The sequence below is a fragment of the Coccinella septempunctata genome, chromosome 9, assembly GCF_907165205.1.
Source record: "Coccinella septempunctata chromosome 9, icCocSept1.1, whole genome shotgun sequence".
Classification (NCBI taxonomy): Eukaryota; Metazoa; Arthropoda; class Insecta; order Coleoptera; family Coccinellidae; genus Coccinella; species Coccinella septempunctata.
In genome coordinates this window covers 2323196-2395284 of record NC_058197.1, presented here as the reverse complement: position 1 = coordinate 2395284, position 72089 = coordinate 2323196, and the positions used below count along the sequence as shown (strand labels likewise).

General features: G+C 34.7%; 1 protein-coding gene and 2 long non-coding RNA genes across 3 annotated transcripts; 2 read left to right on the top strand and 1 right to left on the bottom strand.

The window, feature by feature from the left end:
* Nucleotides 1-28275: 28275 nt before the first annotated feature.
* LOC123320804 lies at nucleotides 28276-38222 on the bottom strand. The gene is made up of 4 exons (XM_044908237.1): nucleotides 38182-38222; nucleotides 36995-37498; nucleotides 29476-29804; nucleotides 28276-28589 (listed from the first exon to the last, which is right to left on the bottom strand). The coding sequence occupies exons 1-3, from the start codon at nucleotides 38185-38187 to the stop codon at nucleotides 29568-29570; spliced, it is 747 nt and encodes a 248-aa protein (XP_044764172.1). The 5' UTR covers nucleotides 38188-38222; the 3' UTR covers nucleotides 28276-28589; nucleotides 29476-29567.
* A 5069-nt stretch (nucleotides 38223-43291) lies between these two features.
* LOC123320758 lies at nucleotides 43292-43764 on the top strand. The gene is made up of 2 exons (XR_006538793.1): nucleotides 43292-43673; nucleotides 43731-43764. It is a non-coding gene; the product is annotated as an uncharacterized LOC123320758 (long non-coding RNA).
* Nucleotides 43765-50792: 7028 nt separating this feature from the next.
* On the top strand, nucleotides 50793-51004 carry LOC123320797. Its single transcript, XR_006538801.1, has 2 exons — nucleotides 50793-50913; nucleotides 50971-51004. It is a non-coding gene; the product is annotated as an uncharacterized LOC123320797 (long non-coding RNA).
* The last annotated feature ends 21085 nt before the right edge of the window (nucleotides 51005-72089 follow it).

The window sequence follows — 72089 nt, the reverse complement described above, 5'->3', positions numbered from 1 at the left end:
AAATCCAAAGCAATGACTTGCCATGGAAAATTTACATTTTTCTCATTTCCCATCAATCCTAGTCCGGGTTTGTTATAAACTTTTTGAGCTCCACAAATTTTACACTGACGAATGAACTTAAGGATATCGAACCTCATTTTAGGCCAATAATAAAGTTCACTGATTCTGGCGAACGTTTTATAAAAACCTAGGTGTCCGCAGGTTGGAGGATCGTGAAATGTTCTTATTATTTCACTGCGCTTGTTATTTGGTATGACGGTTTTCCACTCGGAAATATTTGACTGAACCGGAACATTAGATGGAACAAGTTTATAAAGAATGTCATCTTCAACCTTCCACTGTGGATATTTCTGAGGTTCATTTTTGATTTTCAGACGCATATTACGATACCAATTATCCAAGTTTTCTTCACTAATTGATATAAGACATACTTCACTGGACTCATGAATACGACTAATGGTGAAAGGACGATCGAAATCAGGGGAGGTTAGTATCGGCGAAGCTACCAAAGCTTCTTTTATCTTAAGAAATGCCTCCTCGGCTTGAGGGGTCCATTCGATAGCTTGACGTTTTCTTTTACCCTTTATCAAATCGTTAATTGGAGATATTAAGGTGGAAAAATCTCTAATGAAACTTCGGTACCAAGAACACATTCCGATGAATCTTTTGATTTGCGTAGTGGTATTCGGGCGAGGAAAATTTACCATACACGAAATTTTATCAGGATCAGTTTTCAGACCATGACCGTCAACAACATATCTTAAGTACTTTATAGAATTTCGAAAGAAATGACATTTATCCAAGTTTACTGTCAAATTCGCTTGCTTGAGACGATTAAGAACTTCACTCAGGAGTTCAACATGTTCTTCAAAAGTGGCCGATATGATGATTATATCGTCTATATAAACAAAAATTTTATTTTCAAACTTAGGACCGAAAAGTTTATCGACAAGTCGCTGTTGTGCTTGTGCGCTGTTTCTCAAACCAAAAGGTACTACAGTGAATTGAAACAAGCCTCTTCCAGGAACACTGAAAGCGGTTTTTTCTCTAGATTCCGGATCTAAAGGAATTTGCCAAAAAGACTTTCTTAAATCTATGCTTGAAATGAACTTTGCTCCAGTAAGGCCGTTGAGAATACGATCTATACGAGGAAGTGGATAAGAATCGTGTTTGGTGAGCTCATTAAGCTTGCGACCGTCGAAACAAAATCTATATTCGTTATTCTTCTTTTTGACTAATAGCACCGGACTACACCATGGTGAATTTGAAGGTTCAACAACGCCTAACTTCAACATTTCGTCCATTTCGTCATTCAATATCTTCATCATTCATTCATTCATTGCTGTATCCCGTTACCGGGAATAAATCTACAAAAAGAAGAAGGAAAAAAAAAATCGAACAGACTTGTAACTTCTTAGTGCTAGTTGCGACTGTGTGCCCTCCTGTGACTAAAGAGACCCAACCGTGACCTGCAGATCCTTCCACACTCAGGGCATGGATAGTCTCCAACCAGATCTGGCCGCCGCTGTATCCTTCTCGATTCTCCATTATAACTGTGGACCAAAGACCTCCACTGTGACCTGTCTAACGCTAGTTGTTCCCAGTTATGATTAGCATTAACTGATTTTTGGGATTGATGTAGTGTATCCTTAAACCGCTTATACTGGCCTCCTGGTTTCCGGGCTCCCTCAGTGAGTTCGCCGTATAGAGCTATTTTGGGGAGTCTTGTGTCTTGCATCCTCAGAATGTGGCCGTTCCATCTGAGTCGGGCCCTCGTTACTTGAGTCTCAATTGTTGTACAACTCGCGCGCTGCAAGACTTCTGCATTCGAAACTTTGTGGAACCATCTGATGTGCATTATCTGTCTTAGATGACGTTGCTGCGTCTGTTCAAGCTGTTTAATATGTCGCCTGTAGGGAGTCCAGCTTTCGCTTCCGTAAAGAAGCGTTGGGAGGACCACTGCTCTGTAAACAGCTGTCTTGGTCTTCAGATTGAGGTCGTGATTTTGGAACACTCTGTCCTTCAGCTTCCAGAATGCCCGTGATGCCGAATTGATACGGCTGTGCACCTCCGTGTCAAGGTTAGCCCTAGCATTTATGAAGCTTCCCAAGTATTTGAACTGCTCGACCTGTTCTAGAGTTTCATTGTCCAGGCTGATATCTGTTTGAAGGCTTTCTGGCGGACTTAACAGGATTTTGGTCTTGTCAATATTGAGTCTAAGGCCTAAAGCTTCGTATATATGTTTATAGGTGTCCATCATTATCTGTAGATCCTCTGAGCTGATAGCGATGAGTGAACAGTCGTCTGCATATTGAAGTTCCGTGATAAACTTGGTACGGGTTTTTGCTCTGAGGCGCTTCAGGTTAAACAGGCCTCCATCAAATCTGAATCTTATCCCAACACCTCTTACGGGCATGCTCATGTCAGCAATTATCGATACAGCTATGGCGAAAATCATCATATGGAGACAAAGGATATTGTTTCAATCGAAAGGGCTTTGCTTCCCCAGTGTTTATAATTAACTGAACTTCATCCGTTCTACCTAAACGATCTTTACCGCTTATATCTTCGAAAGCTAATATCAGGTCATCAGCGATAGCTTGTTGTTCGGAATTCACACTGTCTACAGTGCAAGTTTCTACTTTGAAATCGTACAAACTCGAACTATTCAACGAGATATTGTTTTGTTGAATGTCCCATCTACCTTTAAGATAATCTATCTTGATAGCAAATTTGCGACAGAAATCGCTTCCAAAAATGAAATCATGACTGAGACTGGGAACTACTAAAGCTTCTATAATATGACATTGACTATTAATCACAACAGGCAAATGAACTAAACCTATAACTTCCTGGCTTTTATCATCAGCGGTGAACACACAATTTTTTCGACATGAAAATACTCTCAAATTCAGAAGATTCAACAATTCAGTGCCACCCTTACCGACAATTGTTACGTTAGAACCTGAATCTAACAAGCCAACAACCGAAGAATCCAAAATTTTCACCTGTATGAAAGGTCTATTATCAAATTCTTGTTCACTGAAGAGTGGTGAAATTTGATCGCCAACCGCTGGTGAATTATAAAAGTCTCGTACTTTAATCTTCCAATTTTCCCAATCAACTTCATCGAAACGATTTAAACGCGATCTACTGGCCCCAAGAGAACCATTGCGGGATGAGCTATGGGCCTTGAAAGACATCCCATCATTTAGTTTTTTGAGCAATTTTTATAGGTGCGAACAGTTACATTAGGTGAGCCGCAATGATAGAAAAATTTTGATCTTTTGAATTTACAATCACTATAATAGTGACCTTTTTTATGACAGTTCCAACATTCGATATCATTTCTATTTTTCGCGCTATTGTGAACATCATGAGAAGAATTAGGACATATGGAGGAAACTTGGCGTGAATTCATTTTATAATTTCTTTGTTGACTAGCGTAGTTCTTGCTAAAAACAGTTTTGCGCTTCATACTTTCGTTTCCATGATATTCTTCAACTGATTCAATTTTTAAAAAGTCATCATCCTCCAGACGTTTTATCAATTTATAAAGATCAGAAAGAGTATTTGTCTCTACAGTTGCAATGGCCCTTTTGTATGCCGGAAGTAGGTTTTTACGCATATATTTCAGTTTGGTAGTTTCGACAGCAGGACGTGTCAAACGGTTGAATAACTCATTAATTTTTGCGAAATATATTGTAACGCTTTCATTTTGTAATTGACTTCGGTTTCTTATTGTTTCCCATAAATCATCGTCATGAAATGGTGATTGAAAATCTCTCTTAAGCAAATCGACAAGTGAATCCCAATCTTTAACCTCTGAAACCACTTGACGGAACCAACACAAAGCATCATCCACGAACAAATCTCTAGCTGAATCAAACAATTCAGATTTGGTTACATGGCGGGCTTTTCTTAATTCTTCTACATTCTCTAGAAAAATAGTTAATTTGTCTCTATCACCATTAAATGTTTCTCCCCACTTATATACAGGTATAGACTTGACATTCGAAGAGGACGGAATATTCTGAAGAGTATAATTGTTCATGGGGTAACTAGAAGTATCATTAACCGGTGGTAAATTTTCACTAGTGTTTGATGACACTTTATCGTGAATATCAGCTTCAAGAGCTAGGCATGTCGCATACGATTCGTTTCTAAATTCTCTACGCGAAGCAACATCTTTATCGTCATTATCTGAAGGTAAACGATTAATTCGATCTGTGACGTGTGTAAGACGAGATTTTACTCTTTTGAAAACAGAATCATTACTTGTTCCTTCAAAATCGACAATCAGTGATGTAATCGATTCAAGAGTGGTATTAATTTCTTGAACTTCAACTTCAAATTCAAAATTAGGGTCTATTAATTCCAAAATTTCTCCAGCATTCTGTCTAGCTAACAAACGTTTCAAAATTTTTCTTTTATCATCTTGAGATCTATTTGAAGTGACTCCTATGATTCGAAGCTCATAATTGAGTTCGCTTAGCAAAAGATGAGTTGGATTCATGATAGATATAAAAATACGAAATATTGCAGTGCAAAAAAAAAAATAATCAATTCAGCTAATATATGGCAAATACAGAATACTTATTGAAGTTATATGTCTAGTCAGCAGTAATAAAATATCGAAATCCACAATGAATAATAAAAGTTCAAAATTGTTCAATAATCAGTAGTAAACACATTCAGATGTATCAAAAAAATCTTGTAAATATTCCAAAAAAATATGAAACAACATATGAGTTCAGTAATATTGATAACAATATAAATCAGGCAATCTGGCCCCACTTTGGGCGCCAAATTTGTGTAAAGTACTTTTCACTTTGACGAATTTTCTTTTAAAGAATAAATGAAAATTATAATAGTTACACTGCGAACGGCAGCTGTTCGCCGGAGAACATTGATGGGTGTGAGGTTCTTTTCTTCAACAAATTTTGGGAGGGCGCCAATTAGTTTTAGTTCCGTTTAAAAGATTGAATTCATGGCAAACTAATAAAACCACAAATGACAAATAAGAAGATGTTAAAGGTGAATGATGAAGAAAATATTCATAATTAAAATCCAGGTACTTATTTATTTTCCTGATGTTCAGAACAGTATCGGCACTCACTGAGTTCTTACTTAAGGGTTGGTGGAGATGTCAACTTGGGGATGGTGATGGCTTCGGTTTTCACAGCAATTGTTGATTCCAATATTTGGCGAGACGGCAGTACGGCAGCGAAATCGAGAATTTTTTCTTGGATGAACAAAATTACACCCAGTGAAAGAACCCTGATGAACGATTCAAAAGAATTCAGTAAAAATACAACAAATGATCGTTAAACTCACCTTTTAAAAGGGTTCTTAAAGCACGAAATCTAATTTTTAATCGATATGTGACTATACAGTAAGATCACTAGTTTTTATTCGGAAACAAATCCTCTTTCGAGATTATGATCGTGGACGTTAGTCTTCATATAGCATCTGACTGAATTCTTCAAGAAATCGATAATTAATTGCAATTTTTCCGAAAAATGCATCAACAATCAAATATCTTATTTCAAAATACTTCAAAGTTCATGCTATACAATTCCTTGTTTTCGCAGGTAGTAATTATGACCAAATCGGTCATAATACGCTGATGATATTGCCCTCGCTTTCCGTCATTCTGATTTTAGATGCATAGAAAATAATTTATCTACGGATTTAGAAATTTTGAGGAATTACTTTTTCGAGTGGCGTTTGTGTCCTAACCCAAATAAAACCGAGGTTTCGTGTTTCCATTTGAATAATCATCAAAAATATAGAAAATTGAGTGTAGTTTTCGGTAATTCTTTTTTGGAACATAACTTCAATCCGAAATATCTAGGTGTTAAGCTGGATTCCTCGCTGAATTTCAAAGCCCATTTGGAAAGTCTGCGTCTAAAGTTAAAAACCAGGAATAATATTCTCCATAAACTAGCTGGCACTTCATGGGGTGCTGATGCAGCCACTCTTCGAACGGCAGCTCTAGCTTTGGTTTTTTCGGCTGCTGAATATTGTTGCCCCGTTTGGATTAATAGTGCTCATGTGCAGAAAATTGATGCACAACTGAATCTTTCCATGAGAACCATAACTGGAACTATTAGATCTTCACCTATTCAATGGTTACCAGTTCTTTCAAACATTTTACCGCCCCATATTCGTAGACCGACTGCGGTTATGAATTCCTGGAAAAAATTCCAATCCTATCCAGACTCGTTCCCAATTCTATCCTATATTCCCGAAAATACCATTCCAAGACTGAAGTCGCGTAAACCTTTATGGTCCAACTCTTTTCTTAATTCGAATATAAGGGACAAAGACCTTTGGCAGTCTGAATGGAATAGGTGCACTATTTTCAACAAAGAATTAGTAACTGATCCTTCGAATAGAGTTCCTGGTTTTGATCTTCCCAGGAAAATATGGTGTATTCTGAATCGTTTAAGAACAGGTCACGGACGTTGCAACAGCATGCTTTTCAGGTGGAATTCAGTTGAAAGCCCTAGTTGTGAATGCGGGGAACCAGAAGAAACCATAAATCATCTAGTTAATCATTGTCCAATTTATAAATTTCAGGATGGTTTTAGAGCTATACATGCAGTTTCCGAATCTTTTTTGAATTGGATTGTCAATTTTAGGTCAATCTGACATATTGAATCTAATTTTATTATTATATTTTACGTTTTTCTGCTTTTGTTTTCTCTTTATTTCAGATAAAAGTTTCTGGTATCTTGGAGAAGACTTTCTGGATTTTCCTTTTTGTTGGAGAAAGAATCAATTTTTGCAGTGCGAGATGCCCTTCAATATGGAATATTTCAGCTTATTTCGTGAACAATTACAATCCACTACACTCACGGGGAGAAAGGGTTTTTTTACTGAGGTTTTTCCCTAAGCTCTTGTATCATATACATCACGACCTCAATCTGAAGACCAAGACAGCTGTTTACAGAGCAGTGGTCCTCCCAACGCTTCTTTACGGAAGCGAAAGCTGGACTCCCTACAGGCGACATATTAAACAGCTTGAACAGACGCAGCAACGTCATCTAAGACAGATAATGCACATCAGATGGTTCCACAAAGTTTCGAATGCAGAAGTCTTGCAGCGCGCGAGTTGTACAACAATTGAGACTCAAGTAACGAGGGCCCGACTCAGATGGAGCGGCCACATTCTGAGGATGCAAGACACAAGACTCCCCAAAATAGCTCTATACGGCGAACTCACTGAGGGAGCCCGGAAACCAGGAGGCCAGTATAAGCGGTTTAAGGATACACTACATCAATCCCTAAAATCAGTTAATGCTAATCATAACTGGGAACAACTAGCGTTAGACAGGTCACAGTGGAGGTCTTTGGTCCACAGTTATAATGGAGAATCGAGAAGGATACAGCGGCGGCCAGATCTGGTTGGAGACTATCCATGCCCTGAGTGTGGAAGGATCTGCAGGTCAAGGTTGGGTCTCTTTAGTCACAGGAGGGCACACAATCGCAACTAGCACTAAGAAGTTACAAGTCTGTTCCAATTTTTTTTTTTTTTCTTCTTCTTTTTGTAGATTTATTTCCGGTAACGGGATACAGCAATGAATGAATGAATGTATCATACACCAATTTGTATGGTACCCCGTTACGCTAACCTCTGCTAAAACTGTATCTCATACACATGCTATAATTATTGTTTGCTGTTCAAGATTGTAATGCTCTATATCAAAAGAATATATATATATATGACCAAATCGGTCCGTTGCGGGCGGAAACGTTGAGGGATGGTTTATTGTATTGGTTATACTGTACCTGTGTTATTCTGGGAAAGATCTGAAAGAGGTGTTGGTCACTAAACCCAGAGCAGATCTGGAGTGCTGGACTGATCATAGGCTGGTAATCTCGAAAATGAAAATCTCAATGCGCCCAAAATATCAACGCAAGCCGAAGTATCTAAGAGAGCGCCTTCAAATATCCAAACTACAAAACCCTTCTACAAAGGACAGATTCACAGCTGCCGTCAAAGATAGCCTAACACCACCGGATTATAACGACGACATTGAGACTCATTGGCTCCGTTTCAAGTCATCCCTTACAAATACAGCGAAGGAAATACTGGGCACGGAACGCTCCCGAAAATCCCCAGACTGGTTTGCCGACAGCGAAACTCATATCGCACCCCTTTTGGACGCAAAACACAAAGAGATGAAAACCGCAATTAACAAGCCTGGCGATGTTGCAGCCCAAATAGGTTTCATAAACATAAAACGCGAGGTCCGTCAAGAAATAAGAAAAATCAAGGACAGCTGGTGGAAAGAAAAAGCTAGAGAAATACAAGCTTACGCCGATAACCATGACTACAGGCGTTTTTTCGAAGCTATTAAAACTGTTTACGGTCCAAGCAGAAAAGCTAGCTTTCCTATAAGAGATGCTCATGGAGCTATTCTAACTGATGATAGAAAAATTCTCGAAAGATGGAAGGAGCATTACTCACAGGTCTTGAATCAAAATAACGACTCGGATTTATCCATTTTAGACCTGCTTCCTGCGTATAGTCCGATGACATTCGCTTGATGACGAAATTTCAATGTCGGAAATCATAAGCGCGATTAAAAATATGAAAAATGATAAGTCCCCTGGTCTAGACGGCATTCCGGCGGAGATATTCAAAGCCTTGGATGAGGACATTGTCAATAGTCTCCTAATACTATTCCGCAAGATCTAGGAACAGGGAGATGTGCCACAAGACTTCAGAGACGCTTTAGTTATCAACCTCTATAAGAACAAAGGCGATACGTCGAATTGCAACAATTACAGGGGCATATCGTTGCTTAATGTGGCCGGTAAAATTCTCTCGAAGATTATGGCTAATCGTCTGGTTCCACTCTTAGAGAGGCTTTTACCTGAATTCCAGTGCGGCTTTCGACTAAATCGAGGTACGGTGGACCTAATTTTTACACTGCGACAGCTACAAGAAAAGGCCCGTGAACAACAATCAAGGATTTATACAGCCTTCATCGATTTAAGCAAGGCATTCGACTCGGTGAATCGGAGAGCGCTCTGGAAAATCATGGCACGTCTAGGAGTACCCGAAAAATTCCTAGCAGTGTGTAAAAGCCTTCATACCAACAACACCGCTAGAATACAGCATAATGGCTCTACAACCGACCATTTCTCAACCAACTCTGGAATAAAACAAGGCTGCGTATTAGCGCCTTTACTGTTCAATATTTTCTCCATAGCTGTATCGATAATTGCTGACATGAGCATGCCCGTAAGAGGTGTTGGGATAAGATTCAGATTTGATGGAGGCCTGTTTAACCTGAAGCGCCTCAGAGCAAAAACCCGTACCAAGTTTATCACGGAACTTCAATATGCAGACGACTGTTCACTCATCGCTATCAGCTCAGAGGATCTACAGATAATGATGGACACCTATAAACATATATACGAAGCTTTAGGCCTTAGACTCAATATTGACAAGACCAAAATCCTGGTAAGTCCGCCAGAAAGCCTTCAAACAGATATCAGCCTGGACAATGAAACTCTAGAACAGGTTGAGCAGTTCAAATAATTGGGAAGCTTCATAAATACTAGGGCTAACCTTGACACGGAAATACACAACCGTATCAATTCGGCATCACGGGCATTCTGGAAGCTGAAGGACAGAGTGTTCCAAAATCACGACCTCAATCTGAAGACCAAGACAGCTGTTTACAGAGCAGTGGTCCTCCCAACGCTTCTTTACGGAAGCGAAAGCTGGTGTTCGATCTTGTGATATTTTTCACTCGATCTACTTGTGAATTGAGTTGAATAAAAAACACTGAATAACCTTATATCTATATTCGTTCGATTTGGTTACATGAGTGATGTGAATGAATAGACTTCTTATTCTAGAATGACGCTGTGTGGTACTGATACGGCCCCTATATTCGTGGACAGTACGGAATGTATATGCGCATGGTACATATAAGTTAAGATTTGAATGTAAACAATACATGCCGCCCCCCTTGAAAGGGTTGGCTTTCAACAATATAATGATAGCTGACTTATTGTTCTAAGAGTTTATTGGTAAAACACAAATCTTCGACACTGGTCTTTTAAAGACTCCATTAGCGGTTTTCACATTCACAACACTCACTATTCCGTCTTTGCCGGGAAACACATCGATGATACGGCCCATTTTCCAGCATAAGGGAGCTGTGTTGTCGTCTTTGAGTAGCACCAAAATGCCTGTTTCCAGATTGGGAGTAGATTGTCGCCATTTCATTCTTTCTTGGAGATGGTTCAAGTATTCATGTGACCATCTTTGCCAAAAATGTTGCATTTGTTTTTGAATATTCTTGAAATGAGACAAGCGGTTGCTTGCCACATGTCTGACGTCATCTTGAGGTAAAGTGGTCAATGGTTCGCCAATAAGAAAATGACCAGGAGTTAGAGGTGAAAGATCATTAGGATCATTAGACATTGGGGATAAGGGTCGGGAGTTGAGGACTGCCTCAACCTGAGTTATTACAGTGTATAGACCCTCAAAAGTCAAATGAGAATTACCAACAATTCTTTTTAGATGAAATTTTGTTGATTTTACGCATGCTTCCCACAAACCTCCGAAATTAGGAGCATGTGGTGGAGAGAAATGCCAATTTATTTGATTCAAAGTGAGAAAGTCATTGAACTGGCTATTGTTCTCGAGGTTAGATAAAACAATTTTCAATTCACGTTCAGTACCTACAAAATTAGTTCCATTATCACTATAAATGTCGGTGCAAACACCCCTTCTTGATACAAATCTGGTTAAGCATTTAAGAAATGACTCTGACGAGAGATCTTCAGACAGTTCGATATGAGCTGCTTTCGTAACGAAGCAAACGAAAATGCATAAATAGCATTTGATAATTTTTCTATTTTTCGTTCTGCCATCTTTAATGTGAAAAGGACCTGCAAAATCTATGCCTGTTGTTGCAAATGGGCGTTGTGGTTTTAAACGTGAATTTGGGATATCTCCCATTTGATATCGACTTTCTATTGGTTTTGATCTGAAGCAAGTTACACACCTGCGTAAAACTCCTCGAACTGCGCTACGTCCGTTGATTAGCCAAAATTTTGATCTAACAGCTGCAAGAGTAGCTTGAGCACCTGCATGTAGATGCCTCAAATGCTCATGCCTTATTACCAATTTAGTGTAATTGCAATGATGAGGTAATAGAATTGGATGCTTTTGGTTGTAAGTGAGGTTGGAATGTTTGAGTCTTCCTCCCACTCTGATTAAACCATTTTTGTCCATGAATGGATTCAAAGATACAATTTTACTATTTGGGGATATCTGTTTGGATTTTTCTAGAGATACAAACTCTGAAGGAAATGCGTTCCTTTGAACTAGTTTACAAATCGTATTAAGAGAATTATCGATTTCAGATTTTGATAGTTTACCTGCAAAACGATTTTCAGGAATTGAGATTTTTGAGTTATTCATAAACCGTAGGCAAAAGGCTATAACTCTGTGGAGTTTTGTGAGTGAAGAAAACCGATCAATGATACTGATATCTTGAGAGTCTGTCATTATGATTAGAGTAAGATCAGTTTTTTTGATTTCTGGAATTTCCGATTGGGGCAAAATATCGGTTTTGGGCCAGAAAGATTTTTCTCGGGATAACCAAACAGGACCCTTCCACCATAAATTGCATTCCATTAATTCCTTTGGATTAATGCCTCGTGATATAATATCTGCTGGATTTGATTCTGAAGGAACGTGACCCCACTGATTTTTGTTTGAAAACTGCTGTATTTCAGTTACTCGATTCGCTACAAACGTTTTGAGTTGATGTGGTTCAGTATTTATCCAAGCTAATGCAATACTGGAATCACTCCAATAATAAGTGTTATCAATTTTATCAAACATGGCTTGTAGAACCTTTTGAGAAAGCTGAATACTCAAAAGAGCCGCGCAGAGTTCGAGTTTAGGTAACGTTATCATTTTAAGAGGTGCGACGCGAGATTTTGCGCAAACTAAATGAATATGAATTTGGTTGAATTGATCAACAGATCGAAGATAACAACAAGTTCCGTAAGCTTTTTCCGAAGCATCTCCGAAACAGTGTAATTCAATGGAAATAGGATCTGAACAGATTATGTGTCTGGCAACGTTTATTGAGTGTAAATAAAGTATTTGACTAGAGAACTCGATCCATGCAGAATGTAAATTGACTGGAAGACTTTCGTCCCAATGTAAACCTAGTTGACAAAGCTTCTGAATGATAATTTTGGCTTTGATTGAACAAGGTCCTATAAGAGATAAGGGTCAAAAATTTGAGCCACCACTGACAGTATTGTCCGTTTTGTGACATTAGATGATTGATTATAGGATACAGTGTATTTGAAAATATCATCTGCTGAGTTCCATATCAAACCTAAGTTTTAGTTGTTTCATCATTGGTAATAAAGGTTTGCGTTGATTCAGATTTAACTTGAGTGATGTGTTCTAACATTTCGGAATTGTTTGAGACAAATTTTCTTAGATTGAAACCAGCGGAACTTAAGATATGCACTAGTTCTGACAGAACTTTCTTTCCATCTTCGATGGAATCGAAGCCGGTTAGTAAGTCATCCACATAAAAACTGGACTTGATAACTTTACTAGCTTTAGGAAATTTTGTTTCATTTTCCTTAGTAACTTGGAATAAAGCTCTAATAGCAAGAAATGCAGCGCTGGCAGTTCCATAAGTAACTGTGTTTAGTTTATAATGACAAAGTTCTTGAGATTGGTCTGAACGCCATAATATTCGTTGTAGATCCCGCTGATCAGGTCGTATTTTTACCATTCGATACATTTTCTCTATATCAGTTGTCACCACGTACTTGTAAGTTCGAAACCTAATAACTATTGTAAACAAATCGTTCTGTATCGTGAGACCCACTTTTAAAACATCGTTCAATGAGATGCCACTTGAAGTTTTTGATGAACCGTCAAATACAACACGAAGTTTTGTCGTCGTGCTAGATGTTTTCATTACTCCATGATGAGGTAAATAGAAGATTGTATTTCGAATTGAGTCTTTTGACGTATTTATTCTGGTCATGTGTCCGAGGTTCTCGTATTCATTCATGAATGAGACATATTGTTCCTTCAATTCAGGATTTTTTGAAAGTTTTTTCTCAACGGCATAGAATCGTTTGAGTGCGACGTCGAAAGATTCACCAAGCTGGTTTATGCTTTCCTTTGTAGGCAAACTGACAATAAATCTGCCCGTTTCATCACGAAACGTGGTTTCTAGAAAATGTTTCTCGCATTCTTCTTCCTCTGGGGAATATTGAGTTTGTATTGGATATTCTTCAATTTTCCAAAAGCGCTCTAGCAAATCATGAATATTATCATTTTGTAATGTTATATTGCAAATTGAACTTGAAGTGGTTGCATGTGATATCGGTAGAGGACCGGAAAATATCCAACCAAGTTTTGTTTTTTGTAGAATCGCTTGATGACCCGGTAAATTTATGCGTCCAATAGAAATTAAATCCCAAAAAATAGAAGCTCCAATAAGTAAATCAATTGGACCGGTTTCATTGAATGCTTCATCTGCCAAAACAATATTAGATGGAATTTTGAGATTATTGATGTTGAACGAAATAGCGGGTAAATCCTTTGTTATTTTATCGGATATCAAAAAAGGTACATCCTTTAGAATATAAGAATTTGTTTTCGACTTCAAAGTAGCCCATGTTTTGTGGAGTACGGATGTTATGTTTGAACCGAAACCTTCAACTGAATGAGTGACTTTTGATGTAGGGAGTTGTAACATTTTGAATAATTTTTTAGTAATGAAATTTGACTGAAAGCAGTTATCGAGAATAGCTCGGCATTTATGAGTATTTCCGTATTTATCAAGAATAAGTAAGATTGCTGTAGGAAGCATAACATATGAATCACTATGCGTATATTCCGCAGAGCAAGCAGTGAGAGTTGATTGTGAAATATTAGAAATAGATTGTGAATTACTAGTTTCATTTTTTTGAGGAAGCGCTGAGTTGGTTTCTGTAGAAGATTTTTCCTTATCTAAATGTAATAAAGTATTGTGTCGCAGAGAACATTTTTTGCAAGAATGTTGATTTTTACAATCCCTTGATGAGTGTCCCTTACGTAGACAGTTATTGCATGCATTGAGTTTTCTGACTTCACTTATACGTTGTGGTACACTGAGTTTTAGAAAATTTTCACATGTGAATATGAAGTGATCCTTTTTGCAAAAACTGCATACTGGATCTGTGGTAGCAACATGTGCAAAACTTGAATCGTGAAAATTTCTTTTAGCTGGATGTCTTGGTGTTGAATTAAAGACTTTTTTGTTTGAGTGTAAACCCTCTAGCAATTGACATCTTTGATTTAGAAATGAAGTGAATTCTTTGAATGTAGGTAAATCGGATTTAATATTTAATGCATGTTCTTCCCATTCACGTTTAGTGGTTACATTTAGTTTGGCTGAAACTAAGTGAATAATGATGGTGTCCCAGTTGTCTACAGGTAATCCTAAAGATTCAAGACTTCTGAGATGCTGATTTACAGTATCAATAATATTCCTGAGTAAAATATGAGACTCTTTTTGCACATTCTGAAGATCAGTTATGGCATTTAAATGAGTTTGAATAATGACTCGTTTGTTTTGATAACGTTCGCAGAGGAGATCCCACGCTTTATCGTAATTTGCTTCAGATACTTCCAAAGCTGTCAGAACATTTGCAGCTTCACCTTTTATACAAGATTTCAAATACCAAAACTTTTGAATTTTATTGATAGATTGGCAGTTATGAATCATTGCTTTGTATGTATCAGAGAATTGAAGCCACTTTTCATATGCTCCATAGAATTCAGGTAAATTTAATTTTGGTAGCTTTGAATTTGTATTTTGAATTATCGAACTATTGAAATTATTTTGGAAATTGTGGGTGCTGGAAGAAAAGTTTATATCAATAGGTGTAAATTGTTTTATCAACTTCTTTGCTTGGCCAATAGCTTTGAAATAAGAATTTTCAAGTTCCGTTCTTTCAGAAAGATGATCTTCAGTTGTCGTATTTTTATCAATGAACTCTAATTCAGTTTGAATATCATTTAAATGATTCCAAAGCGTTTCTATTTTTTCTAAACGTGTATTTAGCTCTTCTAAATTACTACCATCTGTTATGGTTACTAAAAATTTTGAAAAACGCGTGATTTGTGCTTTGATACTACCTCGTTTGAAATGTAAGGTTTTGATTTGTTCTTCAGACATTTTGACAAATGAGAATCTATAACATGCAATAATAAGCAATTCAGAATGAATCAAGGAATTCGAAAATGAAAGAAGGAAGGTTTACTTGAGATTTCTTGGTAAACACTTCGAGTTTTGAGAATGCTTTCGTCGGTTGATGAATGTGGTTGATGGAAACGCTGCTGTCTTGTTGATGGGTACCGTGTTGTCTGCAGGTTCACAAAACTGGATCAGCTGATTTGGAAACACTAATTCGCACTGATAATGGTTTCTTGAATGATGTATGATTTGTTTGATTCGAAGGACCTGAGTTGTTGTTTGAGTTTGATATCGCTTGGTTCATATCGGGCTCGAAGCGACCATGTTCGATCTTGTGATATTTTTCACTCGATCTACTTGTGAATTGAGTTGAATAAAAAACACTGAATAACCTTATATCTATATTCGTTCGATTTGGTTACATGAGTGATGTGAATGAATAGACTTCTTATTCTAGAATGACGCTGTGTGGTACTGATACGGCCCCTATATTCGTGGACAGTACGGAATGTATATGCGCATGGTACATATAAGTTAAGATTTGAATGTAAACAATACAGCTGGACTCCCTACAGGCGACATATTAAAAAGCTTGAACAGACGCAGCAACGTCATCTACGACAGATAATGCATATCAGATGGTTCCACAAAGTTTCGAATGCAGAAGTCTTGCAGCGCGCGAGTTGTACAACAATTGAGACTCAAGTAACGGGGGCCCGACTCAGATGGAGCGGCCACATTCTGAGGATGCAAGACACAAGACTCCCCAAAATAGCTCTATACGGCGAACTCACTCAGGGAGCTCGGAAACCAGGAGGCCAGTATAAGCGGTTTAAGGATACACTACATCAATCCCTAAAATCAGTTAATGCAAATCAAAACTGGGAACAACTAGCGTTAGAGAGGTCACAGTGGAGGTCTTTGGTCCACAGTTATAGTGGAGAATCGAGAAGGATACAGCGGCGGCCAGATCTGGTTGGAGACTATCCATGCCCTGAGTGTGGAAGGATCTGCAGGTCACGGTTGGGTCTCTTTAGTCACAGGAGGGCACACAGTCGCGACTAGCACTAAGAAGTTACAAGTCTGTTCGAATTTTTTTTTTTTTCTTCTTCTTTTTGTAGATTTATTCCCGGTAACGGGATACAGCAATGAATGACCTGTCACCTAGTCAAAGTAACAAATATTTTACTGTATACTTCAATACGTCAATGGTTTTCAATAGGGTTTTGTTTGCTTATCAAGAAATAGTAGTCCCGTAGATCAGTTATGGCACTTTTTTGGTTTCCATGATATTGTTCTGGTTTTTTTTTACAGATAAATCCCCTTTGTATTCGTCAAGAGAAATGATATTTCGATAATTAATTATGAAAGTCGACTTCTATTCTATCTGTCTATTATATTCGTCAATGTAAACTGTTCTTTGTTTCAGGCTCGGGCAATTTCTTTTGAAATTAATTCATTTTAATGAAACATCCTCTACACATCCATATAGCTCATGGAAAACTTCGAAAAACCGAATAAAAAAGTTACTTTCTTCCGTCATGAATTTCTTAAAATGGATTGCTGAAATTTATTAAAGAAAATAACGAAAAATTTTGGTTGCAGTAGCCTTTTTCTTGAGGTTGAAACTGGAATAATAATATTCGCGAGAGTACTGAAGCTGGCATATGGAATAATGAGAAAACAATATAAAAAATTACGGTGCATAGCGTAGCGTTAGATCTATGACGCCATTATTACTAGTGAAACTGAAAAGAGCAAATTTTTCCAATTATCTGTAGGATATAAATAGTAGATGTATCCCTAAAACAATGTTCTTGAATGACAAAAAAAAGCAGGATTGGAAATTATCCTGGTTATAGTGAACCAATGTCTCAATAAATGAGAGGATGAAATAACTCAAAACAAACGAAATTAATTCAGGAACATAATACACATTGATATAAAAGTGGACAAACAAATCAACAGTTGTTGGTTTTCATATATCTGAGTTGATTTCGTTTATTTATCGCCCTTATTCGAAGGCTTACTTATTTGATATCCTCCTACTTAATTTTTACTGATAATTAGTATATCTGGTCATATTTTGAAGTTTTAATTTTTTTTATACCGTACTTGGAACGGGACCTAACGTTGTCTTTTGAGTACACTTAACAATTTTTAATTTTTTTTCAAACCTAATGTTTCATTTAGATTACACTCTATATCATAAAAGATTCATTATATCAGACTTGCACTCTGAATTCATACATAACCTATTGCTTCATTGCAGGTCAAGAAGCGTTCAGTGGATTTTTTTTCGCATATTTTGGCATAGTACTTGAAACAGTACTAACTGTTAACTTTTATGATCCCCTATCCATTTTTATTTGTTTTCAAAATTATTGTTTCATTAAGAATATGCTGTAAATTCAAATATCAGACTTGCACTCCAATATTATGAATTTTCTATTTCTTGATCGCAGGTCAAGGAGCGTTCAGTCTTTTACGCATAGTACTTAAAACAGTACTGTTGTCTTTTCTCTACATCTAACAATTTTCAATTTTTTTCGAAGTTAATATTTCATTTTGAATATAGAGCGTGGGCTGGAGTTACAAATCCTACAAAAGTTTTCATTTTATAGGTTTCTCCTTCTTCCTAAAAATCTCAATGTAGTCATTCACATTGAAAAGTTTGATATTAGGATCTTCTTTTCTTCTAATAGATGTCATATTCAGAATCTCCTTCAGAATGAAAGACCTCGTCAAGCGTTTTCTCAGATTTCCGTTCGACACATACTGCTTTTTTTCTCCAACATCGGAATTAATTTTCTTCACGACTTTTTGGCTATGTTCATCTTGATTACCTTCTCTTCTTGCAGCGTGAGTGTCGGATTTTTTCTGCGGAACTTTTCCTCTTTTTCGTTCTCCTACATGTGACTTCAGAAAATTCCTGATTTGAACTGTTCTCCTCAAGTCAATTTGTTTAGACTTCAATTTTTCCAATCCCATTCTCAAGATCTTCTTTCTGTCCATCTCGTTTTCCACAATGAAAAAAATATTTAAGTATAAAACGATAAAATTCGATAGTATCAAAGTTAAAAAGTGTAAACCACAACACAATATTTGCAGCACGAAGCACATTCTTAACTGAATACTTTGTACATCTACTCCGCTGTTATATAGCCCCTCTACCATCCCTCCCTAGCACCCCACCACCCAATTGCCCGTTCCGTCGTCTGATTCGATATTAGATTGCTGTGACTTAAAATTTCTATGGAATCAACGTATTACATTCGTTCAATTTAACTGTCACACGTCGGACTGTTTGTTGATTTATCCTTAACTTCCTATGACCAATTTTAAAGTGTTACTTTTATTAGTTGTATGATGAGCCTTGAGAAAAGGAACAAAATAGTTCCGAAACGTTGGCGAATTCATAAGAGATTGTTTTTCAACCTGTCCGAATTCCTGCGATATTTTACTTATTGTGTTCAATCCATTATTTATGATACCTAAAAAGAACATATAAAATATTTTGTTATTTTGTGATACTTGAGCCTAACACTAAAAATACCTAAAATTAAAGAGTGTTTTATATAATTATGAGTTTATGAAACATATGCGAATTTAAATGATAATTGTTCAGAGTATTTTTCTTACAGAAAGAATATACTATATTACTGTTTATTTTTTCAAACGTTTCTGATATTATGAAATGATAAAATATCAACAATTGAAAAGTATAAGTTATCGATACAGATAATAACTATCTGGATAAGCAAGTATTGAATCGCATTAGTATTTCAATTCTTAAGTTTGTTTCGAATCTCGCTGCTCCAAACAATATTTCAAAATTAATAATTTCTAGAGAATTCTTTTTCATCATTTACATTCACGTTGTAGGTGGTATACACGTTTTTCCTGAGGAAATAAAAACTATAGAAAGAATGTCCCTGAATAGATTTAACGACTCTGATGTACAGTCCCTGGCCAGTTTATTAGACGCACTGAGGATTTTTTTTATATTTACTGGTATTGCCCGAGGAAAAAGCAGTATATTTGAATTTCATTTGAACAGAATGTCAGTTTTATCTACGACTCTCATTAAATTGTTCTATTTGGCATTTATTTTTGATGTTGTAGTATTAGTACTTAAGTATGAATCAGTACTATGTTTTCCAGTGGACGTCTTGCATTCTGCAGGTTCGGACATTATTTCGATAATCCACATATGAAATCATCATCCTCGAATGCAGCAAACCGAACAATTCTGCATTGATAGTATGAAGCTCTCTTAGCTACACAGGGTGGCTCAGCAAAATATTAGAATTTCATGTTTAATCATCAATAAATCAATATTTTTTATTGAATATGATATATTATATGTGAAAACCATTTACAGATGAAGTATATGTAACATATACATTCAATTTAATAATTCAACATTGAGATTTTGCATCGAATCAATGCGTCTAATAATATGGCCAGGGACTGTATATGCAGAAATCCATGTAGGTTCCTATATATAAGTACAGAATCGTTATTTTTTATTTTCACCCTAATTATACGGAGCACTACTATCTACTTCATGAATTTCCTTTTCAATGTCTTAACCGGCAAACCGAAAAATTTTGAGTATATAATAATGAATAAATAAATAAATAAATAAATAAATAAATAATTAAAATGAAACATTTCCATATTATAAGAGCTAAAAACTTGGTTTCTTAAAAAACGGCATGGATTCCCCATCGAGTAACATGTGACTCTGGTGACATGACATTGAATTTTCCAAGATTTCCAGCTTTCAGTATGCTTTAACGATAGAATGGTGCAACATTCAGGAATTGTTGTCGAAGTCATAATGTATTTTTAACAGCATATCCACCAAAAAATTCTTTCGTTTCGTACTTTCATCGAAAAAAATTTGTTTAAATGAAAACCTCTATTTTAGTCGAATTATGATCCATCCTATCCTTACTATGCCCAAAATTGACAAGGTTTTCCTGGATACGGAATATTCTGCTATCGTTTTTCAAAATGGGGAATTATACGGAAATAACTTGATATTAGTCCGAAAGTCACACTAAAACATTTGTAAGGCCTCACTATCTCCAAAATTTGAGGCGTAGAAGGGCCACATAATATTTTAAAAATATTTTTCCTTAAATTCCGACTTTGAAGTCGGAATTTAGATAAATTCCGAGTTCAAAGTCGGAATTTGATAAATTCCGAGTTCAAAGTCGGAATTTAAGAAACGCAGCTTGTATTGAGATCGCCTCATGTCGGCGTCGTCAGAAGTTGTCAAGTGTGTAAAGTGTGTTTGAAACTTGAAGATATGGAGGTAAGTCTGTAATAAATACATAAATGCTTTTAGATAACTCTTCTGTACTAAGCTCTCGAATGAGCTCATTGAAAGGAATATTCATATATCGGTCATCGATGAATGGTGCAAATATAATGGTGTTCTAGGCAGCTCCTCCAAAATCATTCGTATTTACGCATGACGTCAGCTGCGTGATTAGTATACCTTTTTTGTTTTTTCACGTTTTTGAATATTATAATTGTAGATACAGTCACTATAAACATTGTTTCGGTTTCTTAATACAAGGTGTCACAAATTGCCTGTTAAAAGCTGTTTCTAGACCAGATAGACTAAAATTTTGAATCTTACGATCTCCATTTTCGTGAAAACTCAGTCAGTGATATATTCTTTTGTTTTGAGATATGACCTAATATTGATATTCTGCCAAATTCTAAAATGAAGTGAAACTCTTTGATATAGGTATCCGGTATCCGTAAACATTAAAAACATTGTATCGAAGAACTGAAGATTTGGCTTAAGGTTCAGTATATAGGCCCAGGTCTAGGGCGGCCAGATATCACAGGCGGTAAATCGTGAAAAAAAAAAACCGCTGATAATAATGAGAAATAAGTAAAAGGGCCTATAGCAGAGAGAATGTAAAATAAAATTCATATCTTCGCTATTAACTATTGTGTAGAAAAATGCTAAGTAACGCAGCTTCTCAATTTCATGCAATTGAGGAATTTATCGTACATCATCTTCGAAGGGGTAGCTAGTTGAGATTTAAAGGACATTCCAAATTTTTTGTGACAGAAAAGCATAGGCTTTTTTTTAATGGGAATAATACAAAGATAGGATTTTTTATCAACCTATTTTGATGAAGGAATGAAATGGTTAAACTAATTGATTTCGAATTTTCACTTTTTTATGTAGGTATTTTGAGCTCAATGACAATCACTCTTGGAAGTGATTGACGTTTTTAAAGTGTTATCAAAAAAATTTGTTTTCTTGGGTGTAAATTGACGAAAGGTGAAAAAGTTGGTGTTGCCTGATGGAAACATTCAACTATCCTCTATCTTTGAGTAATTTCAGATAAAAACTTAGATGTTTGAGCATTCTGTACAATATAGTAAATACCGGAGATATGAATATTGCGAGTTATTTCTTACTCAGTCTGTTTATTCCAAACGTTCGCACACATTAGGCGTGTCGCACGACACCGCATTTTATAACTATTATCTTCCTAAATTACTATTTATCATAAACCAGCATCTCATTAGATTCAACTAAATTTAAATTTCTAAATCGATTTCGATAAAAATCGGCAAAAACGTAATAACATTATGTACTCTATAATATATTATAAAGGGGCGACCAAGTTTGCAAATCCGCCACTGGTAAACAGTTTTATTTTATGGAGTGTAAGTGTAAATACTCAAGTCGCGTCCACACTATGCCGAACGACATCATTCGACCTATACGGGGCGACACATTCGGTTCGCTACGTTCGATTCGACACGGCGTCCAGACTGGTTTTGCAGTGTAGACGTCTCGAATGATGAAGAACGGTTCGACTCAGGTGTTTTCGAGCACTGAATGTGTAGGAGTTGGATTTTTGAAAACAAAATGAATGATTATCCTTTTTTGGCAGCAGCTATTGCAGCAATAAAAGCAGTTGCAGGTTGTCAGCGACGCCCATGTCCTCGTAGATTTTGGGCGAGACCCATGTAGTATCAAGAAATGTCGAGAGAAATAGTTTTTCTTCGTTTTATTTATTTATTTATACAGAAATACATCCAACAGACCGACACCCAATTACAGGTGTATACAATATCATACAAAAAAATTACAAATAATACATCGACGATGATGAAGCAGACAAAAAATAAGGAAGTCTTAGAAACAAAACAGAACAAAAATTACCAACGCGTGGTTCAAGGATTTCCTGAAATGGAGAAAATGAAAGACAAAATGTCAACATTCCTTTGATTAATGGAGAATAATCACGCCTAAACGGGGAGGCAATGAATAAAATAATAAGGATAAATTCAGATGCATATCACCGGACGATATGAATATCGACAAGTGTTACGATCTGAATTGAACTAGCCAATTCGCCATCGTCCTTAGATTGTTATAACATTGTTGTTAGCGGACAGAAAAAGTGATTTTAGGAATTAGGTACCTCAATATGAAATGTTGTGTGTGATCTACAAGCTAAACGAGGAACACTGAATTGCAGTGACGAGAGCAGAGCCATTGATTATACCTGAATCGTGTACGATTTTATAATCATTTCACGGACCTTTCTAAGCGAAGCGAACTCAAACTCATTCAAAAGGGATTCATAACTGTGGTTTCTATCTGGATAAAAACCACAGTTAATGGTGAATATGGGGATCATGGAGGAACATGGAGGATCTTCTCCTTGATGAAGTCAACGAGCTCAACTTAGAGTATAGGAACGGCTCACAATGGTGTTAGCAAACCCTCCAAATTAAGGTTTTTTTTTTCCAATAGGTGTTCTAGATATTGCAGATAACTCCCAAATATCCACGGATGAGAGTTATCGAACGATTTTGACTATAAAAAATTATTTCAGGGCGATGTTGTACTTGGTAGTTTATTAATTCATTGGGATTTAGACCACTAATTCTTCAAAGATCGTCTTCATCAAGGTGTCGACTGATCTGAATCCCATCCGACACGTCCACACTATGAATTTTGACTTCATTCGATTCGACTTCCTTTGAGCGGGACCGCGCTGATTCGGGTTGGAAGCGACATGATTCGATTCGACTTTTGGATCATTCGATTCGATTCGACACACGTCCAGACTCTTTCGACTTTTCCGCTCGACTCAGGTTGAATGATGTCGTTCATCATAGTGTGGATGCGACTTCATAATTTGATTCCACCTCACAGCTAACGTTACGCTGTATACTTGAATTGGAAAGGAGAACAATGCGCATGAGCTCTCCATTGTATTTCCACTCCGAAAGTACCATTCCGAATGAAACCTTCGCGTTGGCGCATGTCTGAACAGACCAGAAGAGCCGCCGCTATAATATTCCATTGCATTCTATAAGAACGCAGTTATATGAGTAGAAAATAAAAACGTTCAGTTTTTCACAGATCGTTGTTTTTTTTAAGGGTGACGCTTTCGAAAACATGAGCCTACAGGAGTTCCTGATGACCAGGGATATTTCTGAGGAAACAATAAATTATTTCAATAATGAAAAAGTAAGTGAACTCAAGCCCTTATCATTTTTACCCCTTCTCATAAATCAAAGCTCTATGATTATGGAAAACGCATTATAGTGCGTTCACAATATACTGCTTGAGAATCGAAATAACAAAATTAAGTTGAGATTCAAATGTTTGTTACCTGCCGGACTAATTATTTGCAAAGTTTTTTGGCTTTCTTGCTACTTTGATTATATGTTATATTATATATTATTATAAGTGATAACTTACAGATTTTTTCTTTCCTATAGATTGACTCAGTTACTTTACTTTTGATGCCTACAGAGGAATTGGAGAAATGGATTCCTAAATACGGCGATAGAGTGGCTGTTTCGAATTTTTGCAAAAGAAAGAATTCTAGCAAAAAAGAGAGTCTGATAGAAAAATTGAAAAGGAAGATGGATCACAAAAATATATCTGGAAGAAAAAATGAACAAGATTCTCCATATAAGGCGAGAAGAAAGAAGAAAACGAGAATTATAGAAATAGGATGGTTATGTTTACATCCCAAAATTAACGAACTTCGACAAGTGCGAGCTAAGTATGGAGGTGGCACTAGAAGGATATCTGTTGGCAGGGACATAAAATGTGCAGAGATACTACTAAAAGCCAAAGATTTGTATTTTCCTGAAGGTATGTCTACTAAAGGCCACTGGAATGAATTTGATGTAGAACAACTTGATTACAAGAGTCATAAATGTGATCTTGATTTGACGGTTGAAGAGATGTATGATCTCTCTTCATTATCTACTCTAAGATTTTATTTATCAACGACGCCAAAGATGGGTACCACTGTAGAAGATAATGGAGATGAATTTATACCTGAAACTGAGACAAGAAGTGGACCTGAGAATTGTACCGAGGATTTTACTGGTCTTCACGATTGCCCAACCTCATACCAACAGAATGAACGCCGTCGTTCTACAAGATTGATGGAACGTGAGCAACTTCCTACGTACTTCCATAATTTTCATGATGATGAGGATAATGTGAGTTATTCGTGAATCATATCTAGCTTGTTTGCAACAGCCGAAAATTTACTTGTGAATTCATGTACTGTGAATTCTCTGCAGTACTTTCGGTATGACTCACTGTTCAGATGCATACAAAATAATTTCTACCAAAATTCTTTTGAAAATTCTCCAGATAATTTTCGGCTGTTGCAAACGGGCTTAAGAAACAATTTTACGATATACAGGGTGTTACTGAATAAGTGCGACAAACTTAAGGAGGTGATTCTGCATGAAACAATCATGACATTATGCCATATCAACTTTGTCCTCAAATGCTTCGTTTTTGTATGGGGCGCCGTTTTTATGCAAAAAAAATTAAACAACTTAACGCTTATTATTCATTTCTTGAATACATTATCGAAAACTATCTAATTTAATAACATTAAACCAGAGCAATAACAGAAAAGAACACTTATAAATAAATAGGCGCACCAAACTTCATTCGCATATCTCGACGGGTTTCAGAGCAACAAATAAATAGTCAGTTTTAAGTGAAATTTAAACACCCCGTATCTCGGAAAACGAAGCATTTGCGGACAAAAGTTATATGGTGTCATTATTTTTCCATGCCGAATCTCCTCCTGGAGTTTGTCGCACTTATTCACTAACACCGTTCATCAGAAATATTTTTGATAGCTAATTGATTGATCCATTCAAAATTAATTTGTGTGAAGATTTCATGATTATGGCGGCTCTAAGTGGTCGGACGGTTTTCTTCCAAAAGTCTTGGATGCAAAATGACGGATGAGTTTTGTGATTTCCGTTCAATTCAATTCAAAATAACGTTATAAACACGGTTATCAATCTGTATTTCGCCAGGAGAAATTATTTTATACTTTTCAATAGGAATATTCAAATAATCATTTGAATTTGAAAACTCTTCTTTGTTCATTACCATTCATTATTAAAGGAATATATTATTTGAGCAGTCAAAATATGAGTCGATATTTTCACAATATGTTAACTCATTGTATTTTTTTTTCACAGATCAATTCGGCTTCGGATTTGTTCTTCACTGATGGTTCAAGTTTGGTTGGGCAGTTACCTGAAGATATTTTAGATGAAGTAATAAATGACTCCTATTTACAATCCGATATTGTCCAAACATTGATTCTCCACCGCTCTGACATTTTTGGTGATATGCTCAAAGCCTTCGAACAAGATTTTTTTAACGACTGTAATCTGAAAATCGAAATGATTCTACCAAATGCTGAGATTCTACCAAAGACTGAGATGGCAGAAGATATTGGAGGAGTCTTCAGAGATTCTTTGTCACAATTTTGGAACACCTTCTACGAGAAGTGCACTGTATGAACAAACCTTAAAATACCCTATTTGCGTCACGACTTTGGAGAGATTCAATGGAAGTCCATCGCAAAAATATTTGTGAAGGGATACAAGGCAGAAAATTATGTCTATCAAATTGGCTCCGGTTTTCATAAAAAGTTGCTTCAATGAAAAAATCGAGGAAAATGATTTATTGCATAATTTTTTGCAATTTCTTAGCGAACCTGAAAGAGATCTAATGAACTCGGCATTATTGGATTTCCAAAGCGTCGAAAATGAAGACTTATTGGAATTTTTCTCCAACATGGATACGAAGTGGCTTCCTACGGAGAATAATTTCAGACGATTAGTCATCGATATCGCACATAGGGAGTTGATTCAGAAGCCAGCTTTCGTAGTCAAATGCTTCTCTAATGAAATCGGTAGAAATTCTGAGATTAACTTAAATCAAATATTAGAGCACTGCCACCAAATAACTCCCACTGTGAAAAATTGCTTAAATAAACTGCAAATAGATGAGAATCTAGCAACGAGTAATCAGAAGAGAATATTTCAGTTTATTAAGAAATTCATAAAGGAAGTGGATGAAAGGACTAGAATGAATTTCTTCAGATTCTGTACGGGCTCCGATCTACCAATAAAAGATATCAATATATCATTCACTGACGCAACTGGTATACTGCGTATGCCAGTGGCACATACGTGTTCAGGCCTTCTACAAATCCCTGAATCGTATGAAGATTTTGTCACATTTAGGAGTGAGATTAACACCCTTCTGAATTCAAACATTTGGATCATGGACATGGTTTAGAGGGTGTTACAATTATTTTTATATTTTTTACACTGTTGCAATACCTTTTCTGTAATATCGATTTTTATGGCATTAAAACTCGTTTTTCTTCTGAATTTGATTTTTCTGTTCAACGATACAGGAATAATTCTCAAAATAGTTATTTATGTACCAAGGACGAAAAACTCTCTATTGCAGTCGAGCCTGCAAATCCTATCAAGCAGGAGAGACAACATAGAGACTTTTTTGCCGAGGTGCAATTTAATTTTTCCGTCGACCTCACAAAACTTCATAAGAGTGACTACTCACTTTTGTGCTGAACACTAACCTAACCTGGCCGTAGTTGCCATATCGCTAGCACTATCCATTCTTGATTATAATGAATACCAATATTCAAACTACGTTCTTAATTCACTCGTAAAATGTAGCAGGTTTAGTAAAGAGTTAATTTGACAAGAGCAAATGACAGTTCTTGTCACAGGGACTTATGTATTCATCAAATCCTGCCTCTCGAAAGTCATAAATCACCACTCTCGCAATTATTCAAGGACGAAAAGTGTTTGGAGTCGAAAAGTACTTGCCTTCAAAAATAGTCGACTTTTCGTTTGGAAATTAATACGTAGAATGTCATTTTTTGTTTAGGTCGACGAAAAAGTTATATGTACTATATTTTTCTCGGGAAATAATTCTTGTTTCATTGAAATATAACTCATCATTTCAAATGACTCGTCCGTTACATGATAGATAGTTTTAAAAACTCAGTTTGGATCATTTTGATATTGAATTCAGAATTGATACTGAAATTAGAAACTATAATGTATTAACGTGGGAAAATGATTCCGAAATCGGTCTACAGTTGCACTTGAATGTTTCGACTTCTCTGGGACCTCCTACATTTGTTCATGTCAAGCTCGCATCATTTGAACGACAATTCTTTCGGAAATGTTTTTTCCAATTATTAAAAAGAAGTTTATTACATAAGTGGTTTCCACACTGTATATAACAAGCACTTAAAACTACTCCTCCTTTATATTTCAATATTTTTTTTGTTGACTTTTTGTTTCTCTGATTTCAATAGCAGTTACGATACACGATATAGCACTGACAAGGGCGGATCCAGGATTTTTTCTGGGGGCACAAGGGGCAAATGAGCAAAAAATTTAACAGTAACACTTAGAAATAAACTACATACAAGTTTATTTTTACGAGTTCTCCACAGTACAAAAAAATACGCCCTTGAGCACTGAAATAAGAATGACAACGAGCATATTTTAAATAGGTTGATGCAAACGGGTATTAAGACTAGAGAAAAAAAAGTATAATATAATAATTTTCCACTTTATTATTCATTTCATAATACATTATTAAACATGTCAATTTTGTATCAAGTTTTTCAATATTCTTCTTAGAGTAATATATAGTTCCAAGGCTTGATAAGGATCACTTTCGTGTTTGTATCCATTTTCAGCCATCAAAATACAACATAGATCATAAAAATCTTTATCACAGGGATATCTGAGAATTTTACATTTAGATCTGACAGCTTCAATTGCATAATCTGATACTTTAGTCAAATAACTTTGTGTCTGATATAAAGAAGGCATCTCGAACATAATCGTTGGTCTGCCAGTAGGGGAGATGCTATTTCTTGATCTTCGTATCTTGTGAACGTTCCATTCCATAACTACTTGATTCATATCCCTCTGAAAATTATTTAGGAATTAATGTTTCGTTTCAACATGACAAACTGAGTGCTCCAAGCTCCAAACTATAGGTACGCAAACTGTCGAAATGATTTGAAATATACCTAAAATGCAGTGTGTTAAAATCAAAAAGAAGACTTTATCTACGCGATTTCTTCAAAATCTGGTAGATATACAGGGTGGGGTCATTCATAACTTTTCACCCCGAATTATGAGCTTTGGGATGGAATAACGAAAAAACGCCTGAGCGATTTTTTCGACACTACAATTTTTCAACTGTAGCGTTGTTGTCGTGTCTTCATATATAGGGTTGGCCATCCATAACCTTCCACCCCAAATTTCGAGCTTTAGGATGGAATAACGAAAAAACAAAATAATTGTTCTAAGTGGTAGCGGCTAGAGGGGTAGTGATATCGAATTCATTTTTTGACCAGTCCGAGCGTTTTTCATATCTCAAAGATTCAAATTCGGCGTGTGAAAGTTATTGATGGAATACTGAGTCACTCTGTATAATAATAATGCGATGGAAAAAAAAACACTCATGCAGGAAATTGAATTGCCCCTCCAACAAGGTGCTGCTCGATCCCTTTTCCCTATTCAAAAATGAGAGCTGTTAGGTGTTGCCGCTAGAGGAGTGGTGATATCAAACTCATTTGAACACCCTTATTTGTCCCCCTTTCAACAAAATTTGACCTGTCTGAGCGTTTTTTTGTTATTCCATGCCAAAGCTCAAAATTCGGGGTGGAAAGTTATGTATGGCCAACCCTGTATATGAAGACACGACAACAACGCTAAAGTTGAAAAATTTAAAATTTGCAAGTTAATTAGGCAAACCACTTACTCGTTACAATAAAAGTATGAAGTATATTTACATCCGAACGCATACCTGAATTATATCCATAAAGCAAAATTGAATCAAGGATTTATCAAGAAGAGAGCCATCAAATTGATTTTCTTCTCTCAGGTATTGGAACAAGTTTATCCAGTACTGACTACAATGCTTTCGTAAAATCGACCACCATGATTCAATTCTTTGATTAGCCGTACTTCTTCCGTAAAGAACAGGAGGTCTCGAACCGGAACTTCCATTGAACACTTCATGCAGACACCTTTGAATTCCTCCACAACTTTATTTTCGGTACCCAAATCGAATCTTATTGTTTTGGGGATTCCTCCAACTAATTCTACTCCATCCAGATAATAACCTGCTACAACCTGTGGGATGCAACAACGAATCAAAGAGCGATACTCATAAGGTTTTTCACGGAATCATTTGCGGAATACTTTATAAGTTTATGACAATTATCTTATAAATTCACCAGAAATCTAGGATAAAGTCACTAAATTGAAGATTTGGTAACCAAACATGTTCACGAAGAGTGGATTTACAAAATCATTCACGCTAATCAATACACGTGTTCAGCTGATTTAATATATGATAATATTCATCAGGTGACAATAAATTGAACTTGAGTTTATTTTATCTCACCTGAGGTGAAATTAATCTTTAGTGGTTAGTCTTGAGGTTTCGCAAACCGTCATTTCGTGAAAATCTCTAATACCTTGCGTTTCTGTTTATTTATTATATACTTTCATCGAGTATCGGTTAAGTTCATTAAAAAAATTCATTTTGTGATGAATATTCTTCTCGATGTAGGAAGTTAATTCGAAAATCGAATATGGACTCGGAAATAAATATCACACCTTAGACAGATGAAATATTCAAATTGTGAGGGTGGATACTCTTAAAACTGATGAAACGGTTTATAACAAAGTTTATTTAAAGATATATTTAACACACTGGTGAATAATACAAAATGGCCGATGGTCGCTTGAAAACTATTAATAGTGAGAGTAGCCTTTATCTATTCGCATTCCCGACAGAACTCGCTTCTGCACCATTAATAGCACGTGTACCTAACTTAGTTGCGCTTGCGCATTAGGCCGAACATAATATTAGTTGTCAGCAGGTTGCTTTATAGAAGTGGACTGGTCCCAAATCAACTTTGGCCAGCAGTTCTTACTTCAACACCCCCTCCCAAACTGAGGACCTGACAACTACTCAACAGAAAACTGAAAGTTCCATTTAACTGACTTCGATAAACTAAGAAATATAGAATATATATAAAATATACAATAGTGGATAGTATTTTATTAGAATTTATATAAATCAAGCCTTAAACCTACAACAGGATTGTCAGTGGAACCATACAGAGCTGTTGCTGTGAGGCAATGGAATAGGGTTCCTTATAGCGAACCAACTGTCCTTAATATTTGATATGGTATCAATACATTGTGTCCAGGGACCGGAGACCCTTCCCACAAGTGATATTATACCATCATATCAACTGAAACTGATCAACAGATACATATGCCATAATGCATGCATATCACATAGTAGATCAACATATAAATGACATGACTGATCACATACATAGTATGTTCCATCATATCGGACTAACATGATTAATTCATTACACACATATGTGGTCAGAATTTTGGATTTCGCATCTATCATTTCCAGGGACCGGAGACCCTTCCAAATCAAGACACTAGTATTCGTAAGAGTATGTATCCAGGGACCGGAGACCCTTCCTACATGTCTCAAATGAACACTTCAACATGTATATTCATCAAAGTATATCTCCAGGGACCAAAGACCCTTCCAATATAACTCGAACAAATATACAACAAATTTTGAGTATTATCAGATTATGTTTCCAGGAACGAAGAACCTTTCCACAATATACAGATAAAACACTCAACAGACATATTACCAAAGTACCTAAGGGATCGAAGATCCTTTCAAGATACTAAGATAAACAACAGAATTCATTATCAGAGTATGTTTTAGATCAAAGATCATTTATAACACTACTCAGATAAGGTATACATAATGACTGAAAAGGAAAAATTAATATTACTTATGAAATGTTTGATCAAACAGAGCATGTTTTGAGTTTGTCGTTGACTTTTCTCATTTTCTTCCTATAATATTGAATCATTATGACTTATTACTTGGTTATCTTATGCTTGGATTGGATATTTTCATGCAAATCAAACCTCATAGAATACAAGGTGATCACGAAACTTAGTTAGCTTTACTGCATTCAATGGTTTTGTCAGAATGTCAGCAATCTGATCATTGGTATTGATCTTCACAATATTAATTTTCTTATCTCTTACGTGTTGACGAATCAATAAATATTTACGTTCCACATACTTCAAGCGGCTTTTACTTGTGCTAGCCAGACAGTTACGTCTTGCTGCTTCATTGTCTTCATATATATTAACTGGAAATGCTCTGAGACCCACAGTCTCTTCTAATAAATGTGCTAAAAATAGAATTTCATTAGTAGCATGAGTAAGTGCAATAAATTCCGCTTCTGCTGAACTTTGTGCTATTGTTGATTGCAGTTTTGAGCACCATACAACAGGATTACCAAATGCAAAAATCACAAAGCCTGTGGTCGACTTTTGACCACACCTATCACCTGAAAAATCTGCATCACAATAACAAGACAAAATTGGAGATCCTACTGTGAATTTTAGACCTAACTGACTTGTACCTTTCAAATACCTGAAAACTCTTTTAACTAATGTCCAATGATACTGCTGTGGATTAGCTTGGAATCTAGCCAAATAACCTACGGCAAAGGATATATCAGGTCTTGTGAACATACTTAAATACAGCAGGGAACCTATAGCTTTCTTATACGGAAAATCTGCTTCATTCGTTACTTCCGGAACATTATGATTTCCTTGAGGAACTAAAGGAGTGTCAACTGAATTTGAGTTTTCCATTCGAAATTCTTTCAACATTTCATTAACAAACTGTGTTTGATGAAGAAACAACTGATTTTCTGATCTAGTGATTTCCAAACCAAGAAATTTTGTAGGAAAGCCAAATTGTTTTACCTTAAAACGTGACTTCAACATATTCACATTTTCCTGAATAAGGTTTCTACAACTACCTGTAATTAATAGATCATCAACATATACTAAAATCAAAACGATATTACTATCTTCCTTTTTCTTATATAAACATGGTTCTCGTAAATTTGATTCAAAACCAGAATCCTTCAGAAAATTATCAAGTGTCATAAACCAACATTTCGGTGCTATAGATAATCCATAAAGAGCTTTTCTTAACTTCAATATTACCTTTGATTTATCAAGATTGATTCCTTCAGGAACACTTAAATATTTTGGTCGATCAATTTCACCATGAAGAAATGCTGTTTTGACATCCAACTGTTCAACATGCCAATTCCTAGAAACTGATAATGCAAATAATAATTTAACAACTGATAGAGCTGGTGTAGGAGATGCAGTTTCCTCAGGAGTATACTTTTCAGTATCTTTGCATCCTACAACAACTAAACGAGCCTTACACACACCATTGTCCTTAACTGTAAATACCCATTTCAACGGAATACTTTTCATACCTTGTTTTCTTTCCACAATTTCCCAAACTTCATGTTGGTTTATAGCTTCAAGTTCAGACTGAATGGCAGTAATCCATTTACTACTTTCTGAACATGTCATTGCTTCCAGATATGTTTGAGGTGTTTTACTTGTCTGATAGATTTTTGTATCATATACAAAACCAAATGGATTCAAAATTGTGGCATTAACTGAAATTTGCGGCATATCAAGTCCACTGGTTTCATTGCCATCAAAATCGTCTAGCTGCGATATTTCTTCATATTCTATCTCATTATTTATCTGAGAGCTAACTGAAACATTTTCTAACATATTTGTAGCACTTGTTTTATCAACAGAATTGTTGGAGCTACTCTGTACTGGACTTGTAGTTCTTACAGAATCAGAGTTTTGTTCAACTGATTTCATTTCAACAGGATTGTTTGCAACTGATACAACAGAATTGCCAGTAGGTGGCACAACAGATATGTCCGTAATGGACGCAACAGAATTGCCTACAGAGGGCGTAACAGAAACGTTCTCACTGGACTCAACAGATTCAGATGAAACTGTTAATTCATCACTTGGAACTGATAACTTTGATTCATATGACTTGTAGGTCAACTCTTCATTTATTAGAACATTACAAGATGTAATAGTCTTACATGTTTTAGGATCATACAACAAATAGCCAGTATCGGTATATCCTATTAAATACATTGTGCTAGATCTTGCATTCAACTTTTTACCTTTAGGAACATTTTCATTTCTAACTTCTGCCTGTGAACCGAAAATTCTTATATTTTGCAGATCGGCTTGTTTTCCATAGAGTTTTTCATATGGAGTCAAAAAGTCTAATGATGAATGAGGCGTACGATTGTATAGATAGCAAGCAGTCGAAAATGCAAAACCCCAGAAAGTATTTGGAAAGCCTGATTCAAATAACAAGGCTCTAGCCCTTTCTTGGAGTGTTCTATTGAACCTTTCAGCAGTTCCATTATGCTCATGTTGATAAGGTTCTGCTAACTGAATTTGAATACCAAACTGATCGAGTACTTGTTGACAAGATTCGCTGATGAACTCTGTTCCATTATCACAACGTAATTTTCTGAATTGACCAGGACTAGGAAATAATGACTGAAGATAGTTCAAAGCAGACTTCAAAAACTTGAAAGTTTCAGACTTTTGTTTCATCAGGAAAATTTGTGCATATCTTGAATAATCATCTAGAACAATTAAAATATACTTTTTCTTAGTGTAATGTGTTGGCGGATTGACAGTTAATAGATCTGAATGAAGAATTTCACAAGCTCTAGTGGCTCGATCTCTTTCTTTTGAACATGTTTTTCTGGTCATTTTTGCTTTAGAACAAATTGTACAATTACCAGTACTGAGATTATACGTGAGTTCTTTAACTCCTTGAACAACATTAGGTAATTTTCCTAAGTAAGAAGATGATATATGACCCATTCTACGATGCCACATACTACCTTCCTGAGCCAACATTTTTAACTGATTACGAGTAAATCTTTTACGTAATTTTCGTGTTTCTCTTCTACTAATATTGACTTCCTTATTGGATTTGATAACTGAGAGTTTCATTTTAAAACTAGAATTATCTTTCGAACTTAACTGTTTATTTATACTTTCTACTTTATTTACATTAATTTTGTTGATACTACTTGTATCACCAGGATTGACTCTTGCTGAAATTCGATAAACGCCATCCGATACAAAGAGCAGGGAGATCTTTCTTCTTAATTTTCTAGATAAAATAAATCCATTATTAGCATTTAGCACAAGACTTGTCCCAAACTGAATATTAAATGCACGGACACTGAGAATATTATCCCTTACTTCGGGGACATACTGAACATTAGCTAGATGTACAATGTGCGAACTTTTTCCAAACTGTACTAATAATGGAAGAGTTCCCTGACCCATTGACATAGTGCTTTCAGTTTCCGATGCCAAAACAACAGATATCGGCTCTTTATAAGCCTGATAGTTCAACAAAATATTCTGTACATTCACTACATGGTGAGATGCACCAGAATCAACTAGAAATGTTGCAAACATACTGAAATTATTCAAATCGAACAATGACTTACTAGATTTTTGATCTTTCAGTTTCCTACAGTCCTTCTTTTCGTGTCCCTTCTTATGGCAGAAAAAGCAGAATCTCTCTGTGTTCACACATGTGTTTGACTTGTGGAACATCAAACCACATTTTCTGCAACTTGCCTCACGCTTTTCAGCTGGTGTCATTTTCTTGATTTTCTCCAACTGATCCAGTGTGTAAGGACTCTTTTCTGCCCTTTTCTCTTTAAAATAAGGAGACCTCTTAGCTTGATATTTCTCTTTCTTTGAACCATCCCTGTTTGTTCGATCAGACCTATTCTCTAAACAAAAATCACAACAATTTTTATCATCTCTCTTACCACATTTGATGCAGAGCACTGAAACTGAATTAGGATTAGCAAAAGTACATTCCCCAATGGGATCGTCAATACAAAAAGAGCATACAGTATACACTTCATTGATCTCAGTATTGAGATTCTCACCCGTAATACCAAAACACTCGGAACAAATATCCAAACTATCATTTGATTCATTCTTATACATACTGTTTTCTGCTTCCTTAAAATATTGGCTATTCGCCACCTCCAGAAAGGCATTCTTTACGAACTCGTACGTCCTCGTTTCCTCTGGTAGTGTAGCCATTGTGGTGAAAAACGCCAAGAAACCATTAGCATCCTTGATTTTGTGTAGAAAATATCCCACTATGATCTTCGGGTCCAACGGAAAGCCCAGTTCCTTGAATTCTTGAACTCCTTTTTCGAATTGTGATACGAAGTTCACCGGGTTCATCTTCGGGTAAAATGTAATTTTTCCAAAATTGTCCAAAACTTCCACCATTTTTTGAACATCATTTTTGCCGAACATTTGGATGAGTTTCTTGAAGGCTTCAGCTGCCGATTCTTCGCTTTCTATTATAGCTCTGGGAGCGTGCTGCAAAGATGCTTCCAAGTATTGTAGTACTTGAGCGTTGTACATGTTTTTCTCTTCTACGCTCATGTTACACTCTGGTCCACCCATGTTGTGCAGTAAAAATTGGGATCTTCCTAGGGCCCTGATGTCACGCTCGACTCTTTGTTTCCATGAGCGGAAATTGGAATGACCCCTCAGCTTGTCGCTGTTCTCAAATTGAGGTATTATGAAGGTGGGTATATTGACCTTCTCCACAGATGGTTCCGTTATTGTGCTTCCTGATGAGGTTGCCGGAGGATTCAAGTTGTTTATTTGCTCTGCCAACATCTTCACGAAATTGGTGTTGGTGAGCATTGCAAAAATATTTTCTGGTACTCCCATCGTTGACCTTTCGCTCGCATCGGATTGGTCCATCTCGATCATCTCTTCTTGATTGAACATGCTTGTTGTTGAACACGTGGTCGTCTAGTCTTCTGTTTAACACGTGGTCTTCTAGTCTTCTGTTTGTTAATTAATACGCACGCACATACACACAAGCGCTGCTACCATGTGAGGGTGGATACTCTTAAAACTGATGAAACGGTTTATAACAAAGTTTATTTAAAGATATATTTAACACACTGGTGAATAATACAAAATGGCCGATGGTCGCTTGAAAACTATTAATAGTGAGAGTAGCCTTTATCTATTCGCATTCCCGACAGAACTCGCTTCTGCACCATTAATAGCACGTGTCCTTACTTAGTTGTGCTTGCGCATTAGGCCGAACATAATATTAGTTGTCAGCAGGTTGCTTTATAGAAGTGGACTGGTCCCAAATCAACTTTGGCCAGCAGTTCTTACTTCAACACAAATCAAGGTGAATGAATAGTAAAGTCTATTTCGCACAAGATATTATACGGTTTGAAGCCTCTTGGACAATTGTGCAACATATAAACACAGTTTATTAAACAACTTTCGAAAATATATCAAATATTGCATACACATACCTTCGGATCACTAGAAGTGGAGCCAGTACGGAGCCAGATTATGTGCCTAGAAAATCCATCAATACAGCCATTGATGCAAATACCATATGGTTTCAGTTTATCATAAGAGTCAACATGCCAGAGATAATTAGGACCTTTATTGTGATATTGCCTTCGTCTCAGTCTTTTTCGTTTACGTGTTTCTACGCCCTGCGGGTCTAAATAAGTTAGTAATTCTATGACAACTGACTGAGTCACAATTAAGTTATTTTGTAAACATCTCAGATGCATCCACCTATAGCCATGAAGTTGACCAGACTTCATCAATTCGTTTTCTAGGAACTTGGCAACATCCTCAATTTTTGAGTAATTTTTCCTTCTATAGAGATGTAGTTTAGACAGGATTCTTTTGAGTGTGCGACTAGACATGGGTCTATTATGTAGGTTTTTCATAAAAGCCAGAATTTCCCGTTGCTGGAATCCATAGGCGAAATATTTCTGTAGTAATTCTTCAGTACTGTCTTGCTAAAACGAATACGTAGGTTATTACAGTAGATTCAAAATCCTATCCAAGATGATGTCCTGTAATCTGGCCTATGAAAAATTTGTTGCATTTCGATAAATCAGCGTTGTATAGAAACAGGGTAAACAGTTTAACATCCTTAATGGAATTGAATGTAGCTCAAAAATCGAATAAAAATACAGAAAACCCAATTTCGCGCATATCTCGAATAAATCATTTTTTTGACGATCTTGATGAATTACCATACGTACAATGTGCGAATTCCATTGGATATGGGAGTTATTTTGAAAATCGCAAAACACACGGTTAGGTACTATTCAATTGCCAATGTGCTAAATTGCGAACTTATTTCAGTATTCAGTACAGAAAGTTTAGTATTCCACAAATCACATGCTCACGCAGATGAAATACAATATAAAAACACAGGTAGATTTCTTCTACAATACCTCTAGACAACTATTCAATTTTCAATGACCAACATCCCTAATTTGTTTGGTTCTTACACGTACACGTAGGTATATGGGCAAATAATTACTGGCATCTTTTCGAAGTGAATATGTTCGTTACAACAAATTATTCGCCGACTATCCACAAGCAGCTGACCTACAAGACTATGACTGTATGACTCTATTGACAGTGAATTATATACAGTTATAACAGGTAGTTGAATTATAATCAGACTTACCTCCATCACTTCAAGTTGAAAACACAATTACGAGGTTCTCCTTACACTCAGTAATCTCAACTAGTGTTACTGAATCTTCGACCTGGCATTAATACGATTCAAATACAATTTCGTTAAATTCCGACTTTGAAGTCGGAATTTAACAAAATTCCGACTTTAAACTCGGAATTTAACAAAATTCCGACTTTGAACTCGGAATTTAACAAAATTCCGACTTTGAACTCGGAATTTAACAAAATTCCGACTTTGAACTCGGAATTTAACAAAATTCCGACTTCGAACTCGGAATTTAACAAAATTCCGACTTTGAAGTCGGAATTTAAGGAAAAATATTTTTAAAATATTATGTGGCCCTTCTACGCCTTCGTACTATGTCTAATTTCGACATTATTTTGGCGATATTTTATTTTCACTTTACTGAATGTCACTTGCATTGGTTATTTTTTTTTAATTTCTTCTTTTCGTACTGGGCGTGAATATAATTTCCGATTTTCGTCTTAAATTTTGGAGATAGTGAGGCCTTACAAATGTTTTAGTGTGACTTTCGGACTAATATTACGAAGGTTATTCTTCTTTTCAAAAAGGGGGACAGTGGCAATATTGAGAATTACCGGCCCATCAGCCTTCTATCACACATGTACAAGTTACTCACCAAGATTATTACCAATAGGCTTAGTAACAAATTCGATGAGTATCAGCCGGTGGAGCAGGCGGGGTTTCGCAGAGGGTTCAGCACCATTGACCACCTACAAACTATGAGAACACTAATAGAAAAATCAACCGAGTACAATGTACCACTGTATATGGCATTCATAGATTTCCATAAGGCGTTTGATTCCATTGAAACGTGGGCATTTACACAGGCAATGGACGATGCCAGAAAAGATTCTCGTTACACCAACTTACTGAAAAATATATATGAAAATGCCTCACTCCATGTAAGAATCAACGAGGATACAAAGACAGAAAAAATTAAAATAAATAGGGGAGTTCGACAAGGAGATACCATATCTCCAAAACTGTTCACACTAGCGCTAGAGAATGTATTTAGATCATTGGAGTGGAAAACTAAAGGCATAAATATAGATGGATCGTGCTTGAGTCACCTACGTTTCGCCGATGACATCGTCATTATAAGTAGCAGCATACAGGAGCTGGGGGAGATGGTGAATCAACTAAATGATGCCTCTTAAAAGATCGGGCTGAAACATTTCGAAGACCAAAACCTTAAATAACAACACAACAGAACAAATATATATAGACGGTGAAAAACTCGAGAATGTGGAGGAATATATATACTTGGGACACGCAATGAGAATAGGAAAAGAAAACCAAACAGCAGAGATTAAGAGAAGGATAAGACTAACTTGGATAGCCTTCGGAAAACTGAAATATATATTTAGAAACAGCGAAATTCCTATAAACCTAAAAAGAAGAGTTTTCGAGACATGCATATTGTCAGTAGCGACTTATGGCCTGGAAACAATGGCGATGACAAAAACCACAACTAATCAACTGAGGGTAATGCAACGAGCCATGGAAAGAACAATGCTCAACATTAGTCTAAGGGACAGAATAAGAAATGAAGAAATCCGACGAAGAACTAAGGTCGTAGATATTATAGCCCGTATTGCAGACTTGAAGTGGCAATGGGTGGGTCATGTCGCACGACAAGATCAGTCGAGATGGACATACAAGCTCGTACACTGGAGACCAAGATTGACAAAGCGTAGCTTAGGAAGACCACAGAGAAGATGGCTAGATGACATCAAGCAATATGCGGGTAGGAGGTGGTTTCAGATAGCGCAGGACAGATCAGTATGTAGAAGCATGAGGGAGGCCTATGTCCAGCAGTGGATAACGGAAGGCTGACTAAGAAGAAGAAGAAGATAAACAAGAACTATATGCCAAGGCCAGGAATTTCAAGAAGGAACATCAATATGCTTATGTATGGGTGAAAGACGGGAAAATATTCATCAGGAAAACCGAAGCAGCAAGACCACTTCATATTAGATCGGAAAAGGATCTAGAACACCTAGATCAATAACATTTTAAATGTAGTTAATGGTTTGATTTACAGCTTTTTTTTTTAGTTATGGAAAGTTACATAAACAATTTCAAGGTGCCTAGAATAAAAGATAAGATTGTATTTTCCAAGGAATTTTGTGAGTCTGTGAGTAATGATAGTTTAAATTGTTTCACATTGTTACATAATAATATTAGAAGTGTGAGTAAGAATATTGATGAATTCAGGGTTTTCATTGATGGGTGTTTGGGGAAGTTGGATTGTTTGATATTAACAGAAACTTTTAAAATTTATGATAAGAATCTATTTAATTTACAAGGTTGCACATCAGTTTATAATATGGGGGATCTTAACAAAAATGATGGCATACTATAATAGTATATGTGAAAGATGGTATAGATTTAGAATATGAGTAAGTCAAAATTGGTCCGATAAATGCCATTCTTTTGCGCCTGGGGCTTCACTCTGTGGGTATAAACATACTCGCTGTATACCGCTCTCCATCTCTATGTCCTTCCGAGGATCTAGAAAAGTTTTTGAATATAAATAAGCCAAATAATAGAGTATCATTAATAATTGGTGACTTAAATATAGATTTACTGACTGATTCAAATATTAGAGAGGAATATTTAAACACACTAAGTGAATATGGATATTTATCAATTATAAACTCACCAACTAGAGAGAAGGCTTGTTATGATCACATAATGTTGAGGGGTTCTCTACAGTTAGACACTGTCTGTCCCATGGTGGTTGATCATTTGATCACGGATCATAAACCAGTAGCAGTTAAATTTGCACTCCCTAAAAATTGTAAAAATTATGTTAATAATGATCAGAGTGCATTTTTTGGAAATATTGCAATTAATTATCGATTTATGTTCGAACCCCAGCATCTCAAAATAGAACTTTTTTCTATAAAACGGCCTTTTCAAAATCATTTTGAATATTTTCGATAGCCGGATCAGCATAGAAATCATAAAATATCTAATCTAAACAGCAAATGAAGTTGGACGGCCAAAAACTTGCATAAGTTTGTCTATGTCTAATTTCGACATTATTTTGGCGATATTTTATTTTCACTTTACTGAATATCACTTGCATTGGTAATTTTTTTCAATATCTTCTTTTCGTACTGGGCGTGAATATAATTTCCGATTTTCGTCTTAAATTTTGGAGATAGTGAGGCAATGACGGCTCGTCAGGGTATGCAGGGTCGGCCGGGCCGACCCAAAAATAATCGAGAAATAGAATATAATCAAAATTATTTTATTCTTCGCAACTTATTCCAAATGATCAATTTCGATATTCAAATCTCGATTAGTTCCCTAGTATAACGTACTACAACTTGATTCGATCAACATGACGCCCCAGTCGCCCTGAATTACTTTATTTCGAAGTTCTCTGTCCTTAAGCTAAACACGCTAGGTCGGCCAGCCGCAGGAGCCTAGCGAAACGCTTCAAGTTATGGTACCGTACAGCACCTACGTCGCACGCAGTTATCACCAAGTTGAACATCGTATTACGTCGCTGCTAGATACATACACGGTCGGCCAGCACGAGTTGGGCCTACATTGCTATGGTTTGGGCGTTTAGTTTTCATATTTCTAGATTTCCTCATTTTCTATTGACTCTATTGCAAGATATTATATCATCAAATGAATAGTTAATCATTAAATATTATGTCTATTTTAGAAAAGAGCGTATTCGTACCGTTTAAGAGTAGTTTAGTCAATGAAAATATATCCCTAATTATAGTGAGAGTTAGATTTTTTGTTTATTAAATGAATAGTTGATTTTTGAAAAAGGGTATTCGAACGGAATTAAAATACTTTAGTGATTTTTTGACCATAAAAATTTGTAATTCCTAGTGAATTTATAAGGGCACGGTGATTTCGAAGCTTCTTGAATTGAATACGCGTAGATCGGCCGGCCGAGCCTCGGAGTGGGGATATAAGAATGGCATCCGCATCGCTGTTCCCATATTGAATTGAATTAGGTCAGTGTCGTAGAATAAGAGAAAGGGGTACACGTACGTGTTTATCAGTTTTCTTCGATTCATTTCGTAAATTTTGATAATCTGAGTGGAATCTAAATTTCTTGGATTGTTGAATAATTGGAGTGGTAGCAAATCGAAACAAACTTTGCACCCTGTCACAAGATCATGTGATAGTAGAAGGAGGAATGGTGAAATAGAGAAAGAAAAATTTATTACATTATCACTCAAAATCATAATTGAAGATGTGTTAAAATTTTGATTCGTATTGACGTTGAAGTTTTGTGTTGTAACGAATTTGTTATCGGTATTCACAGAAAGACCCCGAAGAAGAATAAAACTATTATTGAAAAGCTTGGCAAAAACAAAGAAGTGTAGTACATTCTTTCTCCAAAAACAAGTCTAAACTTTTATACACTGCGGTTGTATAAAGGAAATCAGATTATATCTGCAGGGTGGGACATAAGTCTGGAATAAAATTAATGTTTCTTCAATATTGATCAACCACTCAAAGTGAAGACGCTGAAACCCACCAATTGCTTTTCAATTAACTTCTTCTTCTATCTATTAATAGTTTCTCAACCAATAACTTAACATTAAGATGCTGAAAAACATGTCAATTGAGTTCTGATTGCACTTATTTTTGGGACATAAAATTGAATATTCCGCGTTTTCATTTCCAGTTATTGGTTGAAAAAATTTCCAGGATATTCCCTGTATATCCTGGGTCGGGCCGACCCACACCTTATGGGCAAAAGCCGTCACTGTAGTGAGGCCTTACAAATGTTTTAGTGTGACTTTCGGACTAATATCAAGTTATTTCCGTATAATTCCCCATTTTGAAAAACGATAGCAGAATATTCCGTATCCAGGAATACCTTGTCAATTTTGGGCAAAGTAAGAATAGGATGGATCATAATTCGACTAAAATAGAGGTTTTCATTTAAACAAATTTTTTTCGATGAAAGTACGAAACGAAAGAATTTTTTGGTGGATATGCTGTTAAAAATACATTATGACTTCGACAACAATTCCTGAATATTGCACCATTCTATCGTTAAAGCATACTGAAAGCTGGAAATTGTAGCATTACAAAATTATAATCAGGTATTGAAAGAATGAATTTGATGAATTAATTCCTCCAGCATTGTGTTTAGTATATTCTACCATCTGTACAAGGAAACGCAAATCATTTGTAATCCATAAACTGGTATTATAGTTTCCTATGTGTGATTTAATATTGGGGAGATGTTTGTTTGGAGATGGCATGTGTATTCGAGATTGCATAAAAAACTTATCGCGAAGCGTACGGATTTCTTGAAGAATTCAGTCAGATGCTATATGAAGACTAACGTCCACGATCATAATCTCGAAAGAGGATTTGTTTCCGAATAAAAACTAGTGATCTTACTGATTAGTCACATATCGATTAAAAATTAGATTTCGTGCTTTAAGAACCCTTTTTAAAAGGTGAGTTTAACGATCATTTGTTGTATTTTTACTGAATTCTTTTGAATCGTTCATCAGGGTTCTTTCACTGGGTGTAATTTTGTTCATCCAAGAAAAAATTCTCGATTTCGCTGCCGTACTGCCGTCTCGCCAAATATTGGAATCAACAATTGCTGTGAAAACCGAAGCCATCACCATCCCCAAGTTGACATCTCCACCAACCCTTAAGTAAGAACTCAGTGAGTGCCGATACTGTTCTGAACATCAGGAAAATAAATAAGTACCTGGATTTTAATTATGAATATTTTCTTCATCATTCACCTTTAACATCTTCTTATTTGTCATTTGTGGTTTTATTAGTTTGCCATGAATTCAATCTTTTAAACGGAACTAAAACTAATTGGCGCCCTCCCAAAATTTGTTGAAGATAAGAACCTCACACCCATCAATGTTCTCCGGCGAACAGCTGCCGTTCGCAGTGTAACTATTATAATTTTCATTTATTCTTTAAAAGAAAATTCGTCAAAGTGAAAAGTACTTTACACAAATTTGGCGCCCAACGTGGGGCCAGATTGCCTGATTTATATTGTTATCAATATTACTGAACTCATATGTTGTTTCATATTTTTTTGGAATATTTACAAGATTTTTTTGATACATCTGAATGTGTTTACTACTGATTATTGAACAATTTTGAACTTTTATTATTCATTGTGGATTTCGATATTTTATTACTGCTGACTAGACATATAACTTCAATAAGTATTCTGTATTTGCCATAAATTAGCTGAATTGATTATTTTTTTTTTGCACTGCAATATTTCGTATTTTTATATCTATCATGAATCCAACTCATCTTTTGCTAAGCGAACTCAATTATGAGCTTCGAATCAGAGGAGTCACTTCAAATAGATCTCAAGATGATAAAAGAAAAATTTTGAAACGTTTGTTAGCTAGACAGAATGCTGGAGAAATTTTGGAATTAATAGACCCTAATTTTGAATTTGAAGTTGAAGTTCAAGAAATTAATACCACTCTTGAATCGATTACATCACTGATTGTCGATTTTGAAGGAACAAGTAATGATTCTGTTTTCAAAAGAGTAAAATCTCGTCTTACACACGTCACAGATCGAATTAATCGTTTACCTTTAGATAATGACGATAAAGATGTTGCTTCGCGTAGAGAATTTAAAAACGAATCGTATGCGACATGCCTAGCTCTTGAAGCTGATATTCACGATAAAGTGTCATCAAACACTAGTGAAAATTTACCACCGGTTAATGATACTTCTAGTTACCCCATGAACAATTATACTCTTCAGAATATTCCGTCCTCTTCGAATGTCAAGTCTATACCTGTATATAAGTGGGGAGAAACATTTAATGGTGATAGAGACAAATTAACTATTTTTCTAGAGAATGTAGAAGAATTAAGAAAAGCCCGCCATGTAACCAAATCTGAATTGTTTGATTCAGCTAGAGATTTGTTCGTGGATGATGTTTTGTGTTGGTTCCGTCAAGTGGTTTCAGAGGTTAAAGATTGGGATTCACTTGTCGATTTGCTTAAGAGAGATTTTCAATCACCATTTCATGACGATGATTTATGGGAAACAATAAGAAACCGAAGTCAATTACAAAATGAAAGCGTTACAATATATTTCGCAAAAATTAATGAGTTATTCAACCGTTTGACACGTCCTGCTGTCGAAACTACCAAACTGAAATATATGCGTAAAAACCTACATACAAAAGGGCCATTGCAACTGTAGAGACAAATACTCTTTCTGATCTTTATAAATTGATAAAACGTCTGGAGGATGATGACTTTTTAAAAATTGAATCAGTTGAAGAATATCATGGAAACGAAAGTATGAAGCGCAAAACTGTTTTTAGCAAGAACGACGCTAGTCAACAAAGAAATTATAAAATGAATTCATGCCAAGTTTCCTCCATATGTCCTTATTCTTCTCATGGTGTTCACTATTGTGAACGAAAAATTTATTTTTTATTTTTTTTATTGTGCGCGAAAAATAGAAATGATATCGAATGTTGGAACTGTCATAAAAGAGGTCACTATTATAGTGATTGTAAATTCAAAAGATCAAAATTTTGCTATCAATGCGGCTCACCTAATGTAACTGTTCGCACCTGTAAAAATTGCTCAAAAAACTAAATGATGGGATGTCTTTCAAGGCCCATAGCTCATCCCGCAATGGTTCTCTTGGGGCCAGTAGATCGCGTTCAAATCGTTTCGATGAAGTTGATTGGGAAAATTGGAAGATTAAAGTACGAGACTTTTATAATTCACCAGCGGTTGGCGATCAAATTTCACCACTCTTCAGTGAACAAGAATTTGATAATAGACCTTTAATTCAGGTGAAAATTTTGGATTCTTCGGTTGTTGGCTTGTTAGATTCAGGTTCTAACGTAACAATTATCGGTAAGGGTGGCACTGAATTGTTGAATCTTCTGAATTTGAGAGTATTTTCATGTCGAAAAAATTGTGTGTTCACCGCTGATGATAAAAGCCAGGAAGTTATAGGTTTAGTTCATTTGCCTGTTGTGATTAATAGTCAATGTCATATTATAGAAGCTTTAGTAGTTCCCAGTCTCAGTCATGATTTCATTTTTGGAAGCGATTTCTGTCGCAAATTTGCTATCAAGATAGATTATCTTAAAGGTAGATGGGACATTCAACAAAACAATATCTCGTTGAATAGTTCGAGTTTGTACGATTTCAAAGTAGAAACTTGCACTGTAGACAGTGTGAATTCCGAACAACAAGCTATCGCTGATGACCTGATATTAGCTTTCGAAGATATAAGCGGTAAAGATCGTTTAGGTAGAACGAACGAAGTTCAGTTAATTATAGACACTGGGGAAGCAAAGCCCTTTCGATTGAAACAATATCCTTTGTCTCCATATATGATGATTTTCGCCATAGCTGTATCGATAATTGCTGACATGAGCATGCCCGTAAGAGGTGTTGGGATAAGATTAAGATTTGATGGAGGCCTGTTTAACCTGAAGCGCCTCAGAGCAAAAACCCGTACCAAGTTTATCACGGAACTTCAATATGCAGACGACTGTTCACTCATCGCTAGCAGCTCAGAGGATCTACAGATAATGATGGACACCTATAAACATATATACGAAGCTTTAGGCCTTAGACTCAATATTGACAAGACCAAAATCCTGGTAAGTCCGCCAGAAAGCCTTCAAACAGATATCAGCCTGGACAATGAAACTCTAGAACAGGTCGAGCAGTTCAAATACTTGGGAAGCTTCATAAATGCTAGGGCTAACCTTGACACGGAGGTGCACAGCCGTATCAATTCGGCATCACTGGCATTCTGGAAGCTGAAGGACAGAGTGTTCCAAAATCACGACCTCAATCTGAAGACCAAGACAGCTGTTTACAGAGCAGTGGTCCTCCCAACGCTTCTTTACGGAAGCGAAAGCTGGACTCCCTACAGGCGACATATTAAACAGCTTGAACAGACGCAGCAACGTCATCTAAGACAGATAATGCACATCAGATGGTTCCACAAAGTTTCGAATGCAGAAGTCTTGCAGCGCGCGAGTTGTACAACAATTGAGACTCAAGTAACGAGGGCCCGACTCAGATGGAGCGGCCACATTCTGAGGATGCAAGACACAAGACTCCCCAAAATAGCTATATACGGCGAACTCACTGAGGGAGCCCGGAAACCAGGAGGCCAGTATAAGCGGTTTAAGGATACACTACATCAATCCCTAAAATCAGTTAATGCTAATCATAACTGGGAACAACTAGCGTTAGACAGGTCACAGTTATAATGGAAAATCGAGAAGGATACAGCGGCGGCCAGATCTGGTTGGAGACTATCCATGCCCTGAGTGTGGAAGGATCTGCAGGTCACGGTTGGGTCTCTTTAGTCACAGGAGGGCACACAGTCGCAACTAGCACTAAGAAGTTACAAGTCTGTTCGATTTTTTTTTTCCTTCTTCTTTTTGTAGATTTATTCCCGGTAACGGGATACAGCAATGAATGAATGAATGATGAAGATATTGAATGACGAAATGGACGAAATGTTGAAGTTAGGCGTTGTTGAACCTTCAAATTCACCATGGTGTAGTCCGGTGCTATTAGTCAAAAAGAAGAATAACGAATATAGATTTTGTTTCGACGGTCGCAAGCTTAATGAGCTCACCAAACACGATTCTTATCCACTTCCTCGTATAGATCGTATTCTCAACGGCCTTACTGGAGCAAAGTTCATTTCAAGCATAGATTTAAGAAAGTCTTTTTGGCAAATTCCTTTAGATCCGGAATCTAGAGAAAAAACCGCTTTCAGTGTTCCTGGAAGAGGCTTGTTTCAATTCACTGTAGTACCTTTTGGTTTGAGAAACAGCGCACAAGCACAACAGCGACTTGTCGATAAACTTTTCGGTCCTAAGGTTGAAAATAAAATTTTTGTTTATATAGACGATATAATCATCATATCGGCCACTTTTGAAGAACATGTTGAACTCCTGAGTGAAGTTCTTAATCGTCTCAAGCAAGCGAATTTGACAGTAAACTTGGATAAATGTCATTTCTTTCGAAATTCTATAAAGTACTTAAGATATGTTGTTGACGGTCATGGTCTGAAAACTGATCCTGATAAAATTTCGTGTATGGTAAATTTTCCTCGCCCGAATACCACTACGCAAATCAAAAGATTCATCGGAATGTGTTCTTGGTACCGAAGTTTCATTAGAGATTTTTCCACCTTAATATCTCCAATTAACGATTTGATAAAGGGTAAAAGAAAACGTCAAGCTATCGAATGGACCCCTCAAGCCGAGGAGGCATTTCTTAAGATAAAAGAAGCTTTGGTAGCTTCGCCCATACTAACCTCCCCTGATTTCGATCGTCCTTTCACCATTAGTCGTATTCATGAGTCCAGTGAAGTATGTCTTATATCAATTAGTGAAGAAAACTTGGATAATTGGTATCGTAATATGCGTCTGAAAATCAAAAATGAACCTCAGAAATATCCACAGTGGAAGGTTGAAGATGACATTCTTTATAAACTTGTTCCATCTAATGTTCCGGTTCAGTCAAATATTTCCGAGTGGAAAACCGTCATACCAAATAACAAGCGCAGTGAAATAATAAGAACATTTCACGATCCTCCAACCTGCGGACACCTAGGTTTTTATAAAACGTTCGCCAGAATCAGTGAACTTTATTATTGGCCTAAAATGAGGTTCGATATCCTTAAGTTCACTCGTCAGTGTAAAATTTGTGGAGCTCAAAAAGTTTATAACAAACCCGGACTAGGATTGATGGAAAAGGAGAAAAATGTAAATTTTCCATGGCAAGTCATTGCTTTGGATTTAATGGGTCCATTTCCCAGATCTAAACGGGGCAATACATTCTTGCTGGTTATAGCGGATTGGTTCACTAAATATGTTGTACTGCATCCTATGCGAAAAGCGACAGCTGAGAATATAGTTAAATTTTTAGAATCCGACGTGTTTCTGAAGTTTGGAATTCCACAATTCATTATTTCGGATAACGGTGCTCAATTTGCCGGCCGCACTATGAAGAAATTGGCTGAATCTTATAAAGTCCAGAAGATTTGGTATACCGCCGTTTATTCACCTCAATGCGATTTCGTGGAAAGAACGAATCAAACAGTAGGGACAACTATTCGCTGTTACATCGAAGGCTTAAATCATTGCGACTGGGACAAAGATATTCAAAAAATTGCATTTGCTTTAAACACCGCCAAACATGAAGTGACAGGGTATACCCCGGCTTATTTGAATTTCGGACGAAACGTTCCTACCAGTGGCGATTATTATGGACAAATAAAGTCTACTGACGGTATTCAATTGCTACCTGAAAATAGGGATATTTATGCTGAAAATATTGAACCGTTAGCTAGCATTTTCCATGATATCAAAAAAAGACTTCATAAAGCTTATGATAGAAACGCCCGGATTTATAATTTGCGTCGAAAACAATATTCTTTCAATGTAGGAGAGAAGGTTTGGCGTCGAAACAAAGTTTTATCGGACGCTACAAAGAAATTTTCGTCGAAGTTAGCATCCAAATATGTGTTGCGTAGAGTACATAAGAAAGCTTCGAGTTTGTGTTATTATTTGGAAGATTTAAATGGGTTGCATGATGGTAAATGGCATATTAAAGACATGAAACCTTATTTCGGTTCTAATTCCGATGTTTCCGTTTCGTGATTTTTTTTGAATTTATTGAATTTGAACTATCGTTTGCATTTTGTTTTTCGTTTATTATGCAAAATACCCTCCCTCATCGTAAAAGGATGACAACTGATCGCGATCAGGATTTGTCTATTAACTCCCCCAACATCTTAGGTAGGTTTAGCTGTAGGTTAAGCGAATAGGTTATGATAGGATAAGATATAGGCTAGCTTGAATAGAAATAGGTTAGAATAGGACAAAAATAGGTTAGACTAGGACAGAAATAGGTTAGAATAGGACAAAAACAGGTTAGAATAGGGCAGAAATAGGTTAAAATACGACAAAAATAGGTAAGAATAGGACAAAAATAGCTTAGAATAGGTTGAGTTAGGATAGTCAAAATAGATTTAGGTAGAATAGGTTACCGTAGGTTAGTTAGAGTAGGAATAGAGTCAAACAAACTAGTTAGACTGATAGTGATAATAAGGCGTTAGGATTATTTAGGTTAGTTGTCAATATTATCGTTTAGATTATAAGTAGTCTAGTTGGTTGAGTACATATTTTAAAGTACGTTTCTCTAAAATATTCATCATAGACGAATCATTCTTGTCGATAATTAGTCAAACAAAAAAATTTCATTTCAAAGACAATTTTTTTTTTTTGGTTCGGAGAGGGGTGGTGAAGCATTACAAAATTATAATCAGGTATTGAAAGAATGAATTTGATGAATTAATTCCTCCAGCATTGTGTTTAGTATATTCTACCATCTGTACAAGGAAACGCAAATCATTTGTAATCCATAAACTGGTAATATAGTTTCCTATGTGTGATATAATATTAGGGAGATGTTTGTTTGGAGATGGCATGTGTATTCGAGATTGCATAAAAAACTTATCGCGAATCGTACGGATTTCTTGAAGAATTCAGTCAGATGTTATATGAAGACTAACGTCCACGATCATAATCTCGAAAGAGGATTTGTTTCCGAATAAAAACTAGTGATCTTACTGATTAGTCACATATCGATTAAAAATTAGATTTCGTGCTTTAAGAACCCTTTTTAAAAGGTGAGTTTAACGATCATTTGTTGTATTTTTACTGAATTCTTTTGAATCGTTCATCAGGGTTCTTTCACTGGGTGTAATTTTGTTCATCCAAGAAAAAATTCTCGATTTCGCTGCCGTACTGCCGTCTCGCCAAATATTGGAATCAACAATTGCTGTGAAAACCGAAGCCATCACCATCCCCAAGTTGACATCTCCACCAACCCTTAAGTAAGAACTCAGTGAGTGCCGATACTGTTCTGAACATCAGGAAAATAAATAAGTACCTGGATTTTAATTATGAATATTTTCTTCATCATTCACCTTTAACATCTTCTTATTTGTGATTTGTGGTTTTATTAGTTTGCCATGAATTCAATCTTTTAAACGGAACTAAAACTAATTGGCGCCCTCCCAAAATTTGTTGAAGAAAAGAACCTCACACCCATCAATGTTCTCCGGCGAACAGCTGCCGTTCGCAGTGTAACTATTATAATTTTCATTTATTCTTTAAAAGAAAATTCATCAAAGTGAAAAGTACGTTACAAAATCTTGGAAAATTCAATGTCATGTCACCAGAGTCACATGTTACTCGATGGGGAATCCATGCCGTTTTTTAAGAAACCAAGTTTTTAGCTCTTATAATATGAGAATATTTCATTTTAATTATTTATTTATTTATTTATTTATTTATTTATTCATTATTATATACTCAAAATTTTTCGGTTTCCCGGTTAAGACATTGAAAATGAAATTCATGAAGTAGATAGTAGTGCTCCGTATAATTAGGGTGAAAATAAAAAATAACGATTCTGTACTTATATATAGGAACCTACATGGATTTCTGCATATACATCAGAGTCGTTAAATCTATTCAGGGACATTCTTTCTATAGTTTTTATTTAATCAGGAAAAACGTGTATACCATCTACAACGTGAATGTAAATGATGAAAAAGAATTCTCTAGAAATTATTAATTTTGAAATATTGTTTGGAGCAGCGAGATTTGAAACAAACTTAAGAATTGAAATACTAATGCGCTTCAATACTTGCTTATCCAGATAGTTATTATCTGTATCGATAACTTATACTTTTCAATTGTTGATATTTTATCATTTCATAATATCAGAAACGTTTGAAAAAATAAACAGTAATATAGTATATTCTTTCTGTAAGAAAAATACTCTGGACAATTATCATTTAAATTCGCATATGTTTCATAAACTCATAATTATATAAAACACTCTATAATTTTAGGTATTTTTAGTGTTAGGCTCAAGTATCACAAAATAACAAAACATTTTATATGTTCTTTTTAGGTATCATAAATAATGGATTGAACACAATAAGTAATATATCGCAGGAATTTGGACAGGTTGAAAAACAATCTTTTATGAATTCGCCAACGTTTCGGAACTATTTTGTTCCTTACTCAAGGCTCATCATACAACTAATAAAAGTAACACTTTAAAATTGGTCATAGGAAGTTAAGGATAAATCAACAAACAGTCCGACGTGTGACAGTTAAATTGAACGAATGTAATACGTTGATTCCATAGAAATTTTAAGTCACAGCAATCTAATATCGAATCAGACGACGGAACGGGCAATTGGGTGTTGGGGTGCTAGGGAGGGATGGTAGATGGGCTATATAACAGCGGAGTAGATGTACAAAGTATTCAGTTGTGAATGTGCTTCGTGCTGCAAATATTGTGTTGTGGTTTACATTTTTTAACTTTGATACTATCGAATTTTATCGTTTCATACTTAAATATTTTTTTCATTGTGGAAGACGAGATGGACAGAAAGAAGATCTTGAGAATGGGATTGGAAAAATTGAAGTCTAAACAAATCGACTCGAGGAGATCAGTTCAAATCAGGAATTTTCTGAAGTCACATGTAGGAGAACGAAAAAGAGGAAAAGTTCCGCAGAAAAAATCCGACACTCACGCTGCAAGAAGAGAAGGTAATCAAGATGAACATAGCCAAAAAGTCGTGAAGAAAATAAATTCCGATGTTGGAGAAAAAAAAGCAGTATGTGTCGAAGGGAAATCTGAGAAAACGCTTGACGAGGTCTTTCATTCTGAAGGAGATTCTGAATATGACATCTATTAGAAGAAAAGAAGATCCTAATATCAAACTTTTCAATGTGAATGACTACATTGAGATTTTTAGGAAGAAGAAGAAACCTATAAAATGAAAACTTTTGTAGGATTTGTAACTCCAGCCCGCGCTCTATATTCAAAATGAAATATTAACTTCGAAAAAAATTGAAAATTGTTAGATGTAGAGAAAAGACAACAGTACTGTTTTAAGTACTATGCGTAAAAGACTGAACGCTCCTTGTCCTGCGATCAAGAAATAGAAAATTCATAATATTGGAGTGCAAGTCTGATATTTGAATTTACAGCATATTCTTAATGAAACATTAATTTTGAAAACAAATAAAAATTGAGAGGGGATCATAAAAGTTAACAGTTAGTACTGTTTCAAGTACTATGCAAAAACAATCCACTGAACGCTTCTTGACCTGCAATCAAGCAATAGGTTATGTATGAATTCAGAGTGCAAGTCTGATATAATGAATCATTTATGATATAGAGTGTATTCTAAATGAAACATTAGGTTTGAAAAAAAAATTAAAAATTGTAAGGTGTACTCAAAAGACAACGTTAGGTCCCGTTCCAAGTACGGTATAAAAAAATTTAAACTTCAAAATATGACCATATATACTAATTATCAGCAAAAATTAAGTAGGAGGATATCAAATAAGTGAGCCTTCGAATAAGGGCGATAAATAAACGAAATCAACTCAGATATATGAAAACCAACAACTGTTGATTTGTTTGTCCACTTTTATATCAATGTGTATTATGTTCCTGAATTAATTTCGTTTGTTTTGAGTTATTTCATCCTCTCATTTATTGAGACATTGGTTCACTATAACCAGGATAATTTCCAATCCTGCTTTTTTTTGTCATTCAAGAACATTGTTCTAGGGATTCATCTACTATTTATATCCTACAGATAATTGGAAAAATTTGCTCTTTTCAGTTTCACTAGTTATAATGGCGTCATAGATCTAACGCTACGCTACGCACCGTAATTTTTTATATTGTTTTCTCATTATTCCATATGCCAGCTTCAGTTCTCTCGCGAATATTATTATTCCAGTTTCAACCTCAAGAAAAAGGCTACTGCAACCAAAATTTTTCATTATTTTCTCTAATGAATTTCAGCAATCCATTTTAAGAAATTCATGACGGAAGAAAGTAACTTTTTTATTCGGTTTTTCGAAGTTTTCTATGAGCTATATGGATGTGTAGAGGATGTTTCATTGAAATGAATTAATTTCAAAAGAAATTACCTGAGCCTGAAACAAAGAACAGTTTACATTGACGAATATAATAGACAGATAGAAAAGAAGTCAACGTTCATACTTAATTATCGAAATCTCATTTCTCTTGACAAATACAAAGGGGATTTATCTGTAGAAAAAAACAGAACAATATCATGGAAACCAAAAAAGTGCCATAACTGATCTACGGGACTACTATTTCTTGATAAGCAAAAAAAAACCTTATTCAAAACCATTGACGTATTGAAGTATACAGTAAAATATTTGTTACTTTGACTAGGTGACAGGTACAGAATAACACAGGTACAGTATAACCAATACAATAAACCATCCCTCAACGTTTCCGCCCGCAACGGACCGATTTGGTCATAATTACTACCTGCGAAAACAAGGAATTGTATAGCAGGAACTTTGAAGTATTTTGAAATAAGATATTTGATTGTTGATGCATTTTTCGGAAATATTGCAATTAATTATCGATTTATGTTCGAACCCCAGCATCTCAAAATAGAACTTTTTTCTATAAAACGGCCTTTTCAAAATCATTTTGAATATTTTCGATAGCCGGATCAGCATAGAAATCATAAAATATCTAATCTAAACAGCAAATGAAGTTGGACGGCCAAAAACTTGCATAAGTATGACTATGTCTAATTTCGACATTATTTTGGCGATATTTTATTTTCACTTCACTGAATGTCACTTGCATTGGTTATTTTTTTTAATATCTTTTTTTCGTACTGGGCGTGAATATAATTTCCGATTTCCGTCTTAAATTTTGGAGATAGTGAGGCCTTACAAATGTTTTAGTGTGACTTTCGGACTAATATCAAGTTATTTCCGTATAATTCCCCATTTTGAAAAACTATAGCAGAATATTCCGTATCCAGGAATACCTTGTCAATTTTGGGCATAATAAGGATAGGATGGATCATAATTCGACTAAAATAGAGGTTTTCATTTAAACAAATTTTTTTCGATGAAAGTACGAAACGAAAGAATTTTTTGGTGGATATGCTGTTTAAAATACATTATGACTTCGACAACAATTCCTGAATGTTGCACCATTCTATCGTTAAAGCATACTGAAAGCTGGAAATCTTGGAAAATTCAATGTCATGTCACCAGAGTCACATGTTACTCGATGGGGAATCCATGCCGTTTTTTAAGAAACCAAGTTTTAAGCTCTTATAATATGAGAATATTTCATTTTAATTATTGATTTATTTATTTATTTATTTATTTATTTATTCATTATTATATACTCAAAATTTTTCGGTTTCCCGGTTAAGACATTGAAAATGAAATTCATGAAGTAGGTAGTAGTGCTCCGTATAATTAGGGTGAAAATAAAAAATAACGATTCTGTACTTATATATAGGAACCTACATGGATTTCTGCATATACATCAGAGTCGTTAAATCTATTCAGGGACATTCTTTCTATAGTTTTTATTTCCTCAGGAAAAACGTGTATACCATCTACAACGTGAATGTAAATGATGAAAAGGAATTCTCTAGAAATTATTAATTTTGAAATATTGTTTGGAGCAGCGAGATTTGAAACAAACTTAAGAATTGAAATACTAATGCGCTTCAATACTTGCTTATCCAGATAGTTATTATCTGTATCGATAACTTATACTTTTCAATTGTTGATATTTTATCATTTCATAATATCAGAAACGTTTGAAAAAATAAACAGTAATATAGTATATTCTTTCTGTGAGAAAAATACTCTGGACAATTGTCATTTAAATTCGCATATGTTTCATAAACTCATAATTATATAAAACAGTCTATAATTTTAGGTATTTTTAGTGTTAGGCTCAAGTATCACAAAATAACAAAACATTTTATATGTTCTTTTTAGGTATCATAAATAATGGATTGAACACAATAAGTAATATATCGCAGGAATTTGGACAGGTTGAAAAACAATCTCTTATGAATTCGCCAACGTTTCGGAACTATTTTGTTCCTTACTCAAGGCTCATCATACAACTAATAAAAGTAACACTTCAAAATTGGTCATAGGAAGTTAAGGATAAATCAACAAACAGTCCGACGTGTGACAGTTAAATTGAACGAATGTAATACGTTGATTCCATAGAAATTTTAAGTCACAGCAATCTAATATCGAATCAGACTACGGAACGGGCAATTGGGTGGTGGGGTGCTAGGGAGGGATGGTAGAGGGGTTATATAACAGCGGAGTAGATGTACAAAGTATTCAGTTGTGAATGTGCTTTGTGCTGCAAATATTGTGTTGTGGTTTACATTTTTTAACTTTGATACTATCGAATTTTATCGTTTTATACTTAAATATTTTTTTCATTGTGGAAGACGAGATGGACAGAAAGAAGATCTTGAGAATGGGATTGGAAAAATTGAAGTCTAAACAAATTGACTTGAGGAGAACAGTTCAAATCAGGAATTTTCTGAAGTCACATGTAGGAGAACCAAAAAGAGGAAAAGTTCCGCAGAAAAAATCCGACACTCACGCTGCAAGAAGAGAAGGTAATCAAGATGAACATAGCCAAAAAGTCGTGAAGAAAATAAATTCCGATGTTGGAGAAAAAAAGCAGTATGTGTCGAACGGAAATCTGAGAAAACGCTTGACGAGGTCTTTCATTCTGAAGGAGATTCTGAATATGACATCTATTAGAAGAAAAGAAGATCCTAATATCAAACTTTTCAATGTGAATGACTACATTGAGATTTTTAGGAAGAAGGAGAAACCTATAAAATGAAAACTTTTGTAGGATTTGTAACTCCAGCCCGCGCTCTATATTCAAAATGAAATATTAACTTCGAAAAAAATTGAAAATTGTTAGATGTAGAGAAAAGACAACAGTACTGTTTTAAGTTCTATGCGTAAAAGACTGAACGCTCCTTGACCTGCGATCAAGAAATAGAAAATTCATAATATTGGAGTGCAAGTCTGATATTTGAATTTACAGCATATTCTTAATGAAACATTAATTTTTAAAACAAATAAAAATTGATAGGGAATCATAAAAGTTAACAGTTAGTACTGTTTCAAGTACTATGCAAAAAAAAAATCCACTGAACGCTTCTTGACCTGCGATCAAGCGATAGGTTATGTATGAATTCAGAGTGCAAGTCTGATATAATGAATCATTTATGATATAGAGTGTATTCTAAATGAAACATTAGGTTTGAAAAAAAATTAAAAATTGTTAGGTGTACTCAAAAGACAACGTTAGGTCCTGTTCCAAGTACGGTATAAAAAAAATTAGAACTTCAAAATATGACCAGATATACTAATTATCAGTAAAAATTAAGTAGGAGGATATCGAATAAGTGAGCCTTCGAATAAGGGCGATAAATAAACGAAATCAACTCAGATATATGAAAACCAACAACTGTTGATTTGTTTGTCCACTCTTATATCAATGTGTATTATGTTCCTGAATTAATTTCGTTTGTTTTGAGTTATTTCATCCTCTCATTTATTGAGACATTGGTTCACTATAACCAGGATAATTTCCAATCCTGCTCTTTTTTGTCATTCAAGAACATTGTTTTAGGTATTCATCTACTATTTATATCCTACAGATAATTGGAAAAATTTGCTCTTTTCAGTTTCACTAGTTATAATAGCGTCATAGATCTAACGCTACGCTACGCACCGAAATTTTTTATATTGTTTTCTCATTATTCCATATGCCAGCTTCAGTACTCTCGCGAATATTATTATTCCAGTTTTAACCTCAAGAAAAAGGCTACTGCAACCAAAATTTTTCGTTATTTTCTCTAATAAATTTCAGCAATCGATTTTAAGAAATTCATGACGGAAGAAAGTAACTTTTTTATTCGTTTTTTCGAAGTTTTCCATGAGCTATATGGATGTGTAGAGGATGTTTCATTAAAATGAATTAATTTCAAAAGAAATTACCTGAGCCTGAAACAAAGAACAGTTTACATTGACGAATATAATAGACAGATAGAATAGAAGTCAACGTTCATACTTAATTATCGAAATCTCATTTCTCTTGACAAATACAAAGTGGATTTATCTGTAAAAAAAACCAGAACAATATCATGGAAACCAAAAAAGTGCCATAACTGATCTACGGGACTACTATTTCTTGATAAGCAAAAGAAACCCTATTCAAAACCATTGACGTTTTGAAGTATACAGTAAAATATTTGTTACTTTGACTAGGTGACAGGTACAGACTAACACAGGTACAGTATAACCAATACAATGAACCATCCCTCAACGTTTCCGCCCGCAACGGACCGATTTGGTCATAATTACTACCTGCGAAAACAAGGAATTGTATAGCATGAACTTTGAAGTATTTTGAAATAAGATATTTGATTGTTGATGCATTTTTCGGAAATATTGCAATTAATTATCGATTTATGTTCGAACCCCAGCATCTCAAAATAGAACTTTCTTCTATAAAACGGCCTTTTCAGAATCATTTTGAATATTTTCGATAGCCGGATCAGCATAGAAATCATAAAATATCTAATCTAAACAGCAAATGAAGTTGGACGGCCAAAAACTTGCATAAGTTTGACTATGTCTAATTTCGACATTATTTTGGCAATATTTTATTTTCACTTTACTGAATGTCACTTGCATTGGTTTTTTTTTTAATATCTTTTTTTCGTACTGGGCGTGAATATAATTTCCGAATTTCGTCTTAAATTTTGGAGATAGTGAGGCCTTACAAATGTTTTAGTGTGACTTTCGGACTAATATCAAGTTATTTCCGTATAATTCCCCATTTTGAAAAACTATAGCAGAATATTCCGTATCCAGGAATATCTTGTCAATTTTGGGCATAATAAGGATAGGATGGATCATAATTCGACTAAAATAGAGGTTTTCATTTAAACAAATTTTTTTCGATGAAAGTACGAAACGAAAGAATTTTTTGGTGGATATGCTGTTTAAAATACATTATGACTTCGACAACAATTCCTGAATGTTGGACCATTCTATCGTTAAAGCATACTGAAAGCTGGAAATCTTGGAAAATTCAATGTCATGTCACCAGAGTCACATGTTACTCGATGGGGAATTCATGCCGTTTTTTAAGAAACCAAGTTTTTAGCTCTTATAATATGAGAATATTTCATTTTTATTATTTATTTATTTATTTATTTATCTATTCATTATTATATACTCCAAATTTTTCGGTTTCCCGGTTAAGACATTGAAAATGAAATTCATGAAGTAGATAGCAGTGCTCCGTATAATTAGGGTGAAAATAAAAAATAACGATTCTGTACTTATATATAGGAACCTACATGGATTTCTGCATATACATCAGAGTCGTTAAATTTATTCAGGGACATTCTTTCTATAGTTTTTATTTCCTCAGAAAAAACGTGTATACCATCTACAACGTGAATGTAAATGATGAAAAAGAATTCTCTAGAAATTATTAATTTTGAAATATTGTTTGGAGCAGCGAGATTCGAAACAAACTTAAGAATTGAAATACTAATGCGTCTCAATACTTGCTTATCCAGATAGTTATTATCTGTATCGATAACTTATAGTTTTCAATTGTTGATATTTTATCATTTCATAATATCAGAAACGTTTGAAAAAATGAACAGTAATATATAATAGTATATTCTTTCTGTAAGAAAAATACTCTGGACAATTATCATTTAAATTCGCATATGTTTCATAAACTCATAATTATATAAAACACTCTATAATTTCAGGTATTTTAAGTGTTAGGCTCAAGTATCACAAAATAACAAAATATTTTATATGTTCTTTTTAGGTATCATAAATAATGGATTGAACACAATAGGTGAAATATCGCAGGAATTTGGACAGGTTGAAAAACAATCTCTTATGAATTCGCCAACGTTTTGGAACTATTTTGTTCCTTTCTCAAGGCTTATCATACAACTAATAAAAGTAACACTTTAAAATTGGTCATAGGAAGTTAAGGATAAATCAACAAACAGTCCGACGTGTGACAGTTAAATTGAACGAATGTAATACGTTGATTCCATAGAAATTTTAAGTCACAGCAATCTAATATCGAATCAGACGACGGAACGGGCAATTGGGTGGTGGGGTGCTAGGGAGGGATGGTAGAGGGGCTATATAACAGCGGAGTAGATGTACAAAGTATTCAGTTGTGAATGTGCTTCGTGCTGCAAATATTGTGTTGTGGTTTACATTTTTTAACTTTGATACTATCGAATTTTATCGTTTTATACTTAAATATTTTTTTCATTGTGGAAGACGAGATGGACAGAAAGAAGATATTGAGAATGGGATTGGAAAAATTGAAGTCTAAACAAATTGACTTGAGGAGAACAGTTCAAATCAGGAATTTTCTGAAGTCACATGTAGGAGAACGAAAAAGAGGAAAAGTTCCGCAGAAAAAATCCGACACTCACGCTGCAAGAAGAGAAGGTAATCAAGATGAACATAGCCAAAAAGTCGTGAAGAAAATAAATTACGATGTTGGAGAAAAAAAGCAGTATGTATCGAACGGAAATCTGAGAAAACGCTTGACGAGGTCTTTCATTCTGAAGGAGATTCTGAATATGACATCTATTAGAAGAAAAGAAGATCCTAATATCAAACTTTTCAATGTGAATGACTACATTGAGATTTTTAGGAAGAAGGAGAAACCTATAACATGAAAACTTTTGTAGGATTTGTAACTCCAGCCCGCGCTCTATATTCAAAATGAAATATTAATTTCGAAAAAAATTGAAGATTGTTAGATGTAGAGAAAAGACAACAGTACTGTTTTAAGTTCTATGCGTAAAAGACTGAACGCTCCTTGACCTGCGATCAAGAAATAGAAAATTCATAATATTGGAGTACAAGTCTGATATTTGAATTTACAGCATATTCTTAATGAAACATTAATTTTTAAAACAAATAAAAATTGATAGGGAATCATAAAAGTTAACAGTTAGTTCTGTTTCAAGTACTATGCAAAAAAAAATCCACTGAACGCTTCTTGACCTGCGATCAAGCAATAGGTTATGTATGAATTCAGAGTGCAAGTCTGATATAATGAATCATTTATGATATAGAGTGTATTCTAAATGAAACATTAGGTTTGAAAAAAAATTAAAAATTGTTAGGTGTACTCAAAAGACAACGTTAGGTCCCGTTCCAAGTACGATATAAAAAAAATTAGAACTTCAAAATATGACCAGATATACTAATTATCAGTAAAAATTAAGTAGGAGGATATCGAATAAGTGAGCCTTCGAATAAGGGCGATAAATAAACGAAATCAACTCAGATATATGAAAACCAACAACTGTTGATTTGTTTGTCCACTCTTATATCAATGTGTATTATGTTCCTGCATTAATTTCGTTTGTTTTGAGTTATTTCATCCTCTCATTTATTGAGACATTGGTTCACTATAACCAGGATAATTTCCAATCCTGCTCTTTTTTGTCATTCAAGAACATTGTGTTAGGTATTCATCTACTATTTATATCCTACAGATAATTGGAAAAATTTGCTCTTTTCAGTTTCACTAGTTATAATGGCGTCATAGATCTAACGCTACGCTACGCACCGAAATTTTTTATATTGTTTTCTCATTATTCCATATGCCAGCTTCAGTACTCTCGCGAATATTATTATTCCAGTTTCAACCTCAAGAAAAAGGCTACTGCAACCAAAATTTTTCGTTATTTTCTCTAATAAATTTCAGCAATCCTTTTCAAGAAATTCATGACGGAAGAAAGTAACTTTTTTATTCGTTTTTTCGAAGTTTTCCATGAGCTATATGGATGTGTAGAGGATGTTTCATTAAAATGAATTAATTTCAAAAGAAATTACCTGAGCCTGAAACAAAGAACAGTTTACATTGACGAATATAATAGACAGATAGAATAGAAGTCAACGTTTATACTTAATTATCGCAATCTCATTTCTCTTGACAAATACAAAGTGGATTTATCTGTAAAAAAAACCAGAACAATATCATGGAAACCAAAAAAGTGCCATAACTGATCTACGGGACTACTATTTCTTGATAAGCAAAAAAAACCCTATTCAAAACCATTGACGTTTTGAAGTATACAGTAAAATATTTGTTACTTTGACTAGGTGACAGGTACAGAATAACACAGGTACAGTATAACCAATACAATAAACCATCCCTCAACGTTTCCGCCCGCAACGGACCGATTTGGTCATAATTACTACCTGCGAAAACAAGGAATTGTATAGCATGAACTTTGAAGTATTTTGAAATAAGATATTTGATTGTTGATGCATTTTTCGGAAATATTGCAATTAATTATCGATTTATGTTCGAACCCCAGCATCTCAAAATAGAACTTTCTTCTATAAAACGGCCTTTTCAAAATCATTTTGAATATTTTCGATAGCCGGATCAGCATAGAAATCATAAAATATCTAATCTAAACAGCAAATGAAGTTGGACGGCCAAAAACTTGCATAAGTTTGACTATGTCTAATTTCGACATTATTTTGGCAATATTTTATTTTCACTTTACTGAATGTCACTTGCATTGGTTTTTTTTTTTAATATCTTCTTTTCGAACTGGGCGTGAATATAATTTCCGAATTTCGTCTTAAATTTTGGAGATAGTGAGGCCTTACAAATGTTTTAGTGTGACTTTCGGACTAATATCAAGTTATTTCCGTATAATTCCCCATTTTGAAAAACTATAGCAGAATATTCCGTATCCAGGAATACCTTGTCAATTTTGGGCATAATAAGGATAGGATGGATCATAATTCGACTAAAATAGAGGTTTTCATTTAAACAAATTTTTTTCGATGAAAGTACGAAACGAAAGAATTTTTTGGTGGATATGCTGTTTAAAATACATTATGACTTCGACAACAATTCCTGAATGTTGGACCATTCTATCGTTAAAGCATACTGAAAGCTGGAAATCTTGGAAAATTCAATGTCATGTCACCAGAGTCACATGTTACTCGATGGGGAATCCATGCCATTTTTTAAGAAACCAAGTTTTTAGCTCTTATAATATGAGAATATTTCATTTTAATTATTGATTTATTTATTTATTTATTTATTTATTTATTCATTATTATATACTCACAATTTTTCGGTTCCTCGGTTAAGACATTGAAAATGAAATTCATGAAGTAGATAGTAGTGCTCCGTATAATTAGGGTGAAAATAAAAAATAAAGATTCTGTACTTATATATAGGAACCTACATGGATTTCTGCATATACATCAGAGTCGTTAAATCTATTCAGGGACATTCTTTCTATAGTTTTTATTTCCTCAGAAAAAACGTGTATACCATCTACAACGTGAATGTAAATGATGAAAAAGAATTCTCTAGAAATTATTAATTTTGAAATATAGTTTGGAGCAGCGAGATTTGAAACAAACTTGAGAATTGAAATACTAATGCGCTTCAATACTTGCTTATCCAGATAGTTATTATCTGTATCGATAACTTATACTTTTCAATTGTTGATATTTTATCATTTCATAATATCAGAAACGTTTGAAAAAATGAACAGTAATATATAATAGTATATTCTTTCTGTAAGAAAAATACTCTGGACAATTATCATTTAAATTCGCATATGTTTCATAAACTCATAATTATATTAAACACTCTATAATTTTAGGTATTTTTAGTGTTAGGCTCAAGTATCACGAAATAACAAAATATTTTATATGTTCTTTTTAGGTATCATAAATAATGGATTGAACACAATAGGTGAAATATCGCAGGAATTTGGACAGGTTGAAAAACAATCTCTTATGAATTCGCCAACGTTTTGAAACTATTTTGTTCCTTTCTCAAGGCTCGTCATACAACTAATAAAAGTAACACTTTAAAATTGGTCATAGGAAGTTAAGGATAAATCAACAAACAGTCCGACGTGGGACAGTTAAATTGAACGAATGTAATACGTTGATTCCATAGAAATTTTAAGTCACAGCAATCTAATATCGAATCAGACGACGGAACGGGCAATTGGGTGGTGGGGTGCTAGGGAGGGATGGTAGAGGGGCTATATAACAGCAGAGTAGATGTACAAAGTATTCAGTTGTGAATGTGCTTCGTGCTGCAAATATTGTGTTGTGGTTTACATTTTTTAACTTTGATACTATCGAATTTTATCGTTTCATACTCAAATATTTTTTTCATTGTGGAAGACGAGATGAACAGAAAGAAGATCTTGAGAATGGGATTGGAAAAATTGAAGTCTAAACAAATTGACTTGAGGAGAACAGTTCAAATCAGGAATTTTCTGAAGTCACATGTAGGAGAACGAAAAAGAGGAAAAGTTCCGCAGAAAAAATCCGACACTCACGCTGCAAGAAGAGAAAGTAATCAAGATGAACATAGCCAAAAAGTCGTGAAGAAAATAAATTCCGATATTGGAGAAAAAATGCAGTATGTGTCGAACGGAAATCTGAGAAAACGCTTGACGAGGTCTTTCATTCTGAAGGAGATTTTGAATATGACATCTATAAGAAGAAAAGAAGATCCTAATATCAAACTTTTCAATGTGAATGACTACATTGAGATTTTTAGGAAGAAGGAGAAACCTATAAAATGAAAACTTTTGTAGGATTTGTAACTTCAGCCCGCGCTCTATATTCAAAATGAAATATTAACTTCGAAAAAAATTGAAAATTGTTAGATGTAGAGAAAAGACAACAGTACTGTTTTAAGTACTATGCGTAAAAGACTGAACGCTCCTTGACCTGCGATCAAGAAATAGAAAACTCATAATATTGGAGTGCAAGTCTGATATTTGAATTTACAGCATATTCTTAATGAAACATTAATTTTGAAAACAAATAAAAATTGATAGGGGATCATAAAAGTTAACAGTTAGTACTGTTTCAAGTACTATGCAAAAACAATCCACTGAACGCTTCTTGACCTGCAATCAAGCAATAGGTTATGTATGAATTCAGAGTGCAAGTCTGATATAATGAATCATTTATGATATAGAGTGTATTCTAAATGAAACATTAGGTTTGAAAAAAAAATTAAAAATTGTAAGGTGTACTCAAAAGACAACGTTAGGTCCCGTTCCAAGTACGGTATAAAAAAAATTTAAACTTCAAAATATGACCAGATATACTAATTATCAGCAAAAATTAAGTAGGAGGATATCAAATAAGTGAGCCTTCGAATAAGGGCGATAAATAAACGAAATCAACTCAGATATATGAAAACCAACAACTGTTGATTTGTTTGTCCACTTTTATATCAATGTGTATTATGTTCCTGAATTAATTTCGTTTGTTTTGAGTTATTTCATCCTCTCATTTATTGAGACATTGGTTCACTATAACCAGGATAATTTCCAATCCTGCTTTTTTTTGTCATTCAAGAACATTGTTCTAGGGATTCATCTACTATTTATATCCTACAGATAATTGGAAAAATTTGCTCTTTTCAGTTTCACTAGTTATAATGGCGTCATAGATCTAACGCTACGCTACGCACCGTAATTTTTTATATTGTTTTCTCATTATTCCATATGCCAGCTTCAGTTCTCTCGCGAATATTATTATTCCAGTTTCAACCTCAAGAAAAAGGCTACTGCAACCAAAATTTTTCATTATTTTCTCTAATGAATTTCAGCAATCCATTTTAAGAAATTCATGACGGAAGAAAGTAACTTTTTTATTCGGTTTTTCGAAGTTTTCCATGAGCTATATGGATGTGTAGAGGATGTTTCATTGAAATGAATTAATTTCAAAAGAAATTACCTGAGCCTGAAACAAAGAACAGTTCACATTGACGAATATAATAGACAGATAGAAAAGAAGTCAACGTTCATACTTAATTATCGAAATCTCATTTCTCTTGACAAATACAAAGGGGATTTATCTGTAAAAAAAACCAGAACAATATCATGGAAACCAAAAAAGTGCCATAACTGATCTACGGGACTACTATTTCTTGATAAGCAAAAAAAAACCTTATTCAAAACCATTGACGTATTGAAGTATACAGTAAAATATTTGTTACTTTGACTAGGTGACAGGTACAGAATAACACAGGTACAGTATAACCAATACAATAAACCATCCCTCAACGTTTCCGCCCGCAGCGGACCGATTTGGTCATAATTACTACCTGCGAAAACAAGGAATTGTATAGCAGGAACTTTGAAGTATTTTGAAATAAGATATGTGATTGTTGATGCATTTTTCGGAAATATTGCAATTAATTATCGATTTATGTTCGAACCCCAGCATCTCAAAATAGAACTTTTTTCTATAAAACGGCCTTTTCAAAATCATTTTGAATATTTTCGATACCCGGAGCAGCATAGAAATCATAAAATATCTAATCTAAACAGCAAATGAATTTGGACGGCCAAAAACTTGCATAAGTTTGACTATGTCTAATTTCGACATTATTTCGGCGATATTTTATTTTCACTTTACTGAATGTCACTTGCATTGTTTATTTTTTTTTAATAACTTCTTTTCGTACTGGGCGTGAACATAATATCCGATTTTCGTCTTAAATTTTGGAGATAGTGAGGCCTTACAAATGTTTTAGTGTGACTTTCGGACTAATATCAAGTTATTTCCGTATAATTTCCCATTTTGAAAAACGATAGCAGAATATTCCGTATCCAGGAATACCTTGTCAATTTTGGGCATAGTAAGGATAGGATGGATCATAATTCGACTAAAATAGAGGCTTTCATTTAAACAATTTTTTTTCGATGAAAGTACGAAACGAAAGAATTTTTTGGTGGATATGCTGTTAAAAATACATTATGACTTCGACAACAATTCCTGAATGTTGCACCATTCCATCGTTAAAGCATACTGAAAGCTGGAAATCTTGGAAAATTCAATGTCATGTCACCAGAGTCACATGTTACTCGATGGGAAATCCATGCCGTTTTTCAAGAAACCAAGTTTTTAACTTTTATAATATGAGAATATTTCATTTTTATTATTTATTTATTTATTTATTTATTTATTCATTATTATATACTCAAAATTTTTCGGTTTCCCGGTTAAGACATTGAAAATGAAATTCATGAAGTAGATAGCAGTGCTCCGTATAATTAGGGTGAAAATAAAAAATAACGATTCTGTACTTATATATAGGAACCTACATGGATTTCTGCATATACATCAGAGTCGTTAAATTTATTCAGGGACATTCTTTCTATAGTTTTTATTTCCTCAGGAAAAACGTGTATACCATCTACAACGTGAATGTAAATGATGAGAAAGAATTCTCTAGAAATTATTAATTTTGAAATATTGTTTGGAGCAGCGAGATTTGAAACAAACTTAAGAATTGAAATACTAATGCGCTTCAATACTTGCTTATCCAGATAGTTATTATCTGTATCGATAACTTATACTTTTCAATTGTTGATATTTTATCATTTCATAATATCAGAAACGTTTGAAAAAATAAACAGTAATATAGTATATTCTTTCTGTAAGAAAAATACTCTGGACAATTATCATTTAAATTCGCATATGTTTCATAAACTCATAATTATATAAAACACCCTATAATTTTAGGTATTTTTAGTGTTAGGCTCCAGTATCACAAAATACCAAAATATTTTATATGTTCTTTTTAGGTATCATAAATAATGAATTGAACACAATAAGTAAAATATCGCAGGAATTTGGACAGGTTGAAAAACAATCTCTTATGAATTCGCCAACGTTTCGGAACTATTTTGTTCCTTTCTCAAGGCTCATCATACAACTAATAAAAGTAACACTTTAAAATTGTTCATAGGAAGTTAAGGATAAATCAACAAACAGTCCGACGTGTGACAGTTAAATCGAACGAATGTAATACGTTGATTCCATAGAAATTTTAAGTCACAGCAATCTAATATCGAATCAGACGACGGAACGGGCAATTGGGTGGTGGGGTGCTAAGGAGGGATGGTAGAGGGGCTATATAACAGCGGAGTAGATGTACAAAGTATTCAGTTGTGAATGTGCTTCGTGCTGCAAATATTGTGTTGTGGTATACATTTTTTAACTTTGATACTATCGAATTTTATCGTTTCATACTTAAATATTTTTTTCATTGTGGAAGACGAGATGGACAGAAAGAAGATCTTGAGAATGGGATTGGAAAAAATGAAGTCTAAACAAATTGACTTGAGGAGAACAGTTCAAATCAGGAATTTTCTGAAGTCACATGTAGGAGAACGAAAAAGAGGAAAAGTTCCGCAGAAAAAATCCGACACTCACGCTGCAAGAAGAGAAAGTAATCAAGATGAACATAGCCAAAAAGTCGTGAAGAAAATAAATTCCGATGTTGGAGAAAAAAAGCAGTATGTGTCGAACGGAAATCTGAGAAAACGCTTGACGAGGTCTTTCATTCTGAAGGAGATTCTGAATATGACATCTATTAGAAGAAAAGAAGATCCTAATATCAAACTTTTCAATGTGAATGAATACATTGAGATTTTTAGGAAGAAGGAGAAACCTATAAAATGAAAACTTTTGTAGGATTTGTAACTCCAGCCCGAGCTCTATATTCAAAATGAAATATTAACTTCGAAAAAAATTTAAAATTGTTAGATGTAGAGAAAAGACAACAGTACTGTTTTAAGTACTATGCGTAAAAGACTGAACGCTCCTTGACCTGCGATCAAGAAATAGAAAATTCATAATATTGGAGTGCAAGTCTGATATTTGAATTTACAGCATATTCTTAATGAAACATAAATTTCGAAAACAAATAAAAATTGATAGGGGATCATAAAAGTTAACAGTTAGTACTGTTTCAAGTACTATGCAAAAAAATCCACTGAACGCTTCTTGACCTGCAATCAAGCAATAGGTTATGTATGAATTCAGAGTGCAAGTCTGATATAATGAATCATTTATGATATAGAGTGTATTCTAAATGAAACATTAGGTTTGAAAAAAAATTAAAAATTGTTAGGTGTACTCAAAAGACAACGTTAGGTCCCGTTCCAACTTCGAAAAAAATTGAAAATTGTTAGATGTAGAGAAGACAACAGTACTGTTTTAAGTACTATGCGTAAAAGACTGAACGCTCTTTGACCTGCGATCAAGAAATAGAAAATTCATAATATTGGAGTGCAAGTCTGATATTTGAATTTACAGCATATTCTTAATGAAACATTAATTTTGAAAACAAATAAAAAATGATAGGGGATCATGAAAGTTAACAGTTAGAACTGTTTCAAGTACTATGCAAAAAAAAATCCACTGAACGCTTCTTGACCTGCAATCAAGCAATAGGTTATGTATGAATTCAGAGTGCAAGTCTGATATAATGAATCATTTATGATATAGAGTGTATTTTAAATGAAACATTAGGTTTGAAAAAAAATTAAAAATAGTTAGGTGTACTCAAAAGACAACGTTAGGTCCCGTTCCAAGTACGGTATAAAAAAAATTAAAACTTCAAAATATGACCAGATATACTAATTATCTGTAAAAATTAAGTAGGAGGATATCAAATAAGTGAGCCTTCGAATAAGGGCGATAAATAAACGAATTCAACTCAGATATATGAAAACCAACAACTGTTGATTTGTTTGTCCACTTTTATATCAATGTGTATTATGTTCCTGAATTAATTTCGTTTGTTTTGAGTTATTTCATCCTCTCATTTATTGAGACATTGGTTCACTATAACCAGGATAATTTCCAATCCTGCTTTTCTTTGTCATTCAAGAACATTGTTTTAGGGATTCATCTACTATTTATATCCTACAGATAATTGAAAAAATTTGCTCTTTTCAGTTTCACTAGTTATAATGGCGCCATAGATCTAACGCTACGCTACGCACCGTAATTTTTTATATTGTTTTCTCATTATTCCATATGCCAGCTTCAGTACTCTCGCGAATATTATTATTCCAGTTTCAACCTGAAGAAAAAGGCTACTGCAACCAAAATTTTTCGTTATTTTCTCTAATAAATTTCACCCACATAGCATGGGATATTTGTCAAATATTTATGAAATATTTGTTTGCAAGGTTTTGAATATTTAATGAATCTTTCGTTGAAATATTCATGAAATAAAGTTATGTCCGACTTTTTCTCACATTGAAATATTTCATGAAATGTTTCATATAGATCTTTGCAATATTTTCTACAACATTGTGTGAAATCTCTTCTAAAGATCATAGTTATATTACATGGAATATTTAGGCAAGATTTCTTCTAGTTGAAGAAAATATTTCCTGAAATCTTCAGAAGAGGTTTTCGCAGTCTTCCAGCGAGGGGGTCTGAAATGTTACTAAATATATTTCTGCGATGTTTGTGTGAAGTTTCTGGAAACTTTCTAAAAATATTTTTGGAAGATTCATATGCAATAATAGGAAATATTCCCATAAAAATTTAGGAAATGTTTTGAATTATATTATGCGTTATCTGATGTGAAATATTTCTGCAATATGCGAAAAAATATCTTGCGAAGTCTCTGAACAATATTTTGCCAGGGTAGCTGAATAACTTCATAAAATACATGTTCCTGTAGAATTAAGCAATACTTTGAACATATATCTTCAAAGTAATACCAAATTTTTCAGGATTTGTATTTTATGAAGTCCCTTGCTAAACATTGTTCAAAGATCTCGCAAGATATTTTTTTAAGCAACATTATATTTATATGTATAAGGTTTTCCTGAAATAGTATAACAAGGTTTTTTTGCATTGAGTAGATCAAAATCAGTTGAAAAAATTTATTCATTTTCCATTAACAACATTAAAATATGTATCAATATACACGAAACCTTCATATAATCTTCGTCATCAGGATCTGCAGATAATTGCGGAACCGGAATTGTGGTCGACTACTAGCATTCCTGTAATGAATATATTTTTATGATTTTTCAGAAACAGAAAGTTTCATATTTTGTCAATTTAGGGTCATGAAAGTTCTTCTACGAAGAATTGGGGTAATTATCGCAAAATTGGAGGAAAAGTAATCAATATTGCTGTATTAAATAATTGATCGTTTGGAATTTTGTTAACCTATTTTATTTAGTCAAATATAATAAGACGTTTCGGGTTCGAATAAACTAATGGAATAAATATACCAACAAACAAAGTAATCAATATGTACTTTCATTGAAATAATTCAGAGAATTAATTGAGCAAATATGAGATCTTTATTAGAGATTGTTGCATAGCATTTGGCTTCGAATGATGCTCCTTACTAGAGGGCTTTGAACTGAATAACTTACATAGAATTTCGGAATTGACGCCCACTATGGTGTAAAAATCATTTATAAAGAACCTGTCAGATAATACTACATTGTATTGTATGGAATATGTATTTATAGTACTGAAAAGATAAATTTTACTGAACGATGTTTTCTTCAACTAGTCAAATTTATGATCGGTGTGATTTTTGGTATCAGAACAAATAGATGTTAACAGAAGATTATATAGTGCAAGTCTCTAACTTTGAACAAATTCAGTGAATCGAAGGCAGTTTTTTTGTTGTAAATATGCCCGACCAGAGCGATCGGTGGTTTAAGTTGCGCTATTTTTTCATTCAGAAAAATGTTGTACAGCGTAACCTTAATATGAGACATGACGTCAGTGATGATTTTTTCAAAAGACAATCCTAATTTTTTTATGACTACTCTTAAAAGGTGATACCTCAAGTTACACATGCGCACACAAATATTAAGTTCTTAATCCTTTGTTCGATCTTTCAACAAACATTCTTTCCCACAGAACGACAAGCTAATACATATCCTCGCTATTCTTCGCTGCTATTCTCATTAAATAGTTTTATTCAACTTTTTATTTGACAGAAAATGCTTATTAAGAATCTCGTGACATTCCATTTTTAAAATACTTGAGTTATTTC

What these genes read in the sequence shown, in the direction of transcription:
- LOC123320804 (XM_044908237.1), bottom strand. An exon ending in CCACTTCTAGTGATCCGAAG is followed by an intron (nt 29,805 to 36,994) that starts GTATGTGTATGC and finishes TGCATCCCACAG; the next exon opens with GTTGTAGCAGGTTATTATCT.